At 35.1% G+C, this 72089-nt stretch overlaps 3 protein-coding genes, 1 long non-coding RNA gene and 1 pseudogene across 5 annotated transcripts; 2 read left to right on the top strand and 3 right to left on the bottom strand.

The window, feature by feature from the left end:
- Window positions 1-4961: 4961 nt before the first annotated feature.
- Window positions 4962-8677, top strand: LOC131644426 (type I inositol polyphosphate 5-phosphatase 4-like). 2 transcript variants are annotated; one of them, XM_058914921.1, is made up of 11 exons: window positions 4962-5466; window positions 5574-5661; window positions 5992-6063; window positions 6225-6312; window positions 6399-6503; window positions 6585-7197; window positions 7284-7477; window positions 7564-7672; window positions 7763-8229; window positions 8407-8483; window positions 8564-8677. In XM_058914921.1, exons 1-9 carry the CDS (start codon window positions 5437-5439, stop codon window positions 8141-8143), a joined length of 1680 nt encoding a protein of 559 aa, XP_058770904.1. In that variant the 5' UTR covers window positions 4962-5436; the 3' UTR covers window positions 8144-8229; window positions 8407-8483; window positions 8564-8677. The 2 variants fall into 2 exon arrangements, with proteins under 2 accessions (XP_058770904.1, XP_058770903.1); XM_058914920.1 differs by having other exon boundaries at window positions 5571-5661.
- Window positions 8678-16047: 7370 nt separating this feature from the next.
- LOC131656637 (uncharacterized) lies at window positions 16048-17028 on the bottom strand. The gene has a single exon (XM_058926299.1). It carries the CDS (start codon window positions 17026-17028, stop codon window positions 16048-16050), a length of 981 nt encoding a protein of 326 aa, XP_058782282.1.
- Window positions 17029-42371: 25343 nt separating this feature from the next.
- LOC131644424 (sucrose-binding protein-like) lies at window positions 42372-44556 on the bottom strand (annotated as a pseudogene).
- Window positions 44557-58600: 14044 nt separating this feature from the next.
- Window positions 58601-60668, bottom strand: LOC131644425 (sucrose-binding protein-like). Its single transcript, XM_058914919.1, has 5 exons — window positions 60158-60668; window positions 59861-60045; window positions 59676-59756; window positions 59323-59592; window positions 58601-59235 (listed from the first exon to the last, which is right to left on the bottom strand). The coding sequence occupies exons 1-5, from the start codon at window positions 60633-60635 to the stop codon at window positions 58780-58782; spliced, it is 1470 nt and encodes a 489-aa protein (XP_058770902.1). The 5' UTR covers window positions 60636-60668; the 3' UTR covers window positions 58601-58779.
- A 5798-nt stretch (window positions 60669-66466) lies between these two features.
- LOC131618788 (uncharacterized) lies at window positions 66467-68733 on the top strand. Its single transcript, XR_009288916.1, has 2 exons — window positions 66467-66594; window positions 68463-68733. It is a non-coding gene; the product is annotated as an uncharacterized LOC131618788 (long non-coding RNA).
- The last annotated feature ends 3356 nt before the right edge of the window (window positions 68734-72089 follow it).

Here is a 72089-nt window from a genome sequence, read left to right as displayed (position 1 = left end):
ACCAAGATAAACAAAAGGAATAGATCCAATCTTGAAACCTGAAAGATCCTACAAATATTTAACCTTGAAGAAGACATAGCACCACCAAAGATGGAAGATTTACTACAATTTACATATTGACCCGAGACAGCTGCGTATTCATCCAAAGTGGAGATGATGACTTTGATGTTGGAGAATTTACCTTTGCAAAATATGAAAAGATCATCAGCATAAAGAATATGGTAAGGAACAATGATGTTGTTAGGCCCCTTTGTTAGCTATAACTTCTTTGAGGAGACAAGCAGATTAATCTTTCTACTAAGAACTTCTTCTGCAAGACAAAAAAGCAAAGGAGAGAGCATATCACCTTGACGGACACCACGAGAACAAGTGAAATAACCATTGAGAATCCCATTGACATTAACTGACAAATGTGTAGAATAAAGAATATTTATGATCCAAAACAAAATTTGGCATTGAAACCAAACTTTTCCAGAACCTTAAGCAAAAAATTCCAGTAAAGGGTATCGAAAGCTTTAGAGATGTCCACCTTTAGTGCAACATTACCACACCAAGCCTTAGAATCTAAAAATTTGAACACCTCGGACGTCAAACCAATACAGTCGTGTATGTGTCTTCCATCAACAAATCCACGTAGCTCCTGCGATACAAGCAAAGGCATAATAGCAGTAAGTCTTTCCGCTAAATCCTTGGATATAATCTTAAACTTAAAATTTGAGACAACAATAGGCCAGAAGAGGTCAAGCGAGTCAGCACTTTTGATCTTGGGAATAAGGATGAAAAAGTTAGCGTTAAAACCCTGAAGGATCCAGCCTGTGGAGAAAAACTAAAAAGCCGCATTCCAAATATTTAACTTAATGATATCCCAATATTTCTGAAAAAACACCACACCAAAACCTTCAGGCCCTAGAGCACTGTCACTATTAAGACAGAAAATAGCAGTAATGATTTCGTCCATAGAGGGAATGTTTGTCGTAATACGATTCATCGCGTTATCCACCAACATAGGAATGGTGATATCCACTATTTGAAATCCTGCAAAGAAGAAAGGTTAAAAGAAAATATAGTCTCAAAATAGTTTAGAGTGAAAGTAGCAATCTCCTTAGGATCCATAAGAGTTGGATATTCATTCATGAGCATGGAAATAGGCCTAAATTTATGCTTAATCTTAGTGATGCGATGAAAGAAAGTCGTGTTACGGTCACCCTCTAAACTCCATTTCACTTTAGACTTGTTCCACCAAAAATTCTCCTCCATGGCAAGGGCTTTTGAAAGCTTGGAATGCTCTTCGAATTTCGTTTATACCTTTGAGTTGGATGTTATTCAGAATAATCCTCAAGGTCACTTCCGCTTTTTTAACGTTCTCATAAATGTTCCCGAAAGTGTTTTTATTCCAACCTTTAAGATATCTCTTCAGAAGTTGGAGTTTCTTTGTAAGTATAAACATTAGGCACCCAATAATAACCTAAGACCAGATATATTTAATCCATATTTTGCATCCGTCATGTAAGGACCAAGTGCTTAGAAATTTAAATTGAGAAACCGAATGAGCAAAGTTTATGTGAAAATCCAAAAGGAGCAGATAATGCTCAGAGCGACTTTTGAGAGGGCGGATATAACAATGCAATTACAACCATCAACCCAAAGAGAATTCCCGATACACCTATCAAGCTTCATCTCGATGGAAAAATGAGGGTCTCTCTTGTTAGACCATGTGTACCTAGCATCAGAAGTAGGGAAGTGAATGAGATTATTGCTATATGTCCAACTTTGAAAATCAATCATAGGTCTCTTCGCATGATTATTTCTTCCCCGATGTTCATGAGCTCCGATAATCACATTAAAATCCCCAAAGAAAGCCCAAGGCAGAGGATGATTAGAATGAACATCACCGACGTCCTGCCACAACTCCATCCTTTTATACAGATTAGTAGAGCCGTATACCGCAACAATTGCCATCAAACAATTATTTAAAGTGACATTAAAAGCTATGAATCAATAAGACAATGAAATGATTTTTGGGTTATATTTATCCTTGCATAAACACCAACGAGAGGGTTACTCCATGCTACTGAAAGAGAAAGGCTTGATACCAACTTTAGAAAACCAATTATTTGAGAACTTTGCAAAATCAATCTTCGGCTCGACAATAAAAATAAAATATGGATTTTGTAATTAAAGAATTCTCTTCAGGGCAAATCTGGAGGAAACATTAGCCAAACTTCTTATGTTCCAATATAAGCACTTCATAAGGACATTTTCTTTGGCCTTGCTTGAGAAATTATGGAATATTTCTTCTTTGTCCTAGGGGGTTGATTATGTTTGAGGATGGCAACAACAGAAGTGAAGGCACCATCAGGCTTAGGCAACTCAGCAAGATTTTCCCAAGAGTTAAGCAGGAAATCTCCATTGTTAACAGCCACCCGATTCTGAGTTTCTTCAACAAAAACAGATAAAGGGGAACCTGTATCATCAAGAGGATGGCGCAACAAAAATTTGGGAGTTATTGGAAACCATAACAGGACCATCATCCGCGTTACATACCCTTGCAGGATCCTCGATGTTTCTTTCTGCCTCATTAACAAAATTAAGAAAAACATTAACATCTTCTCCAATGTGACCAGTAGCATTCGCATTAGCATGCCTAGAAATGTTTTGAGCAACAACCACTACCCCTTGATTTTTAGGATTGTGTTATTGTGATGATTTCTCAGTAGCTTTCAATCTTGCACAATGTGGCCCGTTTTCTTGTATTGACTACTTAAATCAGGTAAGTTTTCATATTCAATATCAGAGAAGAAGGAAAAACCTTCTCTTTCCACCAACACATTATGGTTCAGAGGCACTACTAAATCCATATCAACAAGCACTCTTACAAAGTGACCAAAAGTTTAGTCCATCTTAGGTTTGGCAGAGGCATAATCAATATAGATAGGGGTCCCTACACTAGTGTTTTAAAAACCAGACCGGTCATCAAACCGGTGAGGGTACTAGGTCACTGGTCGAACTGCATGATTAAATCAGATTAAACCGGATAACTCGGTTAAATAAACTAGTCTCTATTGCAATACTATATATTTATTAAATCGATCGAACCGGATGACTCAGTCTCTAAAAAATATCACAACACCTACAAAATTTTAAAATTTTAAAATTTTAAAATATCATAATTTCACATGTTTATTCTTTACATTCAAATTCTAAATATAATCATCATTCACAACAAAATAACATAAAATATAAATTTAAATAAATTTTAAACCAGATCTAATTGCAAACAGGGAAAAGTTATTCCAAATAAGGTTTGAATAAAGTCTAATTATATTTTATTTTTATTTTTAAAAAAATTATGAAAACGAGTAATTATAAGGTTTGAACCTTCGGTTTTGTAAAACCTCCGGTTCACCAGTTTTGGCCGGTTCTCACTAGTTCAATAGTATATCCGATCGAGTAATCAGATCAGACCGGTGACTCCGCTGGTTCCCAGTCCCACCGACCGGTTCAGTTTTTAAAACACTGCCCTACACAACTCGCGATATAAAATAAAATACAGGGTCTCCAATACTCTAGAGAAAGCCCAAAAAATTAAACCCAAACTTGAGCAGGAGTGTTGTTGTGCAATGCTGGGTTGAAATCTCTTGTCCAAGCAAAAAGCTTCAGAGATCCTTGGTTTAGACTGATAGATCCTGAAGCCCTACACTGCGCATATCCTCAGTATTTGAGAATGTGAATTCATAATAGCCTTTCCTAGAGACTGAACTCCTTAGTTCTTCACATCAAACCAGAAATGAGAAAACTTCTTTTGAAGAGCAACAACCGTGAGCGGTATGGATCCTTTTGGCCATAACACTCTACCATGAAGATTATTCTTACATTCATCAAGCCCAACTTTGTATTCTTCCTCTAGGATGGTGATGGAAGGTTTGTCCCATTTTATGATGGGTTTTGGAAGCTGTGAAGTCGGAATATCACAAACCCCTTTCAGAGCTTGAGCAAAAGATGTTAGAGGAGTATGCTTCGGGATCTCTGTGGAAGAAGAAGGGAGTGACTATGGTTCTTAGAAGGTGAGATGACTTCGGAAAAGAGAGCTGGGAAATCCATTGATAAGCGAAAGATCCAGACAAACAGAGACTAAGGTTTCCTTATCTCATGAAGAACCATTGCGGCTAACCATCATTTATGGAAAAGTTTTTGATGGAAAAACATTAGTAAAATATAATTCAAAATTAATTAGATTGTTAGTAATGTATAATAGGAAAATTCAAAATTAATATTAAATTTCTAAAATTGATTATAACATGTTTTGATTTGCTCACATAATATTAAATGTCTGAAATTAATTCTAATTACCTTTTTTTTTTAAAAATAATTTCAATTTCCAACCTCAAATTAATTGTTGAATATATTTTATATGTATTTAAATATAAATTATTATATTCAATATATATAAAGAGAAAATTAATTTAAAGTCAGTTAATTTTTAAATTGTTTTCTAAAGTTAATTAGTTGAAAAAATATCGTCCATAGTTTAATAAAAAAGTTATCTTATTTCAAAAAAAAAAAAAAATTACCTTTTCTAACTCATATAATTCAAACACACAATGTGTAATGTTGATTGAATTATAAATGTATCATTATACCTGATCTTTAGAAATTTGAGACTAATTAAGTCTAGTTTTTACATTTTAGGAAAAAAATCCAAATATAACAAAGTAAGAAAAAAATAATAAAAACACTAATGGCAAATTAATTAAAGATATTAATATGTTTACCTTTTTATGCATATATCTTGAATTTAATAATTTTCATTCAACAGTATTTAATTAAATTTACATTTAAAATGAAAAATTATTATTTTTTCTCTTGTTTTAAGTGATTGGTTTTGTTTGTTAGAAGACCAAATGCAAGAAAAGAAGTACTAGTGTTGGAGTATATAAGTTGAAGCCTAACCTTACTCTCTGACCCTATTGTGTGTGTTACAACTACAAGAAAGTGAAATAAATACTAATACTCCTATCATAACAACTTGAGAGTTTTTCTGTTTCTTTTTGTTTATGTTTTCTGTTCTCAATCAGAATCAGACACCATTCCTCTCTCTCTCTTATTGTCTTCAACAACTTCCTAAACCTTCTTGTTTCCGACATTGATTTTGCCCTCTCTTTCTCTCTCTACATTGTCTTCTTCTTGTTCTTCATTGTTTTGTTTCTGCATTCTTTCATAGAGAGAGAATCATCAATTTGTTGTGTTGTGTTGTGTCTGGTTTGATTATTATGTCTCTTTCTGTTTGATTACACACATCAAAATCAGAACCAGAGAGAGAAAATTCAACACAAACCTTGTCTTTTTATAATTGTACTTTCTCTCCTTCAAAACCACTATTAGTTTGGTTCTTTGTTGTTCGTCAAGAATCAAAAGCTATATGAAGTTGTACCAACAATGAGAGATGAAAACTTGAAGAAAAGCAAGGTTTGTGATAAATGACATCAATTTCATTTGTTTTTGTGTGTTGTTATGTTCTGTTTTGTTCTGACATTGTTTACTATGTTGTTGTTTTGTTGTTCTTGTTGAAGCAGCTTTCATGGCCTAAAACTCTGGTCAAGAAATGGTTCAATATTAAGAGTAAAGCTGAAGACTTTCAAGCAGATGATGTTCTTTATGGAGGTGGTTCATTGCTCAATTTTTCTCCAGTTAATCAATTATAGCCTATTGGATTTTGAATCTGAGTTTTCAGTTTCATTCAAAACATGCTTCTGTTGGAACTTGATTTCTCTTTGTTCAACAAATTTCCCTTACTTCAATGAGTCTTCGACTCGAAACCCGAGATCCATAGTTTCTTGTTGTTGTTGTTGATGTTGATGTTGATGTTGATATTGTTGTTGTTTGAATTCAACCTTTACTTTTGTTTTAACCAATTTTATGTTTTGTGTAGTTTGATGAATTCAACAGTGGAAAAACCACAGCTTTATTCACTTTATGGTTTATCTTTTTCAGGTGTTGATCAAGAGTGGAGGAACAACTACTGTTCAAAGAGGGAAGAATGCACTATCAAGAAAAGCAAGACAGGTTCAGTTTTCATATGCACTTTGCTCTCTCCTAGGACCACATCCTCCTTAAACCCCACTCTCATAAAGAGAAAATTTAATTTTGTGACCAGTACTAATCATATACTGTTTCATAAAGCTTTTGTCTTTTGGAAAATTAATTTATATTATTTAAATATGCAGAAAGAACTAAGAGAAGGCATTCGGAAAGATCGCGGCGATGTAAGGGCGATCATGATGCGGCTCACGTTACAGATGTGAATAACTATAGGTATGCATGATTCGATTTGCGTAGTTGTTATGAGATTTTGGTTAATTTGTTATCTTATTATTGAGTTTTTTTTCTTCTGTATGTAGAATATTTGTTGCTACTTGGAATGTAGCTGGAAGATCTCCGCCGAGTTATTTGAATCTCGAAGATTGGCTTCATACTTCTCCTCCCGCCGATATATATGTTCTTGGGTGAGTTTCTGATTATTTAATTTGCAATGTGTATATGATAATGGTCGAAATCTGAAATGGTTTGTGTTATATTTCGCTCAGGTTTCAAGAAATTGTGCCTCTCAATGCTGGAAATGTTTTAGGGACAGAAGACAACGGTCCTGCTAGAAAATGGCTAGCTCTTATTCGGAAGACGCTAAATAGTCTTCCCGGAACAAGTGGTGAATGTCACACTAATTCACCGCTGCCTGATCCTGTTGTAGAGTTAGATTCTGATTTTGAAGGGTCTATGAGGCAGAAGGAAGCCCCTTTCTTCCATCGCAGGTCGTTTCAATCCTCGAGTCATAGTATGAGAATGGACAATGACATGTTAGTGCCTCAAGCATGCCTTGATCGACGTTTCAGCGTGTGTGATAGAATGATATTTGGTCACAGTACAGGTGACTATGAGCCCAATTATAGATGGGGTTCCTCAGACGACGAAAATGGGGAATCTCCGGTTATAGCGCAGTATTCACCAATGTCGTATAGAGGGTCTGTCTCTATGGAGGACAGAGATAGACAGACGGAGAGCTCGAGATATTGTTTGGTTGCTAGTAAGCAAATGGTTGGGATATTTCTAACTGTTTGGGTGAAAAGCAATATAAGGGACGATGTTCGCAACATGAAAGTGTCTTGTGTTGGCCGAGGATTGATGGGATATCTCGGAAACAAGGTAAATTTTATCACATTCTTTCAATAAAATAGTCCATAACAAACTCGGACGAGGAGACGATCTCATTCTTTTTCTTGCGTTTTCAGGGTTCGATATCAATTAGCATGTCTTTGCACAAAACAAGCTTTTGCTTCATATGTAGTCATTTGACTTCAGGACAAAAGGAGGGTGATGAGCTAAGGAGAAATTCCGATGTAATGGAGATTCTCAGAAAGACAAGGTTTCCCCGAGTTAATGGAATTGGCGACGAGAGTTCACCTCAAACTATTCTGGATCACGAGTAAGCCTTTTGTCTCTGAACATATTTCCATTCCTCATGCTTGGAGATTCCGAAACTAAATAAAATTCTTGGCTTAATTGGTGCAGTCGAATAATCTGGCTCGGGGATTTAAACTATCGGATAGCCCTTACTTACCGTGCAGCAAAAGCTCTTGTTGAGATGCATAATTGGAAAGTATTGTTAGAGAATGACCAGGTATGTTAATTTATACCGAGTCTTACAATATGCTATAGCTTTGCTTCTTGTCTCGAAGTATCTGAAATAACATCATTGTTTTTCTCGCAGCTGCATATAGAGCGTGAACAAGGTCGCGTCTTTGAAGGATGGAACGAAGGGCAAATATACTTTCCCCCCACATACAAATATTCAAACAATTCGGACAGATATGCAGGCGATGAAAGACAGTCAAAACAAAAGAGAAGAACGCCAGCATGGTGTGATCGGATCTTATGGCACGGAAGAGGCCTCCGCCAATTATCTTACGTTCGCGGAGAGTCAAGATTCTCCGATCACAGACCAGTTTGCAGCGTGTTCTTAGCAGAAGTCGAGTCTGTTAGCCGTAACCGAATCAGAAAATGCTCTAGTTGCACCAGTTCGAGGGTCGAAGTAGAAGAGTTGCTGCCTCATTCACACGCCTACAGTTACATCAACTTGCCTTTCTATTGATGAAAACTGCAATATTTTTTCTGTCATACTCATACCAACTCGATTAATCAAACAAACCGATGTACAAACAAAGTTTAACATACAAGGTAATTCATAACTTCAGACAAGTCGACTCAATTTGCAAAAATTCATGCAAAATTCCTCGAATAGATTTCATTTGACCGTTTCTACAATCCAATTCCTAATAAAGTTATTGGTTGAAACTCTTGCATGTCTTATTCTTATCCTTGGTTTGGTTTGATTTTGGTCCCCCTCTCTTGTAGGTGGTCACCACTATAAAGATTGCTACCTAGCCCCGCGGTGATGTAGACATTCTGTTATTCTTACGGTTTCAGAGAAGGTTTTTCCTTTGTCTTCTCTCATTTTCTCAACATCTCTAACAAAACATCTGCCTAAACTCTCCATATCTCTTTGATGCAGCTGCAGAGTTTGTTTTTGCCTACAATCACTGACACTCGATGTTTCGCGCCTAACTATCTTTTTGGCAGTTTCTTTTATCAACACTAATAGCATCTCCATTCTTCATTAAATAAGGTAACGTAATTGTTGTACATAATATTTTTTGGTCAAGTAGTTTAGTGGTTGAAATTTCATAGCATGTTCGAATCCGCATCTCTGCAGTCTGATGTCACTGCATAGTTACCAACTGAGCTGAGAAACAAAATGTGACTTATTCACTCTTTGATCTTTTGCAGAAACATAGAAAAAGGAAAACATGCTGTGAAGATTGCACATTGCTTAGTTTTGGAGGATACAAAGTTTTTTTTTTCTTGTGGAAGCTAATGATTTCACTGAGAACTATTAAAGTGAACGAGTAAATTTTGTAACTTCATTTTCAACATTTTTTTTTTGTATTATTTTTTCTGAATAAGATGAAAATTACATCAAAAGTGAAGAAAGGAATGAGCACATCATACATTGCTTTATTGGCTTTTATCAGATAGTCATTATTTGTACCAAATTCTTCAAATTATTACCCTTTTTTTCTTTTGAATTTTCTTTTACTTTTTCATTCTGATTCTGGTATGATTCTTTAGGTAACGTCAATACCTTTTTCTATCAATCTTTACCTAATATAAATCTGTTGAATTCAACCCATGCTTAATAAATATTTAATTGGTTTTCTTTTTTTATGATTGAATCATGAGATTTGGAATGTTTAGTGTTCTAATTTGGATAAATTATCCTAATAAAGAATTATATAATTGTTATAGCAAGAGCAATATAGAAAGAAAGGGACGTACTTAATGCTTTGCTCATCAACTTATTATGATGATATTTTCAAAGAATAAATAGTCAGACCAATAATTATGGCTCTCATTTAAGTTGTCAAATCTATGTGTACCATCAAAGTATGCAAGCTCTTTATTACTCCCTCCTTACAAGAATATAAAATATTAATTTTTTATTTTGTATAGTTTATTATTTATCACTCAATTTTATCTCTAATTTTTAATTTATCTTTTCCACTCAATTAATGAAATTAATACAAAATATTGCATCCTCTATGTAAGTGTAAAGCAATGTTTTAAAAATTGAAATGGAGATCAAACAACCGATAGAACTTTAATTGAAGGTTCTTAAATTTACGGTCGAATCATTTATTAAATAAATAAATAATATAATTAAATTTTATAGGTATGTCACACATAATCATATGTTCACAACTTAATAAAATAAATGTTTTAAAAATTCATTACAAATTTAATATAACAATATCGATAGTACATATAATAACAATATATAATTGTACACTTCATTTCAACCTTCATTTAAGAATAATTTGAACAAATTAAAGAATTACAATAAAATAAGTTAAACTTTATTCAAACTATGTTGTAGTGGGAAAAAAAACATATTATTGAAGATGTTAAATGGTTAGCGCCAAAAACTTCGTTTGTGAAGTTTAACGTGGATGGTGCCTGTGGTAAAGGTAATATATCAGGATGTGGAGGTGTTATCCGCGACGACAAAGGCAATTGGGTGTGCGGCTTCTCAAAATTTATTGGTTGCTACAATTCATTTATGGTTGAGGTGTGGGGTGTTGTTAAGGGTCTTAAGATCTCTTGCTCTAGAGGTTTTGGGAAGGTTATTGTTAGTATTGACTCTAAAAGAGTTATTCGTGCAATCTTGCAAAAAGAGAATAATGGTGATTCTGACGTGCTTTGATTCGTCATATTCGTTTACTAATGGCCAAACATGATGTCATGATGCTAGAGCATTCCTTTCGAGAAGCTAATTGTGTTGCTGATGAGCTAGCTAAGGTTGGGAGACAATTGAAGATTGACTGTCAGTTTCTCGATGAGGCTCCTGATTTCCTCAAGAATCTTCTTCAAAAGGATTCTCTGGGTTTATCTACTCCTAGAGTAGTTGCTGCGTAGTATTTTTCTGTTCTCGGGCTTCGACCCTCTTGTTTATAAAAAAATTAAAATAATAGAACATAATAACTAAAATAAAGTTCAAATGGTTAGTAATACCTAAATTAAATAAGATATAATATCAAAAATAGACAATACAATATACTTAATTAAACAACAAAAAGCAAATATGAGTTGAACTAGGACAAACAAGTAATAATTGACAACAACAAATAATACTGACTTAAATGACAACCAATATTGAATTGGACAGCGTATGTTTGAAAGAGATGGTGTGGTGACGATCAAGTGTAGTTGAAAGAAAAACTATAACAGAGTGATAAAATCTATAAATTTGTATGATTGTAAAAAAACACAGTTTTTTTTTTGTGATTGGAGAATGTATGTTAAGTTTTGATATTAACATATTAAAGTTTTTTTTAAAAAAAAAAAGAGGCTAATTTAATGCATTTTTTTAACTGGACGATTTTATAAAACCGGCTCAGGTTCTTTGATTCGAATGGTTTTAGACGATTCAATTCGATTTTTTCAATTTTACTCTAGTTTTGACCTACTACCGATTTTGAAAAGTTGACCCAACCAGATTCATCTCCGATTCTCGATCCAACCGGTTGAACTGGCCGACTCGATCTGATTTTTAAAACATCGATGATATCGTCAAATCATAAAGAGAAAAACACAAGAGGTAAATATCGTAAACAAAATTATGATTTTTATAAAAAGTGATTCCATAATATAACTATAACTTAATCAATTTTATATTTGTCTCTTAAGAAAATATTTATTTTAAAGTAGAATGTCACGAATTAAATTAAGTTTAAGGATATTAAGATACAAATTAAAATGTATCTAACTTTAATATGGTTATTTTGAATTACACATTTCTAGATAGAAATAAAAACATTTAAAAAATAATTAAAAATTAGCATAATCACAATTTGTATTCGCTGTTACAGTTTTGTAGTGTTATATTTGTGAAGATTTTTAAATTAATACATTCTCGCTCAAAAATCTGCATTGACCAGGCGACGTCTTGAAGAATCGTTTAAGGTACCGATGACATGTAAACATGCCAGGCAAGAAGAGAGAATCCTCCATTACTCCTGAAAGATAGGTAATCAATAATTCCTCCCGATTATGGGGGAGCGGTAGCCACCATTCGGGGTTATCCAAATTCTAGGCCCAAACGGCCTCTATAAATACTTCTCCCTCAAGGGAGTGGGGAAAATATTAAGCCATACACATAATTACACCCTAAAGCATAACACTTATCAAAGATCATCTTGCATATGATCACACCCCTTAGAAGCTTATACCTATGTTCATTATCCATCAACAGGGACTATCACCTCACGTGAGCAGGACCCCTAAACCGCCGTAAAACACAACCATACAAGACTTCTCGCCGTCGTGAGCAAGATCTAACCACCATACAAATTTATAAACCAACTAAGTCCCTGAGTCCCCCTACCCTTGCAGAAGGAACACACACACACTTGTACTTTTTGATCAGTACAGTGGCATCTACCACGGGGTCTCGATAAAACTAACCTGGGCTACACCCTCTTTATCACCATCACCCTTCAACCTATTACCCTTCATTCTTATACTTAGCCACCTTCAATTATGGTTAATATGAGAGCTCCATCCCCTATTCCAGAAGGTACCAGCGGTAGCGGTGATACCGACGCCTTGGAGGAGATGTGTGCCGCCATGGACGAAGGCAAGGAAACCAGCTCTTCCATAAAATGGTACGCTCGCTACATCTTGAGTATAGAAATACTCCTTGAGGTACGCTCACTAATCGTTGGATCCTTAAGTAGGATCCTTTTCGCCCATTGAGGCGATCAAGTTTGCTGGATCCTTAAGTGGGGTCTTTGCCGCCCATTAAGGCAATCAATTCGCTGGATCCTTAAGTGGGATCTTTGTCACCCATTAAGGCGATCAATTTGTTGGATCCTCAAATGGGATCCTTGCTGCCCATTGAGACTATCAATTTGCTGGATTCTCAAGTGGGATCCTTGCCACCTATTGAGGCGATCAATTCGCTGGATTCTTAAGTGGGATCCTTGTCGCCCATTGAGGCGATCAATTAGCTGGATCCCAAGTGGGATCCTTGCCACCCATTTAGGCGATTAATTTGTTGGATCCTCAAGTGGGATTCTTGCCGCCCATTGAGGCGATTAATTTGCTGGATCTTTTAGTGGAATTATTGTTTCCCATTGAGGCAATCAATTTGCTGGATCCTTAAGCGGATTCTTTGCCGCCCATTGAGGTGAGCAATTCGCTGGATCCTCAAGTGGGATCCTTCCAGCCCATTAAGACAATCAATTCGTTGAATCCTTAAGTAGGATCCTTTTCGCCCATTGATATAATCACATTCACTAGATCCTTAACTGGTGTTCTTATAGCCTACATTCCCACTCTTATATTCCAATCCCATTTACCAGATATTTTTTTGGGTTTATGCCCTTTCTCATGATGTATTTCTCATCAATAGGATGCCCTCTAAGCTTTTAAAATACAAGATTCCCTATACTTTACTCTTTGATCGTGTTTCTGGTTACAATGACCTTAGAACATTTGGTTGCTTAGCCTATAACACTAGCTCTAAGAGACAAAAACAAACTTGACAGTAGATCCCACAAATGTATATACCTTGGCTACAAACATGGTGTCAAAGGACATGTTCCATTTGACATCAACAACAAACAATTGTTCATATCTTGTGATAGAATCTTTTTTGAACATATTTTACCATATCAAACACACAAACAAGATACCTCCATAGTTATTCATCCTACATTCCCATCCAGCCATGACTATTTCCATGGCTACATTTATGACCACAACCACACCTCACTCCTAACACACCCATCATAGGTTTCTCCACACCCACTGTTCATCCTCCATCCCCCATCCCTCCTAATCACTACAGTAAAAAAACTTCTCCACACCACTTTGCCCCTCTTACCATTAGAAAATCCACCAAAATATTAAAAAAAAACACATATCTTCTAGATTTCTCCTATGGCATGCTAACATGTACCTCTTCCTCTCCCGATCTTTCTGACACGGGTACTCTTTTATACCATATCTCTAATTTTATTTCTTATTCTAATTAATCAAATCATCACAAAACCTTTAATCTTAGGTTATCTCCCATCCTTGAACCCACTTCCTACTGCACTGCCATCCATAACCCTAATTGGGAAGGAGCCAATAACAATGAGTTCTAATCCTTTATTAATAATAATACTTGGGATCTTATCCTCTTCATCCTAATACATATGCCATAGGCTGTAAGTGGATTTTTAAATTAAAATTCCAAGCAAATGGTACCATTGATCAGAGGTACAAACCTGGCCTTGTAGCAAAAAGGTTCAATCAAACCGAGTGTTTGGACTATCACGAAACCTTAAGCCATGTTATTAAAGTGACAACCATTAAACTCATTCTTTCCATAACATCTTGTCAAAATTGGTTTTTACACCAACTTGACAAAAATACTACTTTCTTACATGGTGCTTGGAAGAAGAAGTTTATATGAAGATTCCTCACGAGCTAAAATTCGCTAACAAAAGTGCAAGCTTAAGAGATCCATGTATGGTCTCAACAAGCAAGCTTGGCAATGGAATCATAAATTAACCACCTCTCATATCCTTAGGATATTACCAATCCAAATCAGACTATTCTTTATTCAATAAGAATTTTTTTAATTTTTTACGGCTATTCTTGTATATGTTGATGATTTGATACTTGCAGGAAATAACCTTCTTGATATAAAGAACATCAACAAAGTCTTGGACATTGCCTTCAACATTAAAGACCTAGGAAATCTAAAGTATTTTATGAGTTTTGAAATTGCAAGATCTATTCATGGCATCTCACTTTGTCAATGCAAATATAGTCGGGATCATCTTCAAGAAACAAGGCTCATAACTGCAAAGCCTGCCTCCACATCTATGGATCCAAGCTATAATTTGCACTGTGACAAAGCTCATTTTCTTTCTGATCCTACTCCTTTCAAGCGCCTTATTGGTAAGCTTATTTATCTCACACACTCTCGTCTTGACATCAACTTTTCTATTTGCGGACTCAGTTAACAAATGGATGCCCCAAGAGAGCTACACATGCAACCTTACTTCAAGATACTATGATACGTCAAAAAATGCTCCAGCGTTAGGCCTTTACTTTAAACGCAAGACAAACACGAGTCTAACTAGATTTTCTAATTTTGGCCGAGGAGCCAGCTCAGTCACAAGGCGTTCTACAATCAAATTTTGTTTCTTTTTGGACACCTCTCTGATCTCCTAGAAATTCAAGAAGCAGCACATTGTCTCTCGCTCATCCTCTGAAGCCAAATACAGAGCTTTGGCCAACGTTACTTGTGAATTCATCTGATTACAATACCTTCTACACGACTTCAACATTCTTATCCACATATTAGTCACTATCTATTGTGACAACAGAAGTGCAATCCAAATAGCAACCAACCCCATTTTCCATTAACACACTAAACGCATTGAGATAAATTGCTATGTGGTTCATGATAAAATTCAAGACAACGCAATCCATCTCATTCTAATTGAGTCGGTTAACCACGCAATACATATTTTTACAAAATCTCTCCATTTAAGATCTTTCACCAACCTTGTTAACAAACTAGGATTAATAGAGATCCATTCTAGTTTGAGAGAGTGTATTAAATTATAACTTCTTTTTATCATTTTTTTAATCTTTTAATGCTTTTAGCTAGGTATAACTAATAGAGCCGTTACACTTGTAACTATGTTAACTATTTTGTATTTATGAATTTTTTTTGGAAGGCCAAAATAAATATTTATTACTAAAAGAGAGGCATGAGACATGCCAAGCATGACATCCATACCCAAACACACCAGTACACCACATCAGACTTAACACCCCTTTACAACTTTACAACCAAGTACATATATATTACTTCCAAGTATTTAGTTTAATACCAAAATCACCTATTGCACACACCTACAGACTTAGCTTCATTATGAAGATACATAAAACAAATTGCTACATACTGCTAACTCTAATCTGAGTCCACCGAACCGTGACGTATAAACTAGCAAAACTGATGTAGCAGGCTGGATGATAGATTTTGAGCATTTCAAATATTGAAACCTCGCCACTATCCAAAGAACTCCCTTCTGCCACCTAAACAAAACTGGTCCCGCCCTGCTTGCTCACAAATTCTGTCCTCTGGCCATTTCTTCCATGGGCATCAGGCAGACAATCAGAAGCATGGTCACCTGGAGGTTCCTCAACAGCGTGCATCAACTGCTTCTTTTATTGTTCTATAATTCCCAGGACCATGTGAAGTCTGCTTCATGGATTGCAACACTCCATAATTCTAAACGTCCATCATCTTCTTCTAGTGTTGTAAACTCTTTCAGAATATTCATCCAATTGTCTCCAATCTCTCAACAGTACCATCTTCACCAAGCCAAATTGACAGTCACCAAAACACGCTCGCAAACTCCATGTTACTCCCTACGTCATCGTCCCGCCTCTCCACCCTAGACAAATCTTTGGGTTCGAAATCCACTGATTTAAGCTATAACTAAATCCTTTTATGTTCGCCCTTAACCATCTCCAAGAGAGCATCTCGATGTCTTCAAGGCAAACGCTACTGCTATTTTCTGAATTTCGGAAAATCTTCTCGTTTCTCCTCTTCCAGATGACCCAAATACACGCAAACCAAATAACACAGAATCTCTCTATAATCACTCGCCCGCCACTGCTGAGCCCTGCAAACTGAACAAAATTCTGAACAGCTGAATTATGAGAAACAGATATAAAGTCAAGCCATCTTAGGACCTCGCTCCATGCAATCCAAGCTAACAGACATTCGAAGAAAATGTGCGAGACATTTTCCTCACTACCGCAGCCGTATGGGCATGAATTTTGAGATGCAACCAAGATGCCTATGCTAACTAAATTATCTCTCGATGGTATCCTATTCTGCCAAATCCTCCACACCAAAGTCGAAACTTTGAGTGGAACTAATTTACTCCAAGCAGCCGCTAGCTCCCTATCTTCTATTCTAACATTGGTGATTTCTTTCATAATTGCACAGTACGCCTCCTTAACCGAATAGTCATTCTTAAACCACTTCCACCTATCCCTGACATTGTCTCTCAATGAGAATGATTGGATTTTGTCTTTCAGCTCCTCTTCCTTCCTAGCCTCTTCCGTATCCAAACTAACCTCCCAGCTGCCATTCCAAAACAACCCTCCATTTTGTGACGTAGATAAATCTCCCACTTTATCATTCTTATTCCCAGCTTTTCTAAACAGGTCAGGATACAACCCTTTTAGACTTTTACCTTCCAACCAAGGATCAACCCACAGTAATGTTTCCTTCCCATTACCCACTTCTCTAGCCAATTTGTTGACAAACCAATCTTTAGCACAGTCTCCTTCACCCTTATCCAGATATTTTAAATCTCTCCACCACAGAGAATGGTACATATTATTCCTATCACCTTCATACCCTCTCTCCCCATACTTACATATAAGCACTTTATTCCACAGCTTATCTTTTTCTAAAAGAAGCCTCCACTTCCACTTACATACCAAGGCAAGATTAAACGCCTTTAGGTTTTTGATTCCAAGTCCTCCTTCTTCTTTCTCCCTACAAACCTTGTCTCAATGCACCCAATTTACTTTTCTCTTCTCCAAACCCCCACCCCATAAAAAATTCTTAAACAGAGATTCCAATTTGGCGATAACGCTGTTTGGAGCTTTGAAAAATGATAAAAAATAGACAGGAAGCGCATACAGTACCGACTTTAAGAGAATGGTGCGGCCTCCAATTGAAAGATGCTTATTGTTCCATGAGGCTAATCTTCGTCTCACTAAGTTTATTTTTCTGGTTCTTCAATAAAATTTCTTTTTGAGTGTATGGACGCCACATGTTAATAGAAAATATTAATGTATACATTACTAGATGATTGAGCTAATGTAACTAATTCAATTATCCTATTCTTCAATAATGAAAAGTTATTCTTCTTTATCTCAATGATGTAACATTATCATTCATCAAACATTAATATAATAAATACAAACAAGAAATATATAATTTTTAATACATAAATAACTTTTAAAAACTATTTAAATATTCTAAAAGTAGTTGTTAGCATTTTCCTAAAGCTATATATATCTCCTTGCATGGAGACAAAAACACTTTTTCACCTGGGAAGACAATATGGCAATGTGCCGTCTAAGAATCACTTCAAACAACATTGAAAAAAAATGACAATTTGAAGAGAATCTCTGGCGGCTTTTCTTATCATGTTTCCTCTTTTTTTAGTCACTACACCATTTTTACCCGACTATAAGACGTGCTACTCTGCTTCCTGGTTTTAAATATGGTTCTTTTTTACATGAAATAAATTAAGTTTAGTAAAGTAAAAAAACACTAGTTCTGCTAGCTAGGTTGATTCTGTGCTCAATTATTTTTTACTATTTAAATATGAAGAAACAACAAAACACTGATTTGGTTCTACACAAACAAACACAAAGCAAATGTTTGACTTGTAAAATGTTAAGTGTTGTGTTGTATCTGTGTCATTGTCAAATCTTCTCAGCTTCTTTGTCACTGTCATATCCACGCTTCACAAGTTTCGGAGTTGCCTAATTAAATAAAAACGAAAATAATATATCTAGTTTTACCTTAAACTAGTTTTTCTGTACACAAAACCTTTGATTCATTCTAAAATTAAAATGTAAATCTTTTATACATGATAAAGAATTATAAAATATAGAAAACAATTGGAAAATAAACTGGACTGTTAATCCTTTTTTAATAGCAACATTAACTTTCTTAAAAATTATATCTATTGATTTAGAATGCACAGTATTATTATTCATAAATTTTTAGACTATTTTTTAAAATCTACATAAACATATGGTGTTATAAAATAAGAAATGTTACAACACATTTTTTATATTTGATCATTTTATATGAAGCATTTTTAAAGATTGTTTGTCTCATAGTAAAAGTTGTAATCCTGAGTCTCACCTGTGAAAAAACTTATGTCAAGTCAACAAATATATATATTTTTTTCTACCCAACTGTACACAAGCACACCTGCTGACCTAAGTATTGATCTCTTTTTTCTATGGGTCAATCAAGAAATTCGCATGCACTTCTTCACAAATATTTTGACCCGTTGATAAAAAAAAAAATATTTAAAAAAAATAAAAAAAAATTAAATTTATAGAATTTTTAACTTAATTAAAAAATTAATTATAAAATTAATTATATAATAATTTTAATATTAATAATTAATTAATAAATATTAAATTAATTAATTTATTAAAAATTTTAAAAAATTAAATTATTAAATTAAAATTAATAAAATTAAAATATAAATAAATTTTAATTTAATTTTAATATTTTATAAATTAAAATTTTTTAATTAATTTATATTCTAATAAATATATTATTTTTAATTTTATTAAATTTAATTTTAATATTAATTAAAAATATTTTATAATAATATTATTTAAATTAATAAAATATTATATTTTTTATTTTTTAATTTTTATATCCAATAATTGATCAGATTACATCTCAAAGACCAATTGCCAATGACTTATCGAGCCTTCTGATTGAACTTAGTCCCCCAAGAAATACAATCTCAAAGACTAATTGTCAATGACTTCTCGAGGCTATACAAACTAAACTTAGTTCCTCAAACAATACAATCTCAAATATTAACTGTCAATGACTTCTCGAGGCTAAAAACTAAACTTAGTCTCCAAGAAATACAATCGGAGTCATAATACAAAGTTGTGTGTTTACAATGTTGCTTCTTAACAAGCTGATAGATGATACGAATTACAAACTTTACACTTAAAAAGATATACAATGAAAAGTTCTAAGTGCAGTGAGTGTTGTATGATATCTCTCTTTTCTCTTTGTTTCTAATCTTTTCACACAGAGACTTACTCAACAATTCTTTTCTCACAACTGTACAAAGATGATTCGTTGTCAGTTTTCGTTCGTTCTTCTTCAAGTTTTCTTGTCCTCTTTAAATAGACGGCGAATAGAACCGTTGGATGATGGAATTAAAGGATGATGGATATTACTGTTGGTGAGTGGACATGGAAACTTCATCAATTTCACAGCTGTAGTAGTGTGCGAGGTTGAACCACAAAACATAGTGCTTCGTTGGTAATACAATCGCTTAAGAATTCTCACCATATTCGTCCTTTTATGGGAATATTTGATTTTGATACATAAATGAACTATCTCCAAGAATATTCATTCACTAGTTATTCTCCCAATCATCGGCTTCGAATTTATGGTGATTTGAAGCATGATCAGAGTCCAGAGCCTTGTACATTTAGACTTTAGAGTCTAGAGAAAATGAGGCTTGAGATATCATAGTGAATATGGCTTTAATGATTCATATGCATTGTCTTGATAATCTAGATGAATATTTATTTGTATTTCAACTTTGATTGTCCATAGTCCAGAGTCTCTTTTTCTAGAGTCTAGGGTCTGCTTAAGCCAGAGTTTGCTTTGTCCATAGTCGTTTTTCTTAGCTTCAGATTCTACACACTGAATGAAACGATTAATGTAAAACGTTATTCTCTATACTTTGTTATCATCAAAACTTAAGAAATACATATTTAGGACCAAACTTGTTCCAACAATTGTAAACTTGTTCCGAGTATAAACCCAATCCTCCAACTCTAATGGGTAAAGAAGCCACAAGACATAGAAGGTCTCCTGAAAATAGGAACTCTACCAACCACGATGTCTTCAACCTCCCTCTGCAACTCTTTTATCAAAACAAACAAATGTTCTTCCATATGATTATGTCACCATATTCTTAGGTAAAAAAAACAGGTTGACGATACCCATGCACAATCGAAGTAGAAGAAGCTCACCATAAGGACCCCTTAGTTGTGGCATGAGATGTATTAAGTCAACAATTCTAGAGACTTTCTTCATAGACAACACCTCGACAAAGCCTCCATCTCGACTAATAGTCCATGTAAGCAACTTCATCCCCAACATCGATTCCCTAATCTCCAAAGGAAACAACTTCCAATGAATTTTACTACCATCTCACGAAGGCAATAAAATCTCAAACTTATGAATATTCAATCGAGACCTAATCATGGACTAGTCTCCTGAAAAACGTTAAAGAATTTATCCACCTCCTTTTGATGGTTCCATCATCAAGATACTAGACATGAAGAAGAAGTTTACAATTGTCTCTAATTTAATAAATGAGTGAGTGTAACACAAGAGCAAAAAGGAGACTCTCTAACGAGTCATCTTGTTGCACTCCAGTGGCTGACGTAATATATCTACTCCTAAGACACAACCTCGTTGTCTCACCATAAAGAAACTTAACCCACAAAAAATAGATGGACATCTCACTCTCACCTCGCTTAGAAGGGCTGATCGATCTACCACGTTAAAAGCATTTGAGAAATCTATCGTGAGCATAACCAAAGATCCATATCCTCGTGGCTTGCTTAACACCTTGTTAGATCTATGCAGAATGGCCTGAACACCTTCCAATACCCCGATTCCAAACTGGAAATAATTGAGATGTAGTGTCATATCTTTATAAACCTATTTCGTAGCAATATTGGATATCAACCGCCTCCAAATAGAACCCACATCTATTGGTCGTATCCCACCATCATATTTAAATAACACTATTATAGGTGTATTGGCAACAAACTTTGCCAAATTCATCAAAGAGCATAAGTTAACAACTAAAGTGATTAAACATAAAAGATTTTTACCATAGCCAAACCTTCTCAACATAGTGTGTCTAATATATGCTCTACTCGCAATCCATCTCTATTACATATATCTCTTTAAAAAATAATTTAATGTACTTAAAAATAATACCAGCTTCAGTCACTAGAAGAGTTTTGGAGAACAAAGTGGTCAATGAAGGGAGGAGGATTGTAACCTCCAAAACTTTTATTGGATGTCCATTATAAGGATTACTCCAAAATTTAAAATTTCTTTATTAAAATACAATAATTGGAAATAAAACCTTTGATTCATTTTGAAATCTCTTAATTAAAACTCAATAATTGCAAATAACACAGTTACAGCTTTGAAATCTCGTGAATAGTAGCGAATGTTGTATGAAATGTATATGAAACCAAAAAAATGGAGGACGGTAGTTATTTTGATGCAAGTAATTATACTGTTCACCTACTTGATCACCAGCTTCCTCCATACCCTGTCTTAATCCAGGTCCTACCTACTATCAACCCCACATGGCCGAATGGTCCCTTAACCTTACTCATCTTGCCTTATTCATGCATGATATGTATTCATTTCAAATTCCAAACTTATACTATCGATCAACTTTTTCATTGCTAAAATATAAAACAAAAATTTCAGCTGCTCAAAGTAATTGCATGATGACACACGGGATTATCGTCCTTTTGCTAAAAACAAATATCAAATTTGTTGAAATGTCTTATAATACATTTCATTCAATAATTAATGCATAGTTTCTATATAAATAACAACTTAATGAATTTGATTTAACCATCCACCTCATTTTATAAACTTAACAGATTATATTTTATTATTTATTTATATTTATTAGATCAAATTTTTTATTGAAAAATCTTATTAAATATCTAAATTAAACAATTTTCTTAAATAAAAACAAAAAACATTTAATTTTTTTAAGTTCTCTTCAAGAGTGGAAAAACTTAATTTTGTTCTTTCTTCTCCAATTTTATCTCAAGATTCAGCGCCTCTATTACATTCCATTTTCGTCGACTCTAAACCCTAATCACTAATTTCTTCTCTCTTTAACAAATTACAATTTTTCTTCGGCGACAGTCACATACATCCATTTTTCACAATTTTTGTCTTTTTTTTTTGGTATTTCTTGTTGTAAAGTAAGTAAACATATAATATTTTTTAAAATGAGATTTTGTTGTTGTTCGCGAACATGTAACTTTTTCTGAAATGAGGGTCTGAGTCTCTTTATATCCATTTTATGCTTTGATAGCTTTGACGCATTGATATTTTGAGGCTTTTGATGCTTTTAACAAAGGTTGTTAAGTTGAATTTGTGGCGGAAAATTGTGTTAGGTTTTTTGTGTGTTTAAGTATTAATATTACAATTGCAATAGAGTTCTTTACTTGTTCATGTGTTCAAACTTTAAATTAACGGTGTTATTTTATTAAATACTACTTTGTTTTTTGCTTGTATGCAATTTGAAATTAAATTATTCAAGTGTTATCAAGAGAGTTTCAACATACATCATTGTTGTATTTGTAAAAAGTACAATACACGACAACACCTAATGATTAAGGGTTGTCAAAGGCTTTAAAGTGTGTTGTAGGATTGAGATCTAACTCACGTAAGGAGTGAAAAGTTTTGTGTATTTAGTTTTCTTTGTATGTAGTTGATGTGTGAGTTCTTAACTTTAGGGTTGAAGTATTTATAGTTATGCTGGATCTGAAACCTAAACAATTGGAAATATCAACTATCATTGAGAGAATGTGTGAGATAACAGTTAATCCATTGATATTTAGGAAAGTGTGGTTAATTCCCCTATAACTCTTTCCGTAATTTTATAGAATAGGGACACATCAATTCTCCATATTCCCACCTTGGACAACTTATCATGGATAAAGGCAACATATCCAATAAACGGGCACTTGATCTAAGAAATGGGCGACTAGAAAGCTATTATGAGCGAGATGTTACACCCCTTACCTCTGGACCTCCCCTCGTGGGCCATTTATGAACATACCAATACACAGTACCTCAAGCACGATGGCTTGTAAATGGAGAAGTAATTTTGTTTCAATTTCCTCATATTTGGAACGACTTAGAGGAAACCTTAAATAGAACATTTTAGGCGAAACTTAAGATGAGTTCCTCTGACGAGAATTTAGTTGAGTCACTCAGGAAAGACTTTATTTGAGTCCCTCATGCGAGATTTTAGTTGAGTATCTTAGGTGAGACTTTAGTTGAATCCCTCAGGCGAGATTTCAATTGTGTCCCTCAAAAGAGACTTTAGTTGAGTACCTCAGGCAAGACTTTAGTTGAGTTCCTCTGGAGAAAAATTTAGTTGAGTTCCTCAATTTAAAATTTAGTTGTTTCCCTCTAACGAGAATTTAGTTGAGTCCCTCGCATGAGATTTTAGTTGAGTTCCTCAGACGAGACTTTATTTAAGTTCTCATGGCAAGACTTTAGCCGAGTCACTCATGTGAGACTTTAGTTGAGTCCCTCAGGATAGACTTTAGTTGAGTCCTTCTATTAGAGGTGTCTTACTGAAACAATTTTTATGTTGCTACCTTCTTTTTTTAAGACGATAAAGACCTTCTTGTGGATGTCCAACATTCATATTTCCAGTTTTAGAAGCAGCAAAGATCTTCCTTTGGAAGTCCAACATTTATATTGTCATTTTCAAGGCGGCAAGGATCTTCCTGTGGAAGTCTAGAATTCATATTGCTCATTTTTAAGTCGGCAAGGATCTTGCTATGGGAGTCCAACATTCATATTACGCTTCCTAATATATTTTGGCTGTAGGAGACTAACTTTTATAACAATAAACTATAATAATATGCAGGATGACCCTTCCTAATTAGGTTGTAGTTTTCCCTACTTGGCGGGCACAATGACTTATTTCGACACTAAGTTATCCTACATTTCTCTTTGAATCACTTTGGAGTTATATATTTTGGCTGCCCTTTGTTTGGTGGAGAAATCTCGAATATGGACGACGTTTCTTTTTTGTCAATTAGGTATGTGACATATCTTAGCCATTATGCATTCTGTCCTACATTGAACAAAGAGAATTGCTAGGAAGGTTTGTCAATTTCAACATACAACATGGCGTCTGCCCTAGTGAAAGGAGTTTCCTTGGTAGTTGAATGAGGGGTGGTGTGATATGACCATCACACATCATGAAGCTGTTTAGCTCATAAACCTTTGGCATCATCTAGCTTCTTCTTGATCCTTTTACATATTACTTTGTTTGCATATTCTGTTTGTCCATTTCCTTGTTGATGAACAACTAAAATAAATTTTGTTTGCACTCCTAGGTCGTGGCATAAATTGACCACCCGAATGCTAGAGAATTGAAATCCATTTTCTGAAATGACGAACCATGGCAAACCGAACTTGCACTTAATTCTCTACCAATAAAAACGATAATTCCTGTCTGGTGAGATCTTGATACGACTTCAACCTCTATTCATTTTGTAAAATAGTCTAGTTTTATGATCAGGAACTTTATTTGGCCATGAACCAGAGAAAATGGTCCTAGAATGTCCATGCCACACTAGTAAAATCGTTAGGGCATCATGAAAAAATGAGGAGTTCAACTAGTTTGTGATGTAAATTGGTGTGCCTCTAGGATTTGTCGTATTTCCTAACAAACGCCATAATATACCTCACAAAAGAAGGGAAATAATAGCTCGCCCTTAGAAGCTTGTGAGTCAAGGCTCCTCCGCTAACATGGATGTCATAAGCCCCTTGATGCACTTCAACAAGGACTAGGGAGATTTCGTGTTCCCCTGAACACCTTAACATGGGAGATTCCCTTCCCACTTTTTAGATTCTCTATAACATTAGAATGTACTTTACTACGGGCTTGCAGATTTTATTCACCTCTAACTCATCTTGTGGTAATTTGTACTTTTCTCCTACCTCAATGCTAGGGATGACGAGCGTCTCCTGAATTACATTGTGATTGTATCCTATTTTCTCCGAGCTTGCAAACTTGGATAGAAGGTCCGCCCAGAAATTCTGATCCCTGGGCACGTACATTATTTCTAAATGTTTAAAATGCTTGGAAAAATCACATACCTTTTTAGATACTTGATGAGTTCAGGCTCACTCATATGATATTCCCCGGTATATTATTTTTCCACCAATTAGGAGTCATTATGGCTTTCAAATTCTACGCAGCTACCTTGAGGGAGAGAGCCATGCCGATGATGAGAGCTTCATATTCAACTTGATTATTTCTAGCCTTAAATTAAAATTTTAATGATTGATCGTTGAATAGATTTTCTGGTCCTTCTAGCTCTATCCATGCACCACTTCCTTATTAGAGGCATCATCTACCGACAACATCTAGGCGGGGAGGAGTCTCTCCGCCAATTGGTGAACTGAGTTCTTCTAGAAAATCAATTAGTAACTATGATTTTATTCTTCCTACAAGTATATGTTGTATGTCGTACTCAAACAACTCAATATCCCAAGACGCCACTCTTCCTGCTAGATTTCGTTTCTTAAGGACCTCACGGATGGGATAGTTCATTTTTGCCTTTACCTGATGTCCTTGAAAATAAGGTCAGAGATTTCTTGCAAGTTACCTCTACTTCCAATGTGAGCCTTTCAATCTTTTGATATTGGGTTTCAACGTACTTGAATACATTTCTCACAAAATGATAGGTCGTTCCACACTCTATGATTATTTGATTAGTGCTGAGCTCATCTCCTAGAATGTACTCCCTCCGTCTCATAATAAGTGTCCTATTTGAGTTTTGCGTTGTTCTTAAGAAAATGATTGGATGTGTTGGTTTTAATGATAAAGTTAATATCAATTACTAAAGTACCCTTATTTCTTATAGGTAGTAGAGTAGTTGAAAAACGTGAAAGTTAATAAATAGGGGTATAGTAGTGGAAAAAAATAATAAATGTTGCATTGGTTTTCTAAAGAGACATTTATTTTGAGACATGAAAAAAGTGCAAATGAGACACTTATTATGAGACGGAGGGAGTAACATAAACATAACAATATAAAGGAAAACATGATATTAGGCATATCAATATGGGAGAAGATGCTAGGAATTATTGTATGTTTGAGAATACTTCCTCGCATTTGTTCGTCCATTTGAATCACTCATTTTTTTCAATGTGGTAAATAAATAGAATACCTTGTCACCTGCACAATAAATAAAACGAGATAAGGCGGCTAAGCGCCTTGTTAGTTGTTTAACCTCCTTAACATTGGAAGGACTCTTCATATCAATGATGTCTTGACACTTATCTGGGTTCACATCCAAGGAATTTGCCTACTTACATGCCAAATCAGAACAGGGTGGGATTTAAACGCATGTTGTAATTCATGACTGACCACATAATATCTTCTTAGAATGTTGCATGAATTTCCCCTATGAAGTCTTCACTATCATATCCTCCATTTAAATCTCTAGATTATGCCATATCAACTTTGAGAACACTGTGTCTATGAGTCTCTGATAGGAGGAACCTGCGTTCTTAAACCTAAAAAGCATGACATTGTAATAGTAGTTGCCATGATTAAACATGAATGTTATCTTAGGCGTATCCTTGAGATTCATCTTGATCTAGTTGTATCTGGGGTGGGTGTCCATGAAACTTAGTGTTATGAAAACCAAAGATCTATTAATAAGAAGATCTATACTGGTAGATGTTAATGATCTTTAGGACATGCAACATTATATTTACTAAAGTCGATGCACATGCACCATTTGTTTGACTCCTTTATTACCAAGACCATGTTAGCCACTCAAGATGAGTATTTTACCTCTGTTATGAAACCGACGCATGTCAACTTTTGTACTTCCTCATCAACAACCGCTATTTTTTTCTCACCATCCTCGCACTTCCTTAAAGATATTGATTTGACATAGGGATCAATGGCAAGTTGACGACACACCACTATGGTATCTATGCTAGGAATATCTGAGGCCTCACTAGCGAACAAGTTGATGTTCCTCCTAAGCAGGAAAACTAATTCCTCATATTCATATTTAGATAGAGAGGTGCCCAAATTGGTGAATTGATGGTCCAAAGGACCATACGAACCTATTTTAAGTCATCTGTTAGAGTGAGCCTTTCATTTAGTGTCCCTAATTTAGGGTTCCAACATGCTACATTGGTTTCTTGTGCGTCTGTATGAGGGGTGACGCCTAGAGCGATGAGTTCACTCCTCATTTTTAGGCTACTCTGATAACATTCCTCGGTGATCCTCTAATCTTTCAGAACTGCACTAACTCACCCAAGAAGTCATGGGTGTTTAAGGCTTAAATAAAGGATGGACAAGATCGGCCCTAGTAAGTTGATGACGGGTCTTCCCTGGATGTCATTGTAAGGATAAAACATATCAACCACGAGATATTTTACTTCAATAATTTTGGTATTTGCCTCTATGCTCAACGCCATTTTGAGCGTTACGTGGCCTTATATCGGCAACTGCTTGCATAATTAGGAAACCAAAGAACCTTGGAATGCTATGATGTTGTTGGGATTCGGTCGGAGCCTTTGGAAGACGCTCCATAGCAAGAAATTTATTGAGCTACCAGGGTCGATCAACACTAGCTTCACATCCCAATTATCATACTTGACTGTGATGAAAATGGGGTCATTGTTGTGGGAAAGAATACTGACAAAGTCTTTATTCGAGAAGGTGGTTCAGGATTCTCATTCTCTCTCCAAAATTTCGAGATTCTCGTTCTCTTCCCAGGATTCTGAGAGCGTCAACAAGTACGATATTTGTTGTAAAAAACCTGCCAAATGTAATTTCTCAGGGAGGAACTAGATCCTCCCTCGCCGGCGAAACCACTGACGACGGTGTTGACAGTGATCTTGGAGCTTTGATTAAAAATCCTTGTGAGAAAATGGTGAAAGCAATGATTAGTAGCGATGGATGTGGTCTAGATCAGTTTTACTATGGCCCATGGTGGGCGCTAATTGTACTTGCTAAAAGTACAATACATGACAACCTCTAGTGATTAAGGGTTGTCAGCGACTTTAAGGTGTGCTGTAGGGTTGAGAGCTAGCTCACATATGGGGTGAAAAGCTTTGTGTATGTAGTTTTTTGTGTGAGTATGAGATTGTCCCCCTCCACTTCAGGGTTGAGGTATTTATAATTGTGCTGAGCTTGGATGTTAGGCCCCTTTGGAATTATCAATCATCATTGAGAGAATGCAAGAGAGAATATGTAATCCATTGTTATTTCGGAGAGCGTAGTTAACACTCCTATAACTCTCTTTGTACTGAGGGCAACATATATCCAATAAACGAACGCTCAATATAGGAAATGTGAAACTAGAAAGCTATTGTGAGCGAGATGTCACATCTCTTACTTTCAGTTTGTCTCTTTTGAGTCCTTTATAAATATACCAATACAACTGTAACTTTTTACTTGAAATTCAGTAATATTTAGGTTTTCAAAACCAAATATATGTTTTTAGAATTTTTGCAAACACTTGTACTTTTAGTGAATTGTGTTAAAGGTATAGCCATTAATATCTAGGATTCAACTTTTTCTAATGAGCCCATTTTAACTTCTTCAGTCTTGACAATATTTTATATCATTGTTGTGCGGTGAACAAGGATATTTCTCTATGTCTTTAAGAAATGCACACTATTTTTCATTTTTAACTTTCTTCAAACCTCTAAAACCTGTAGAAATGAAAACTTCTGAACCAGGATGTCCACTTGGTCTTTTGCTAAAAAGATAACATGTAAGCAATAAGTAACATCTTCTGAAGGTGAACATTCTAGCCATGAAGAAAAAAAAGGTTAAACCAATCATGTTGAAATCTTCTTTGATGGACTTCTTTACTAGATAATGGATATTGCTCTAAATATATAAGCTCTTCATATTTCATCCGTTTGATTTAATGAATATTCCCACATTGAAAGAGGTTTCCAATATCACTTTATAAAGAACTCTCAATGTCACCCAGGAAACTCTATTAACATGTTCTTCAATACTTGAATTCCCAAGAACTTTTTGAGGTTTGGACATAGAAGTTAAATTTTCTTCACCTCTTTCTTTCCTCTTGAAAAAAATTAACTTAACAAAATCAATTAAAATTAACAAAAAGTACACTTTAATTGTGTATTGTTCAACTTCAACTAAATTTCCAGCACAACACAACACAACAAAATCTCAAAATTCTCTAAGTTCACATTACAACTTACAAGAAAAAACAATTCCTAAATTCCAAAAATTTACAATACAATTTTACACAATATTATCTAAATTAACATAAATGGAAGAAAGCCCACAAATAGATAAATAAATAAGATATTGATATTATCAATTTGACTGTATTATCAATCTGTGAAATGGAAGAAAAAACACTAGTGTTATATTCTATGAAACACGTACCATAGGCTGTAGAAAAATAAATTAATGGAAGAAAAAACATCTACCTAAAGCAGTGCAACGAGCTTCAAGCGGCAACAACGTGGGTGGTGGAGCGATGGTGCATCGAGAGAGAGGTGAGAGAGAGAGAGATAGAGATAGATAGATAGATAGATAGATAGAGAGAGAGAGAGAGAGAAATGCATGAAGGTGTGAAAAAAACTAGAAAAGGGGGTTTGAATAGGGTTTTTAACAAACACAAACTTTAATAAAAAAACAACTCCCTTTTTTAAATAACAAACTCTTTACTCTTGATAATAACTTTAAAATGCAAGAAGGAAAGAACAATGTATGTTTATACTAGTTCACTTGAAAAATCCTCAAGCTTGTCTAGTCCACCCACCAAGGTGATTTCTCCTCTCTCAATCGAGGTCTTAATCCACTATAATCAAACTGATTACAATTGCATGGACAACCGCCGATGACTAACACTGCACAAGCTACCCGCAAGTGACTAACAATATAATGCACAAGCAACCACAAGTGACTAACAACAATGCACAAGCAACCGCAGGTGACTAGCATCGTTTAAGACTCTCTAGTCCTAAAATTCTCAAGACTTCTAACCAACAAGTCTCTTGGGGAATAATCAAACAACCACTTGAATAAGTTTTTGTTTACAAATAAATGCTTCTAAACAAGCTGAATGTAAACAATATTTTAGATTCTAGACTTAAGAGGATAAAGTTATGAAAAATCTTTCAAGAATATATCCATTGGAGGGCAATTCTGGAATTTCTTGAAGTTTGGCGGTTTGAACGTAGTGGGAGACAAGATAATACAAAACGTACATTATGTCACAGCAGTGGAACGAAACATTCGTCTGTATCTTGTACCTCGTACTGCATAACGTTATCTTATATTCTTCTTGAACTTCAGAGACTGACAACATGAGTTGGAAGAAAGAAAATAAGCATTTGGGTCTTCAAAACTTCAAGTCTTCAGAGTCTTTAGCAGTTGTTCTTCAGTATCCTTTGTCTTCAGAAACATGAATCTTCAGAGCTTCTAGTCTTCAAAACTGCGTCTTCAGAGTCTTTCAGCACTTGGTCTTCAGATTGGTTTCTTCAGAATTCGTATCAGAGTGACAACTTCAGAGGCTTCTGAAGCTTTTTCTACTGTTCATCAAAACTTGTGTAGCGCAGATGTGGAACTTGATATCTTCTGATGTATTGGCCACGCCTTTCATCAGATTCAGAACCTGTTTGTTAAAAGCTCAAAGCAACAAGCATTAAAGTACCATAATTGTTCATGCAAACATACTCATTATTATCATCAAAACTCAGAGATATATTGTAGAACCAAATTTTGTTCTAACAATGCAGTGGTAAACTTTTGAAGTGGAGAAACGTTTTTTTAAAAGGACTATAATGTAAGAAGAGAAGAAGAAAAGTGAATTATTAGGGTTGTATGTTTGTGGCATTTTTTTTTAATTTTTCATTCTAAGTGGTGGTATTTATGTATTTTTGTTATAAGAAAAAAATGTATAAAAAAGTTTGGGGGCTTAAGAGTGTTCCGCTTTTAAGTATCTTGGTAACCTAGATTTTTTTCTTGATTTTGAGGTTCATTCTAAATCTAAGGGTATGTTCCTTCATCAACAAAGTATACCACAACCTTGTCTATTAACACCTTGTGGACAACCTTAATTATTCGGCTATTACTCATTTTTGATATATTTTTGTTTTTCAACAAGTAATTCAATTCATACATTATCATCGGCATCTCACATGGCAACAATTTATCATATAATTTGCTACTAGAAAGGAGTATCTCATAGTGGTTTTTTTTTCCAAGAATATCTTCTAAGTTGAGTGTTTATAGTGGTGATTGGACAAGGTGTCCTAACAATCGAAGATCTACCATTGGTCAGTGTAAGTTTCTTGACTTTTTATTGGTCTCATAAAAAATAAGAAGTAAGCGAGAGTTTTACATCTTCACTGAATTTAAGTATACTGTCTAGTATTTCATAAGTAATTTAGCTTCGTGGTCTTTTGACTGAATTTGTATTTTCTAAAAAAGAGTCTACATCACTATAAGTTGGACAATACATGATAACCTAAATATAACTTTCTCATATTAATATTCAATTTCAAGTTGCAAATATTCTTACAAAACCGTTATGCGTCCACGCCATCAGTTTCTTTTTGATGTTAGGAATAAATAATAATTTAGTTCTCTTTAATCGTATATATTTTTCACTTCGAGAATAAACTATAAAAATCAGATTAAAAAGTATTTATAATAAATTGTTATAAATGTCGATTATATATTCGATTATAAATAGAGACAAAGAATGAAAGAAGTATCAGGCCAGAATTTGTGACACCTTGGGAACCTGATTGTATTAGGCCTATCTTATTTTTCCTCATAATGGATATGTTGTTGTTCAAGTAGATATTTAAGGTAACCACATAATTTTTTTATGTTTATCTTCTTCTCTTCTTCTTTTATCTTTGTTTTAATTACCACATTTTTGTGTCAATTATATTTGGTTTCGCTCAAAGTCTTAATTTTTTTTATATACTGTTTCTTTGTGTTTGTGCGTTTGGTAGTTTCTTTGTGTTTGATTGATTTCAGGCCATTTTACATTCCACAAACAAGATTATTAGAAGATACAAGAAACGAGCATTTTTCCATTAGCATACCATTTACTAAAATGCAAGTTTGCCAGTTAGTGATATAAAGAGACTCAATTACTAACATATAAAAATTCAAATACCTTATAAATATTGTACAATTATCATGCATGCATGCTTCTCCATAGAGTAGTAAAAACATATAACCACAGATAAACCATACACCATTGACATGTTCTCACGAGAATTTTCTCCTTTTAGTTCCTAAACTATGATCAGCAGCTCAAAATAGAAAGAACAGACCTGCACGCACGGAGGAAAGTATACAGAATAGGCACTGTTTGCATGCACGTGGACATATATAATGAGTCATGGAAGAGGCAAAGATGAGCAGTAATCCTACACCAACCATGATATCACTCTCCACATATTTGAAAGTAGTACTAATATGATATGATACATGATTTCTGTACACTTACATACGTACAATTTCTGCTTTGCATTGCGTACAATACTACTACTACTACTACTACGTGTAGTAAATGATGAGAAGAAGTGAGTGATGAAGTAATATACTGGTAGTATATAGCAACATAGCATAGTAGTAGCATATAACTTAATTTTCATTTTCCTGTTGAGTGTACTTGACAAAAATAATTGATGGTGTTGTGTAGTGTAACCTATCATTGATTAACTATAACTTGTTAATTATTATTCTGAACACTGACAGCTTGTTTAACAAGCAAAAACAACCTGCACAGATTTCATGTGACGTCACAATTTGTTACTACTACTACTCCATTATTACATGAATAATTAAAACCAATAATACATGCATACATGTGCTCTCTCTCACCTTGTTGGAGTATTAATTTTGTCATTCTATTCTATATTGACAAAGATGATGAATATAGTGATCATGTTGTGGTTTTTGGATTTTGCTGTTTTCATGATATTGCATCAATAGGACAATAGACACATTTACTGAGCTGCAGTCAACTACATGATGAACGTAACAAAAATTTCTTAGTATGAGTCTCGCATTGAATTAAATATTGAATATACAAGTGAACATTTTAGAGCATATTCAATTGGAGAATATATTTTGCTGCTTATGTTTGTGGATTCAAATTGTCACGTTGCATAAGTAATTTCAACTACTTTTATTTCATTGGTAATTATAAATAAGCAACATAAATTTGATCCCACCAATTTATATTATTTTATTTGTACTACAATTTAATGATCACTTTTAAATTGAATTGGTTCAAAAATTAATATTTAATGTTAAGTTTCACACTTTCAAGATTGCTTCATGAAACTCCTTCTCTTAAATTTAAGCAATCAATGTTGCCACATCAGTACAATCCAATAGTTAAAAAAATATGGAACGGAGCTTAAGGGATAAGGAATCAATAAATTCTCCTATTGGAGATACTCTTAGAAGTGAAAAAAAATCCATAAACCCAATGATCCTCGGGCCTACTCAAGAACGAGATTTTTAAATTTAAATTAATGCATAACATTTTTGTTGTTTAAAGAAAGGTAATAATAAGATTAAATGATGGCATTGACATGAGTGCGGTTGCCAAACAGGCGGCATGCTCGTTTCGTTTAAATTATTTATTATGTAAAAGTTCACAAGAAAACGAAAAAACGAAGTAGGGTAGAGTAGACATAGTTGAACATAGTTGAAGGTGCATATCTAAAGCTTTATACGCATAAAAGTAAGAGCACCGTGGGGTGGACCCGCATGCACTGAAGTAAGTCTAAAAATTACAAAAAAATAATAATCATATTTATGTTTGTACCAGCAAAAGTCGGCAAAACAAGGAACAAATATAGTAGAGGATGGTTAACATTCTGTGTTGGATTAGTCCATACAGAGCTTCATTATGTCTTTAAACGGAACCCCACTAGTACGGTAAGATTGATTCTCTTGAATTAGTTGGTCGTAAAGATGGATATCAAAATTTAAAAATAAAATAATAGAAAATGCAGTGGTTCTCTGTTTAATATACTCTTTGCTTTAAAAAAAAAACACCTTATTGGGTCTAAAAAAATACAGAAAAAAAAGACACGGTCTGCCACCCAAAGGCATGAGGTAGGAGTGGAATAGTAATCAGATGATATAAGCTTTTGATGTCTTAATTCCAAAGCCAGTAAACTTTTATCACATAGTACTACTAGTAGTACATTTGTTTTTGATAGAATACTTTTATCATACCCATAGCACTTGCTTTGTGCAATACTGAAGCGTGCATTAATATGTCAGTAAGGAATCACAATTTTCCCTGCAAGCCTCTCAAACTTTGAACCTAGATATAAATACTACTAGTACTCCACAGCAGTGTCTCTGCACTCTTCTAATTAACCATCACCAAAATCTCAAACTTATCAACTTTTTTGTTTTATTTAAAATCTAACCACCATGAATGCAACCAACTCAAAGTTTAGGACCATTCACGAAGGCAAAGTACCACTAGAGAGTGGCATGTGAATTCGATTATGATTAAGTGGTCCATTAAAAAAAAAGTCCAAACATCGAACTGAGTGTATATAAATATATACTCTCGCATCGCATGCATTACGTTAGCATATATAACCAATAAGAGTGCTGTGTTGTGTGCAGAGTGCATGGGAATATGGAAAATAAATCATTGAAAATGAAAAGCTTAGTACAATCAGTCCAAAGCAGGCCTTTCTCTATTTTCGATTTTTTCTTATTTATTGAAGAAAGAATGAATCTTTTTCGCAAAAAACTATAGCTATCACGTCACATGGTAAAAATGATTGTGTGAAACATTGGAGAAGAGAGATGGAATGGATAGAGAAACAGTGAGAGCGTCAGCGCATGGGAATGGGAATGGGAGGAGTGGGGGATGTTGTGGTTTCCAAGCGGAGATGACGTTGTTTGGCAAACCCATTTTTCAAGGGAAGTGATTGCGGTTTTACTACTCTTTTTGGTTTTACTACTTGCACCAAGGTAATAACAGTGTCTTATGTACTTGTGTTCTGTCAAAAAATTAATACAACCAAACAAAAATAAATATAATTAATTATCTCACGCTTAATATCTTTCTCAAAGGATAATAAGTGAGAAAGTTAGTTACAGTATGAAACTTGAACAAGTACAAATTGGGTGGTGTGAGAAGAAAATGAAGATTTCATTTTCAATATGGGCCTTTGTCTCCGGGCCATGATTGGCAATAGTTTCACAGGTTAACTATAGTCCAGTTCAAAATGGCTTATTAAACATTACACCCCTTAAAATTGCTTTATTTATATTTTGTTCATCATAATTTATCTTATTGCAGTTTTTTATTTTTTAAAAAATTCTTCCACATTTTAACTCTTAATAGACCAAATATGTGGAAAAGCAGGTAAAAATTATAAAAAATATTTTTTTTCTTAGTAGACCAAATATTTTTCTTCTATATTTTGACTTTGACTAGTGTTTTAAAAATCGGACCGAACCGGTTGGTTAGACCGGTCAGACCGAGAATCGGAGGGGTCACCGGTCTGTTTTGATTGTTGGACCAGGTATGCTATTGAACCGGCGAGAATCAGCCAAAACCGATCAAAATCGGAAAAAGTTAAAATGCATACTCTTTTTTTCCGCACAAAACAAGGTCATTTTCATGATTTTTTTTTTAAAAAAAGTTAAAATATAATTAGACTTTATTCAAACCTTACTTGGAACAACTATTTTCCTGTTTGTAATTAGACCTAGTTTAAAATTTATTTAATTTATATTTTTTACTATTTTAATGTGAGTGATGATTATTTAGAATTTGAATGTAAGGATTATTTAGAATTTGAATTTGGTGTAACTACTACACTCATTTACAATCTTTGATTTAATTAAAATCCAATGACTATTATATATTTATATATATATATATATATATATATATATATATATATATATATATATATATATATATATATATATATATATATTTCCAATCAATACCATATATATTATCAAGATATTATTTTTCTCTCACATCAATAATCTATGTCAAATATATTTACATGTAATATACCTAAGATTCTCATTAAAATGTGGTACACACTCACACGTGAGTTTTTTCTTTTAATTTTTTTTTTTTTAAAATTCTCATTATTTTTAAAAAAGATTTTCATCAAGATATTATTTCTTTTAAATTAAGAGATTCATATATATATATATATATATATATATATATATATATATATATATATATATATATATATATATATATATATATATATATATATATATTATATTTACATGTATTGTACAAAATATTTTTTATATATGAAATAATATATCTAATCAATTATATATATTAACAAAATAATTTTTTCTCACATGAGTCATCAATTTCATATATATTAATATCCATAAATATATCGCCAAATAATATATATGTATGCATCTCAAATAAAATATTCTTATACTTTGTAGTCTTGCTTAATACAATTTTGACGTGCGAGAAAAAAATTGTTATCAAATATCTTGTTATTGTTTCTTTTTTCACAAGTCTATTCATCAAGTTCATCAAGTAAGTTTTCTTTTTCTCTTATATAGTTTGTTTATATTATTATATTATTTTTTGGTTTTTGTTTTTGGTATGTTCTTATTAGAACATTGAAAATAGTTGTAGTACAGTTTTTTATTTTGCAAATATATGTATTTTTAATTTAAGATGAAAATAATTGTATATTTTCAGAGATCAAATGTATATTTAAACTTTATTCGAATATTTTTTTATGGACAAAGTTAATTTTTGTACATGATGGAAGATACTATTTTGGATGATGAACTTGAATCAAATATTAACTTTTCTGAAGAGCCACAAATTAATATTGTTGCAGAAGAGAATATTGAACCTTATGTAGGAATGGAATTTGATTCACTGGAAAAAGCTACAGATTTTTACAGATTATTTTCTAAAGCAAAAGGATTTGGAATTTGTACTTGATCAAGTAAGCCAAATTATTGCATTTTAGTATGTGTTAGGGAGGGTAAACTACTAGTGAAAAGTACGAATGATGATAACCTGGAAGTGAAGAAAAAATGTTCAACCATGCGCATGGGATGCCAAGCATCACTTACTATATCAAAAGAAAATAATAGCCACATGTGGACTGTAAAATCATATGACGATAATCACAATCATGTCATGGCTAGTCCCAAAAGTGTATCTTATTTGAGGTGTCATAAAAATATGAATAGTGCTGAAAAAAATCTTATTGAGAGCATCTTATAAGGTATTGAGAGTATATAACAACTGTTTTGAGAGGTTCTTACATAAATATGCAATAGTTATTGAACTTAATAGATATACACGTGGTTACCTGAAATTATTAATAGTTATGCATGCGACTACAACTAGTTATACATATAATTAATGCCAACTATGATGTCGTTACTAACTCAAAGTTAGTTAGTTGTATGATTCTATAAATGATGTAACACATGTTTGTAATTCAATCAATTTAGTTCCAATAATACTTCTCTCTCTCCCCCTCCCTCTCTCTCTCTCTCTCTCTCTCTCTCTTAATATCTCTTCTCTCAATCTCTCTCTTGATTTCTCTTTATTCTTTTATGTTTTTCTCAACTTGCAAATAATTGTTATTTAAGTTATCCAACAAATTGGTATTTAGAGCATCTATTCGATCTTCAACCTCCATCTATGGCAAATGGTAGTACAACCTCCAACCAGTTCTTAGCCAATCTACCAGTTTTCATGAAAGAAAAGTATGATAGATCGTGTGCATAAATGAAAGTGATTATCGAATGTCTTTGAGAAGATACTTGATCAAGAAACGAATAGAGATGTGTGGGATACTCTCATAAAGTTGTATGGTGGGGGTGGGAAATGAAATTGTGTGGTTTTGACTTGCCAAATGAAATTGTGTGGAGAGAAGATCTTTGAACCACAGAAAGTGGAGAAGGTTCTAAGATTTATTTCTTCTGAATTTGTTCACATTGTTGTGTTTAATAAATAGTCTAAATATTTGTTAGAAATGAAGCTTAGAGAATTACAAGCAACTCTTAAAGCTCATGAGTTGAGGATGAAATAGATAAATTTAGAATAAGTGTCTGAATAAGCTTTGTAGGCCAAATTCTTCAAAAAAATAAAGAAGACTCATCAAAGAACATCAAAGGTAAAGAAAATGGAAGAAGATGTGGAATGAAAGTGATGGTGTAGGCAAGAATCCAAGTAGTAAGGGTGAGACAAGAAAGAATGGTGCTTCTCACAATTATAAATTCAAAAAGATGGTAGAGTTGAATGAAGTCCAATGCTATTGTTACCAAATATTTGGATACTATACAAGGGATTGCTACTTCAACAAAAAAGCGAATGAGAATAACAAGGGTGTGACACAATTTGCTCATGCTGGAAGTAGTGACTTAGAAAAGGTCATTTTGATGGCTGATACACAATTGGCTCAAGAAAAAACCATATTTGATACCTTGACACATGATGCAGAAATCATATGATTGGGAATAAAAGTTGGTTCATCAAGCTTGGTGAATCAGTGACGAGGTCCATTAGTTTTGCAAATAATAGTATGATCACATCAGAAGAAATAAGGAAAATTATTACGAATAAGATGGATGAAAAAAAAAGCTATCATCAGTGACGAGGTCAATTAGTTTTGAAAATAATAACATGATCACATCAGAAGAAATAGGGAAAATTCTTATGAATAAGATGGATGGAAAAAAAGCTATCATCAGTGACAGGTTATATGTTTCTTTTATGGATAAAAACTTGATCATCTTGAGTCAAATTATTGACAAATAATTCACTATAGGACAAGAAGGTAAAAAGATCAAGGTGTTTGATGAAACTAGATATTGTGAATTCAGATATAGATGGTCCATGTGAAGTGATGTCATTAGGAGGTAACTGCTACTTCATAACATCCATAGATGGATTCACGAGATATATATGGATTTATCTCTTAGAGATAAAACGTGAGGTGTTTACCAATTTTAGGAAACTTAATTTGCTAGTTAAATAAGCTGAATGCGCAATCAAAAGTTTGAGAACTGGTGGCGGAGAGTACACCTCAATTGAATTTGCTCATTTTTGTGAAAAAAAACGGGATTAGGTGTAAATTTATACCACCATACACTCCTCAACATAATAATATTGTTGAGAGAAAGGACAGAAGTACATTGAACATGGAAATAAGCATGCTCAAGAAAAAGCAAATGCCAAACTATTTTTAGGGTGAGACTACCTTAATTGCTCTCTACATCATCAATAGATGTCTAACAAAGAAATTTCACAACTAGACTCCTTATTAAGTTTGGTCGGGTATAAAACCAAGTGTTGGGCATTTTAAGATTTTGGGCTCACCATGTTACAAATATGTACTTGAGAAACTCATAAGGAATCTTGATGATAAAGGTCAATCCATGATTTTAGTTGACTACCATTCCACATATGCCTACAAATTGTTCTCACCATTTGAGAACATGATGGTGATTAGTAAGGATATGAGATTTGATGAAAGTAAGGGATGGAACTGATTTAAGTTACATTAGAATCACTCTTCAAGATGTCGAGCAAGTAGTAAAAGCTTTGACTGAACCTACACAACCTTAGGAGGTGAGAAGATCATCAATACTAGAACACAACAAATCACACTAATGATAACGAAAGATTTCCAAATCAAGCTATGAGATAAAATGGTGACCTAATTGAAAAAGCCATGATGGCTGAATATAAGCCAATAGATCATGTTCAAATCATGAAAAATGAGAATTGGCGAGATTCAATGAATGAAGAGATCAAAAGCATTGAAAAAAACAAGACTGAAGAATTGGTCAATTATTCTAGTAAGAAGGCAATAAATGTTATGCATATGGTTTCAATCATAAATTCAACAAATATAGTATGCTTCTATAAATGATGCAACATGTGTCTATGCTTACCTCGGCCAGAAAGCTAAAAATCAAATCCCAAAAGTCAACAAAAATTGAGTGTGAGCCGGGCCGAAACTAAAGTCAAACTTCAAAAGTCAACAAATATTGTTAGTATCTGCTTAATTGAGGGTAAAGTGAACCTCCAAAATTAGAGGCTTAAGTAAATCTTCAAAAGTCAAAAAAATTTGTTAACTTCGACCTGATCGTGGCAAAATTTAATATCCCAAAATCAACAAAATTTATTAGCTTTGGTCTGATCGTGGCTAAAGTAAAACTCCAAAAGACAACAAAAACTTATCAGCTTTGACCTAACCGTGGCTAAAGTCAAACTCTTAAAGTCAACAAAATTTGTTACCTTCGACTAAGCAGAGGCTAGAGTCATTTAAGAAGTAGCCAATTTTGATAGTTTTGTAGCATGTTAAGTCATTTAAAAAGTAACCAATTTTTTTAGTTTTATAGTGTGGGTTGAATCTGCTCTATAAAGACTATATATCAACAGGTTTGAATGGAGCAGCAACGCGTAGTGTGTTTTCACGGTCAAATCTTGCTGCAAAATGTTCAAATCGAAGCTCTCCGGTCCTCCTCTCAATCCTTGCATTGTTATAGCTTTCAATCACTTGTGGAAGGTAAAAGCACCTCCACAATAGGTTATCCACCAAAGATCAATTAATTAAACGTGGAGTGTTGGAAGTTAATAGTGATATCAAGTGCGTTTTTTGCTTGACGGAAGATGAATGTCTTTCACATCTATTAGGAGGTTGTGAGGTTGTGTCAAAAGTTTGGAAGAAGGTGTTCGAATGGATTGATTACGGCGAAGTACTCATGTTGGAAGAGTTCAAAGATCTCTTTTTTGCTATAGAAATGGTGAAGCCTTTACACCATAGATTTACGATAGCAGGCATTTGGTTATCAACTTCGTGGTGTATTTGAAATAGGCGCAATGCGATTATCTTTAGAAACGCTTCGTTTAGCTTTACCGAATGTATTTCGAAGATTATGCTTAATTCTTGGAAGTGGCTATGCTCTTATTACACCCTAGTGGACTCTTGTAACTTTTATGTGTGGAATATTCTACCTCTCCTTTGTTTCGAGAAGTAGAAGTTTTCCGAGTTGTATTTTCGGTCAGGGTATCCCTTATACTTAGGGGTGGCAATTGGATCCATTAAGTTGAAATCCATCCAATCCATCCACCAAAAAATCCATCTGATTCATCCACCACATAAAAACTAAGTTAATGGATGGATTAAACCCATCCATTTATATACATGGATGGATCCTTTTTCGGAAAAACGAAAAATCGAATTTTTTTTAAAAAAAAAAGAAAAATCGAGTTTTTTGGAAAAACAAAACAAGAGGAGTTTTATCGGAAATACGAAGAATCTAGGTTTTCCAAAAATCGAGTTTTTTTCAAAAAAACCAAAAAAATCGAGTTTTTTCTGAAAAACAAAAAAGTCGAGTTTTTTTCGGAAAATTGAAAAATCGAGTTTTTTTGGAAAATAAAAAATTGAGTTTTTTCGGAAAAACGAAAAATCTAGGTTTTTCGAAAAATCGAGTTTTTTTTTGGAAAAACAAAAAAATCGAGGTTTTTTGAAAAAAACAAAAAATCGAGTTTTTTCGAAAAAAATGAAATATCAAGTTTTTTTTGGAAAAACATAAAAATCGAGTTTTTTCGGAAAAACGAAAAAATCGAAGTTTTTCCTAAAAAAACAAAAAATGAAGTTTTTTTTTTAAAAATGAAAAGTCAGAGTTTTTTTTTCTTCAAAACGAAAGTTCGAGTTTTTTCAGAAGAACTAATTTTTTTTAGAATATTTAATTTTTTTTATGAAATTTAAAAAATATTTTAGAATATTTAAATATTTTTTATAACATTTTTCGGATGGATGGATATCCATAAATTATAAATATATTAATGGATGAATTTGATTGGATTCTTATTAAGAGAGTTTAATGGAGAGAGTTTAATGGATTGATAATGAACAATGAATTAATTTGGTCCATCCATTAACTATCAAATCCATATCCATTTTGCCATCCCTACTTATACTCCATTTAATTCTATTTGCTTATTTAAAAAAAAAATTTAATACTTTATTTGGTGATATTAATTAAACTGAATACTCATTCATCGTCGTAAGAAAGTAAACAACAAAAGAAAAACTCACGTTAACTTAGATAGACAACACAAATGGTTTTGTTGCCATAGCAGGCAGCAATTTGCAGTCGTTTTCTTTATTTTACATCACTTCATATACATACACATTATCTAACTTACATCACCACCTCCTTTACCATTGTGTTGTAGTAGTACAAAACCCTCTTCACACAAAAGCACGACCATGCTCCTTCCTCTCCTCATCATAAGGGAAAAAGAACTCCTCCTTTCTCTCAAATATCTCATCCACTTTATCAGCAGCTAAGTCAAATGCTACCTCCTTTGCTGTCTTGTCCAATGCACTCACAATGTTGTTCTTCCCTGCAAAAGCAAGCTTCTTGTTCCTTTGTGCATTAACCTCAAAGCAAACTATCAAGAGGTTATTTTTCTTGGAAGCTATGTTTACAAAAGGATGACCAGCAGGAACAACAAAAACCATTCCAGGCCTCAACTTTGCATTGACATTATGGTATGAAATGCTACTCTTTCTTTGTTTAGACTGATGAACTTGATGGCATGTGAGGACATGCCATCTCAAAATCTCCTTCTCCACCAACTACCAATGCTATCTTGTTTGCATCTGTGTTGTAGTGAATAGTAGACATAGATCCCTAATAAAGAGCACCAATATAACATTTAGTGACTCAATTTTTTTGTCTCAATGATGAGAAACTTTTCTAAGAATGTATATGTATACCTTGCTGATGTTGGCAAAGGAAAGCATGAGATTGAGTCCTTCGAGTCCAGTCTTCTCTTGAAGAGGACCAACTTCAAAGAGAGTTCCAAACTGGTTAGAGAAAGCTGGACTGTTGCTACAAATATTGAATGGACCCTTAAATGGTCCACCAAAAGGCAAAAGACTAATTGTTCTCTGAGGGGCCAAGCCACGGACATCTTCTTTTGCTATTTTGAAAATTCTTCCCTTCTCCTGTTCATCCAAAACCGTTTCCAACTCTCCTCTTGAACTCTATATAGTTTTCATGTACAACAAAAGTTATTAATAAACCAAATTCATAAAACCGAAAACATAAATCATTCTATTATTTTACAAGGATCTATGATTTATATCTACCTTGAATGCTGCTTGGAGCACTTTGGAGCTGAATGTTGTTAGAACTGATTCTGGTCTTCTCCCTGCAGACACGAAAAATGGCTACACCAATAACACATGTTACATTCAAATCTCAATGAATTATAGTTGTAAAAGGACTATTAGTATGGGTTAATTAAACAAAACTTTGGTAAATTTTTAACCTCAAGATTAACTGGAGCAGAATTAGATGAAGGTGGCAAGTGAAACGCTGCAATAAGAAGCTTCTCATTCTCATCTCTGTTAACCAAATACATTGGTTTCCCTGCTGGTACCCTCATGATGTCTCCCTCTTCAAGGTTAAATCTGTCAGCTCTATCTTCCGCCACTAACCCAATTATGCCTTTCCCTATAGTAATCCAACAAAAATAGAAAGTTATGAAAATATAAATAAACTTGGTTATTGGTTATTTATATTACTATATACATACCCTTGATGTTAAAGAGTATAGCCTCAGAGGCATAGTGGTGTGGAGAAAGAAAAGCGTTTACTTTAATTTCTAAAACGGCCAAACCATAATTCTCAATGTTTTTGAGTAGTTTTGATTTTTCACGAAACTTGTTGAGAATCAAAACTCTACCATCCTTTGTGTCGATTTTCGTTTCGAAATCACTTTCTTCAAAAACATAAGGGTTTTCATCCTCTTCTTCTTGTTCATCTTCTTCTTCTTCACGTTCCTTATGTTTCTGTCGCTCTTGTTTCTTCCTAATATAATCCTCACACTTCTTCAAACATATCCGTTTGTCCTTTTCATCATATTTTTGCGGCTGATCGCATTCGTGTTTGCATGTTGTGAGCTCAAGGTCCTTTTCTTCGCGTTCCTTACGTTTCTGTAGCTCTTGTTTCTTCTTAATATAATCATCACACTTCTCCATGCATATCCGTTTGTCCTCTTCATCAAATTGGCGCTGCTGTTCGCATTGGTCTTTGCATGTTGTGAGCTCTGGGTCCTTTTCTTCTCGGGCTATGGCTAAGTTTGAGTATAGTAAAGCTAAGAGGAAGAAGAGAAAGATGGTTAAGCAAAGCTTGGTTTCAATCGCCATGTGTATTGATTTACATGGAATAATTCGAGTGTGTTGGTTTATTGTTTTATACATCCCTACTCAAAATGAAAGAGACAGATATATGGCAAGAACATGCAAGGGAACATGTGTTAACATACGTGTCTTATGACTGATTATTCATAGTGGCAATTGCTACCATGTGGAAATGGAGTTGATATTTTGTTCGTCATAATTTATCATACTAATTTTTTTTTTTGACATTTTAACTTTTTAGTAGACCAAATATTTGAATGATTAAAACTTATCTTATGAAAATGAAATTTTTAATCTGAAAATTTAAAATAAATTGTGGAGATTATGTGTGATTCTTTTTTCTTTCTCCTCCATTATTAAAATAAATAATAGAGGAGAAAAAAAATAAATGACAAATAATCTGAACCATTTATTTTAAAATCTAATGATTCATTTTTATGTTCTCACATAAAAATGACACTCGCATATGTGAATATTTTTTTCTCCCTCCTCCATCATTAAAATAAAAGATTGAAGAGAGATAAAAAAAGATTCACACATAATCTCCACCATTTATTTTAAAATCTAATAGTTCAGATTCATTCTCACATTCTCATATAAAGAAGACATTCTTTTATATATATATATATATATATATATATATATATATATATATATATATATATATATATATATATATATATATATATATATATATATATATATATATATATATATATATATATATATAATGGGGTGGATAATGGGCATCCGCCTAGTCGTATGTCTACAAAAAAAAAGGGTGGGCAAACCCGTCAAGTTGAAATAGGCCTAAAGATCAAATCTGCCCTGCCAAGGTGGCGGATTGGCGGACTTGCTTATCAATTTTTTTATTATTTTATTTTTATTTTTAATAGTTTAATAGACATTTTTTATCTTTCAATTAAATTTCTTTTCTTTAGCCCACATGATGACCTATATAGTTTTCTTTAGAAACGCTTTCCCTCAGCATGTAGGGATAATTTTTTTCCTTGACGATTCATCTCGCCTCATATAGTCGTTATTTCTATCCTGATCCTTCTTTCGGCTACTGTTGAAACACTTTTGCAGGATAAGTATTTTCTTTATCGTATCCACATAGATTAGGTGATATTACCGCCATTATATAGTTGGAATTGTTTTAAGCAAAGGGTATGAAAGCTTTTAGTTTCAAAACGTAACGGTTGCATGAAAATTGTTAAATAGGGGAATTGTTATGGAAGGCAAATGTCAATCTGGGAGTCACATCAACCGAACCTGTTGCTGTTTTTAGGAAGAAAATTTCAGAGATGGAGAATTCAACCGAAGCTTCAAAGGAAGGTGGGAAGGAGATTCTCGATTATGTGAAATAATTATCGGCACATTCAACATCAGAGGGGGTGGCGGTTCAGCCAAAAGGAGAAGAATCCGTCAGATAGTGGATAGAAGAAAGGCGGACATTATCTTGTTGCAAGAGACCAAACTCAAGTCTTGTTCAGATTCCATGGTTAATAGTTTCTGGAAGAATGAGAACATTGGCTACTCTGTTTCAGATTCAGAAGGTTTGTCTGGTCTTATGATTTTGTGGAAGGAAAACAGTGGAGGTTCTAAGCAGTTTTAGGGGCAGTGGTTATTTGGGCATTAAAGTCATGAGGAATAATCAGGTGTGTTACATAGTTAATGTATATTATGCTTGTTCGTTATCTTCGAAACGTGCTCTGTGCTGTAAACTAGTGAATTTGAAGTCGTCTTTTACTAATGGGGAGTGGATAATCAGGGCGGATTTCAACGCAATTAAAGGCAGTGAGGAGAGGGTTGGGAGGAATGCTGGAGGCAACAGCTCGGTATGGGGGGAGTTTGCTGGCTTCATAAGGGATGTGGGGTTGATTGATGTTCCTTGTAAAGGTAAACATTTCAGTTGGTTTAGCGGCGACGGGAAATGTAAGAGTAGGCTTGATAGATTTTTGGTGTTGAATTCTTTGTTGGTAAAATGGAGCATGGTAGGGCAATTCATTGGTCAGAGGGATATATCCGACCATTGTCCGGTTTGGTTGATCGCAGACAACGAAGACTTGGGACCAAAATCTTTTAGATTCAACAACGAATGGTTCAAGAACAAAGATTTTTTGCCATTCATAGAAAAGGAGTGGAAGGCTTTGGCCGTTCACGATAGAGGTGATTTCATTTTCAAGCAAAAGTTGAGTCTCTTGAAAACTAAGCTTAAATGGTGGAATATCAATGTTTTCGGGAAATTCGATTTGTACGTGGAGGAAGGGGCAAAGGTGATGAACGAGATTTACGAGAGGGGGGTGGATGTGAATGGGAAAGAGGGAGATATGAAGAAAGCTAGCAACAATTTTTGGCTCAATTTAAAGATTAAGGAAAACATGATCATACAAAAATCGAGGATGAAATGGCTCAATGACAGGGATGTAAATAGTAGATTCTTTCATTCGGTTATGAAGGGAAGATCAAGACGGAATCATATCGACCCTTTATGTACAAGTAGAGGTGTGTTGAATACGGTTAAGGAGATCAAAGGTGAGATCTTGGATCATTTTGGTAAAAAATTTAAATAAAACGAATCGGTTAGACCTTTTCTTGAAGGGGCTGATTTTAAGAGACTTAGTGAGGAAGAAAGGATTTCCTTGAAGTTCCTTTTGAGGAGAGCGATTTGTAATTGCGATGGAGCTAAGTGCCTGGGGCCTGACAAATATTCGATGGTTTTGTTTAAGAAGTGCTAGAGTTTTATCAAAAAGGACTTAGTAGCTTGTTATAAGGACTTTCATTCTGGTGCAGTCCTTTCCAAATCCATCACGTCTTCTTTTTTGGCGTTAATTCCCAAGAAAAAAAGCCCTTTGGACCTCGACGACTATAGACCAATTTTCTTGGTAGGATGCATTTATAAGGTGATAATGAAGCTTTTGGCGTCAAGGTTAAAAAAAGTGATTGGTAACATTATTTCTTCAAGCTGAAGCGCATTCGTGCCCGGGAGACAATTGCTAGATAGAGTGCTCGTGGCCAAAGAAGTGGTGGATTTTTCTAAGAAGGAAAACATTGGATGCTTACTTTTTAAAGTTGATTTCGAGAAGGTGTACGATAAAGTAAGTTGGTCTTTCATTCGGTTTATGTTTGAGAAGGTGGGGTGTGGGAAGAGTTGGTCGAGATGGATGGAAGCGTTGATATTCATGAGCAAAATGTCGGTTTTGGTCAATGGTAGTCCAACAAGTGAATTTAAGGTGGAAAGAGGTTTGAGGCAAGGAGACCCGATTTCTCCTTTCCTTTTTGTGATCGTGGCGGAAGGGTTGAAAGCTTTAGTTGACAAGGCTGTTTTAAATGGAGATTATGCGGTTTCTTTATCAACAGGAAGAACTTATCGACATCTTACAATTTGCGGACGATACGTTAATGGTTGGCGATGGTAGTTGGAATCATATTTGGGCCATAAAGTCTATTTTAAGGGTTTCAAACTTATTTCGGGGCTAGGTATAAATTTCCACAAAAGTAAACTCATTGGAATAAACATTTGTAATAGCTTTATGGAGATGGAAACTTCATTTTTAGCTTGCAAAAGGGAGGAGGATAAGTTTATGTTTCTTGGTATACCTATTGGTAGCAATCCAAGAAGACTTTCAACTTGGCGTCCTTTAGTGAATAAGATTAAAAACAAATTGAGTAGTTGGAAAGGTAGGTACCTTAGCATTGGAGGTAGGCTAACACTTTTAAATTCGGTTCTTGGGAGTTTAGCTATCTTCATGCTTTCTTTTTACAAAGCTCCAAAGGGTATTGTAAAGACTATCACCAAGATCCAAAGCAATTTTCTGTAGGGAGGAACGGGGTAAAGGAGAAGCATTCATTGGTCAAAGTGGAGTTTGGTTTGTGTTTCGGTAGAGAAGGAAGGATTGAAATTAAGGAGAATTGAGGATTTTAATGTAGCTCTACTTTGCAAGTGGAAATGGAGGATTGTGGAGGGTAAAGAAGATAAGTGGTACGAAGTGCTAAAGGCTAGGTATGAAGACGTCAATTGTCGAATTGCTATCGGAGGTAACATTCACAAGGGAAAGAAGACATGTTCTTCGTGGTGGGCTGATCTAGTAGATTTATCAAATGAGTTAAAGGAGAAAGTGTTTATTCGCGGCTGCAACTTTGTCTTGGGAGATGGATTCATGATTCCTTTTTGGCACTCGTATTGGACAGGGATAGGAATTTTAAAGGAGATTTTTCCCTCCTTATTTGTTGTCTCTATGTTGCAGAATGTTTCAGTTGCTGCCTTGGGTGGCTGGGACAACGGCGTTTGGAGATGGAGCGACCTCGGCATAATGTCGTCTGTTATGCAGCAGTCGAATATTGCTGCTGAGATTGGACGGTTGAGAGCAGTCTTGCTGCAACAGCAGCCGCATGCTGGATGTGGTGATGCCAGACGGTGGTGCCTCGACAGTTCTAGTGTTTTTTCGGTTGCAAACTGTTATAATTATATTGTCCAGCAATAGATTCCTTTCGGTCCAGCAGAACGATTCGACAAGTCTCTTCTACTAGTGTGGAAGATAGAGGTTCCGGTGAAAATAAGCTTCTTTGGATGGCGGTGTTTTCAAAATTTGTTTCTAACTAAAGACCTTCTGGCTTGTAGAGGTATAGTCCATAATTCTACCTCAACATGTGTCTTTTGTGAAAGATGTGAGGAATCCTCTCTTCATTCTCTTATGTTGTGCAAGAATATTCTTATTGTTTGGAAAGAAGTGGCATATTGGATTGGTTTCGACGATTATATTGCAGTATCGTTTAAGGAAGGATTTATGAAATGGTCATCCTTCTGTTAGTTGAAAAAAACAAAGAAACGAAAGGAGGGGGTAGTGTGGCTAGCGGTGGTTTGGACTCTTTGGTTGACTAGAAACGGTATCATTTTCAACAATGAAATGTGGAATGTTTTGGATATTGTTTGGGAGATTAAGTATTTGGTGTGGAGATGGGCTCACATAGGAAAAATTAATCATCCCAATTGCGATTTCTACGAATTTACTAGAAATCCTTTGTTGTATTTATCGTAGTTAGCAATTGGTGCGTAATTTTTCGTTCTTGCTAGTGGTCTGTACCCTGTATCACTCTTTTTGGTGAACATGGGTTCTCTCTTTTAATATATCATTGATTACAGAAAAAATCTATTATAATTAATTAAAAAAAGGCAAACTTAAGGCAGGATAGGCTGAACGGATAAGCGATGTGGACTTTGGCAGGCGGCGAATTTTGACGGAGCGAGCATTGACGGACAGTGAATTTTGGACTAAAGCAAGACTTTATTGAAAAAACGCTATCGGGCTCCTTCAACCCAACAAAACTGCCAGCCTCGGACTGGGTCATGTTTACGTCCTAAACAAAATTTGCGAACTCCGCCCACAAACCAGGCTCAAACCCGTTGTTGTTCATCACTGATTCTGCTAAATTCTATGACCAACTATGCGCAATCCAACTCACATTTTCTGTAATATAACAACCTCCGTTGATTGTGTTTATATAGATATCTGGAAAAGCAGCAACCAAGGATTGGTAACCCAACCAATTAGTGTGCCAAAAGGCTGTCCACTCGCCAGCGTTAACTTTACGCGAAACTGAACCTTAAAAGGCTTAGTCGTAGAATTCACAAAAAAATCAGACAGCAGCAACAAGTCCATCCACCATATAGAATCCCTATTGCTCAACACTGTTTTGTTACCTAGGACCTTGGTTACGAGGTTCCCATACATACTTCTAAGAATATTACTCCACACTGCATCTTGTTCTTTCATAATTATCCATTTTCATTTGTTTAACAACGCCAAATTCATGACTGCAATATCCTTAATGCCAAGACCACCATTATCACAAGGTTTACACACGATGTTCCAACTCACCCAACAAATCGTCTTTCTATTCTCGCAACCTTGCCATAAGAAATTGCTTTGAATACGACAGATCTCCTTTAAGACTTAAGAGGGCGCTTTGTAGAACGATAAGGAGTATATGAAAATAACGTTCAACACCGAGTTTATTAAGACTACACAACCCGCAAAGGAAAGATGTTTCCCTTTCCATACTGCCAACCTACTTTTTAAATGATTGATTAACTCATTCCACATAGCCAGTTTCCTTGGGCTATCTCCAACCTTCACACTAAGAAATTTAAACGGTAAATTATTAATACTGTAGGACATAAAAATTGAGACTACATTCAAGAGCCAATCTTCCACATGAATACCATAAATCTTGCTTTTATAAAAATTTATCTTTAAGCTAGACATCATCTCAAAGCCCCTCAAAATAGCTTTAATGCTCCACATATTTTCACAACAGCCATCCATCATGATTATAGGGTTGTCTTCGAACTGCATCAGACTAACCTCTTCCTCTTATTAATTTGAAAGCTCTTAAAGCCACGTTATGCATAAGTCCAGTTAAAGCTTCCATAACCAAAACAAACAAGAAAGGTGAGTGAAGACCTTACTCCACCTTAAAGTACTTAGTAGTATTATCGTCGATGATGACGGACAAAGAGCTTGAGACAACACACCTTTCATCCACCGAATCCATCTATCACCAAACCCATCTTAACCAAGAAGTACTTTAAGAAGTTCCAACTAACACAATCATTTTCAAAGTCTACTTTCATTACCACGAATGCAATCATTTTCGAAGTCTACTTTCATTACCACAATTGCAAATTGATTAACCAAAACAAACTTCTCAAACACACACTTTAAAGATGGGCCTATACTCCTTTAAAGATGGGATTTTTAACCTTTGGAATAAAGGTGAGGAAAGACGATGTGCAAGATTTTGTGGGTATTGTATTAAAGTGGAAATCAGAGACAAATCTAACAACGTTGTACGACTACACCTAAAGGTGAGGAAAGACGATGTGTAAGATTTTGTGAGTATTGCATTAAAGTGGAAATCAGAGACAAATATAACAACGAGACAAATGTAACAACGTTGTACGACTTTACCGCCTCCTTCACCTCTTCCTTTGAAAACGCTCTTTCAATCCACGAGCTAAGTTGCGATGGTAATATTTTTCATCTTTCTTTATATTATCTCTTTGTATTATTTCTGATTTAAGAAATTGTAATATTTTTCATCTTCCAATCATTTTAAATTCAAGAAATTGTAATATTTTTCATATTCCGCTTAATCTGATTTATGAATGGAATACGATTTAAAAATGATACAGTTGGTAGTAAAAGAAAATGAGACAAATATGACCATTAAACTAAGATCCTATATAACATTTAAACTTATCAGTTTATTTTACCTTTAAAAAATATAAATATTTTGTTTAAAAAAATTAAAAACTCTTTTCTTTATTTTTTATAAAATAAAGATTAGTTTTAACATTTAGTAATAGTAATAAAAATATACAATTATTTAAGATTAAAACTATTAGAAATTAATAATATTTCAATCTCTATAAATTTTACAAAAAAAAAAATCTCAAAAAAAATTATTAAATTTAAGTGACTTTCAAAAAGACTAGATAACATATTAAATCGGTAGGAGGGGACGGAGAATGGATATTTGGTGGGGACTTTAAGTTTATAGATCGAAGTGGCTTAATTGATGTGCCTTGTCGTGGGAAGAAATTCACATGGTTCAGTGGCGATGGCAATTCTAAAAGTAGGATCGACCGTTTTCTTGTGGCGGATGCTATTGTAGATAGATGGGGGGTGGTTGGGCAACTCATTGATTCAAGGGACGTCTCAGATCATTGCACGATTTGGTTGATGGGGGAAAAGTCGAATTGGGGCCGTAAACCGTTGAAGTCAAATAACGAATGGTTCACTCACAAGGATTTCTTGCCGTTTGTTGAAAGAGAATGGTTAGACTTGTCGATAGAAGGGAGGGGAGACTATGTGCTTAAAGAGAAATTGAGATTGTTAAAGGATAGGCTTAAGTGGTGGAACATCAATATTTTCGGTAAAATGGATTTGGAGATTGATGAAGGGATGAAGGAGATGAATGAATTGGACGAATGGGAATAAGGTACCGATTTGATTATGAAGCAAGAGGAAGTCACTATTAAAAGGAAAAAAGCTAGCTGCAAGTTTTGGTTGAATTTAAAGATCAAGAAGAACATGCTTATCGAAAAGTCGAGATTGAAATGGCTAAACGACAGAGACAACAATAGCAATTTCTTCCATTCGGTTATGAAAGGTAGGAGGCGACTAAACCACATTGGTCCTATCATGACTCAATCGGGCATTGTTGATTCGGTGGAGGGGGTAAAAGAGGAGGTTTTGAATCATTTCGCTTATAAATTCGTGGAACCCGAGGTCATTAGGCCCACTCTTGTAGGTCACTCTTTAAAGAATATTTCTTTAGCGGAGAGGTATTCTATTGAAGCCCCTTTTTCGGAGGAGGAGGTTAGAGAAGTGGTTTGGGGTTGTGTGGGAGATAAGAGCCCGGGTCCCGACGGATTTTCTTTCTTTTTCATCAAGAAATGTTGGGAGTTCATGAAAGAAGACTTTGTAAGATGCTTCTCTTATTTCCATTCTTTTTCGGCAAAATACCCTTTTTGGTCCCTTATGTTAACCTCGGGGTTCATTTGGGTCCCTTAACTTCAAAAAGTGTCATATTGGTCCCTTAAATCTTCAAAAGGTGTCATTTAAGTCCTTTTTGTCATATTAGCGACGAAAATAGCGATCAATTTTTGAGTTTTTCCGTCGCTAATGTGACAAAAAGGACTAAAATGACACCTTTTGAAGAGTTAAGGGACCAATGTGACTCTTTTTGAAGTTAAGGGACCAAAATGAACCCCGAGGTTAACATAAGTGACCAAAAAGGGTATTTTGCCTTCTTTTTCCTTAATGTCAAGGACATGTGTTTCCTCTTTTTTAACTTTGATACCTAAGTCCTCGAATCCTATGGGGTTACACAATTATAGGCCGATTTGCCTTGTGGGTTGCATATATAAAGCTTTTTCTAAACTTTTGGCTTCTAGATTAAAGTCGGTCCTAAAGTCTCTAGTTTCTCCTTGTCAAACCGCTTTTGTGCCGGGGAGACAACTTCTTGACGGAGTTTTAGTTGTAAACGAGGTAGTGGATTATGCAAAAAGGGAAGGGAAGGAATGTTTGCTTTTCAAGGTAGATTTTGAGAAAACTTATGACAAAGTGAATTGGGACTATCTTAGATTCATTCTCAAGAGCATGGGTTTCGGCGAGAGGTGGATGCGGTGGATGAAGGCATTGATTTTTTCTAGTAGAATTCCGGTTCTAGTTAACGGCAGCCCCACTAAGGAATTTACGGTCGAGAGGGTCTTGAGACAAGGAGATCCTCTTTCTCCTTTTATTTTTGTTCTAGCCACGGAAGGTCTAAGGAGCTTGGTAAGTAAGGCGGTTGAGAACGGAGACTTCTCGGGATTCTCCATCGAAGGGAGTTGCTTGATTGATATTTTTCAATTCGCCGATGATACTATTTTGGTGGGAGACGGTAGTTGGAACCATCTTCAGGATATTAAAGCGATCTTGAAAGGATTTGAATTGGTTTCAGGCATGGGGATTAACTTTCATAAGAGTAAACTCATAGGCTTAAACATTCCTTCGAATAGGTTGGACATAGCTTCGGCGTTCCTTTGTTGCCAAAAGGAAAGTTCGAACTTTGTTTTTCTCGGTATCCCTATTGGCTCTAACCCTAGAAGTTTATCTATGTGGAGGGGTCTCCTCCAAAAGGTGAAGAATCGTCTCGAAGGGTGGAAGGGGAGGTTCCTTAGCATTGGAGGTAGATTGACTCTTCTAAAAACGGTTTTGACATGTCTATCTATTTTTATGCTCTCTTTGTACAAAGCTCCTTCTATTTTCGTCAAGAAGTTTAATAAGATTCTTAGTGGCTTTCTTTGGGGTGGGGTGGAGGAGAGAAGAATAATTCATTGGGTGTCTTGGAGGGACGTTTGTCTCCCGGTTGATAAAGGGGGCTCAAATTGAAAAGGATTGATGATTTCAATGTCGCGCTTCTTCAAAAGTGGAGGTGGAGGATATTGGAGAATTTCGACTCTTTGTGGTATAACGTTTTAAAGTCCCGTTACGACGATATCAATTTATTAATGGCTAACGTAGGTGGTCTTGGCCGGAAGGGAGGTAAGGGATCGTTATGGTGGAGAGATTTAAATAAAATTGTTGTGAAAGATTCGGAGAATTTTTTTGCGGAGAATTGTCGTTTCAACATAGGCAACGGTTTCACAACTTCATTTTGGTTGAGCAATTGGACGGGGAATTTCAGTTTATGTTCTCGCTTTCCGCTGCTCTTTTCTTTTTCAGGTTTGAAAGATGTTGCCGTTCCGAGTATGGGAGGTTGGACCGCCATTGGGTGGCAGTGGGGCAACATGGGCCTGCCAGATGCTTTTCTGCAGCTGACTGTTAACGATTCTATGCTGCAGAATTCTGTTTTAGAGCAGCAACAGCTTGCTGCAGTCCAGCGGCAGCAGATTTTCGAGCTTCTGCATCTTTTCCAACCGGAGGCTTACGAAAGGGACTCGATTTTATGGACAGCGGCACCAGACGATATTTTCTCGGTCAGTAGCTTTTTCAATCTGTTGACTCAGTCCCGCATTCTTTTTGGCCCGATTCATTTTTTAGATTCTAGGGTTAATAGTAGGGGTGTTCGCGGTGCGGTTTCGGCGGTTTTGACGAAAAAAATCATCCGAACCGCAAGAGAAAAAATCGTGCGGTTTGGTTTGGTTCGGTTGGTTTTTAAAAAAAATCCGAACCAAACCAAACCAAACTAATGCGGTTTGGTTCGGTTCGGTTGGTTCGGTTTTTCATAAATATTTTATTGAACCATACATATACATATAGATGACAACATAACTTTGTATTTAGACATTCATACACTATCAAATAACAACAAAACTCGTCATATTTTGACAATAACTTTCTATATAATTTGTAAAAATTAAATTAGACAAAAGTGGAATAATAAACATAAAATAATAGTATAAAACAATATAAAAATTATTAGAATGAAACAAAAAAATAGAAGAGACGAGAGATTAGTGAAGGTGAAAAAGAAAAAACAAAAGAGTTGAACGATTAGAGAAGAAGATGTGCGATAAAAACGAAACTGAAATAGAGAACATTTGCATAGAAATGAGAAAGTGAAAAGGAAAGAATATAAGAGAGTAGAAATTATAGAAAAAGAGGGAAGATGTATGTGGCAAAGAATGCGCGATAATGCTATTAGAGATTTGAGAAGATCGGGACTAAAATCATGTGTGTAAGGATGAGAAAATTGTTCGTAATCATAAGGTTAAGGTATTATAAATTTAAGTTTGGGTTGGATGTGAGTTAAGTAAAAGTTAGGTTGTAACATAATGCGGTTTGATTCGGTTTGGTTCGGTTTACAAAATACAAACCGCAAACCAAACCAAACCGTGCGGTTTTGTTAAAAGATGACCCAAACTAATTTGAACCAAATGCGGTTTTTTGCGGTTTCGGTTTGGTTTGGTTTGGTTTGCGGTTTTCTATTGGGTTGGTTTGGTTTTGATCACCCCTAGTTAATAGCCATTTACCCCCTTGCCATATAAGCGAGATTTGATTTTCCCCCCTTTAAAAAAAATCGTGATTCCCCCCTTGAGAAACCCGGATTCCAAATTGCATCCCCCCTCATGCTGACTTGGCCATGGAATCTTCATACTTGGCCTGCCAAGTGGCTTTTTTTATTTTTTTCAAATCCACGTCATTTTTTATATATTATATATTTTTTTTTACGTTTTTTATATATTATATATTTTTTTACATTTTTTTATAGAGTATTTATTAATGTATTTTTATAGAGTATTTATTGTAAAAATAAATCTATGGGCCTAAGCCCTCACTTGTTGCATTAGTAGCCCATTTATAGGAGCCTGTTTTTAATTCAAATGTATGTGTGTGTTTTTGCTTTATAAAGACTCACTTTTTCTTTGTAAAAATCGATGTGGGACTTGTTAATATACATACAGCTATTCCTCCTTTTCCACTTCCTCTCCCGCTGCAATTCAAGCTGACACTACCATTCAACATGGACCCAGAAACGATGGTGGGGCATTCTACACTACTGTAAGCTCTCTTATCCATCTCACTTCTATGTTTACGTTGGTCCTTTTTCTGATACTTGGACGAAAAAGCAGTTTCATATTCTTGCTCTGTTCATGTGTATGCCCCAAACCATAACTTAAATTGGAAATTATTTGAAACTGGAAGTACTCAATCCTTTTGCTTCATGTGTGCCTTAATAATTTTATCATATTTTTTAAGGTAATAGTTTAGTATCTTTGGCATAAGCTTAATTGTTATATAGTAGTAAATAAAATACCCATTTGAATGAGGGGATAAAAATGAAATGAGTGATTTTGTTTATACATTTATTTTCCTGTCGCGGTGTTTTAGTGAGTATTTTTATGGCTATATGACATATCATACTCTGCATTATTTTTATGGCTATATTTTTATGGCTATATGATATATCATACTCTGCATTATCTATACAGCAACCTTACATGGGAAAGTTTGCTTTAGTAAAGTTCATAACAGTGTTAAAAAGACTTCTAAAAATCATGTATTTTTTTTACTTTAAACAAAAGTACAAGAGAAGGGGATGTCTTTAGTGAAGGTTAATGGATGATTCGAATAGAAAAGAAGTGAGGTTGTTGCAGATGTGTTAAGGTGAGAGTTTGTGGTTTATATACTACATGAAGGGAGGGTGGTTCGATGGAAGAAAGCAGGTGATTCATGGATTTAATGTGTTGTTGCTGTATGTATATTAACAAGTCCCACATCGATTTTTACAAAGAAAAAGTGTGTCTTTATAAAGCAAACACACACACACACATACATTTGAATTAAAAACAGGCTCCCATAAATGGGCTACTAATGCAACAAGTGAGGGCTTATTAGGCCCATAGATTTATTTTTACAATAAATACTCTATAAAAAAACCTAAAAATAAAAAAAGCCACTTGGAAGGCCAAGTATGAAGATTCCATGGCCAAGTCAGCATGAGGGGGGATGCAATTTGAAATCTGGGTTTCTCAAGAGAAAATCACAAATTTTTTTTTAAAGGGGGAAAAATCAAATCTCACTTATATGGCAGGGGGTAAATGGCTATTAATCCTAAATTCTATTTTCAAGTTCATTTGGAAGGGAGACATTCCGAATAAGGTGAAAGTCTTTGTGTGGTGTTGTTGTATCATTAGACTATTTACTATTGATCTTCTTATTTCTAGGGGAGTTTCTATTCCTACTTATTTCTAGGGGAGTTTCTATTCCTATTGGCTGATCCTGGAGTTTCTATTCCTATTGGTGAACGCAAGTGTGTTTTCTATGCCGTTTGCGTCGAGTCTTTGAAACATACTTTGTTAGAGTGTTGAATAGCTAGCCTCATTTGAAAGGGAGATAGGTGAATGAATAGGCTATAAGAACCTTAACTTCAAATGTATTAAAGAAAGCTTGTATTAAAGAAAGCTTCTTATCTTGGAGATCTATTGTCTCGGGGCCAGGGGCCAAGGTGAAAGGAGGGAAGGAGGGATTGTTTGGATGGCTACTTATTGGAGTATGTGAATTCGGAGGAACGAGACATTTTAAAAAAAAAAATACGTGGAACATTTTAGACATTGTATGGAGCAAGAGATGAATGTTAATCGAAAAAATTACTCATCCAAATTGTAATTTCTACGAATTTAGCAAACAAAGATCTTTGTTTTATTTTATTTATCTTTGTTTTATTTTAATTATCTTGAAATGTAATTGGTGTTTAAGTTTTATTTAAGTGTGTAATTTTTCTTTTTGTCGAAATTGATCCTATTCTATTTTGTAATCCGTTTGAGTTTTATTTTATTTATCTTTGTTTTATTTTAATTATCTTGAAATGTAATTGGTGTTTAAGTTTTATTTAAGTGTGTAATTTTTCTTTTTGTCGAAATTGATCCTATTCTATTTTGTAATCCGTTTGAGAAGATCCTATTCTATTTTGTAATCCGTTTGAGAACACTTAGTTCTCTTTACAATATATTTGGCTTACCAAAAAAAAATATTTAAAACTTTATTTGATGATATTATTTAAACTGAATAACCATTCATCCTCATAATAAAGTTAACAAAAAAAAAGAAAAACTCACATTAACTTAGACAACACAAATGGTTCTGTTGCCATAGCAAGCAGCAATTTGCGGTCATTTATTTTACATCACTTCATATACATACATTATTTAACTTACATCACCACCTCCATTACCATTACCATTGTGTTGTTGTAGTAATACAAAACACTCTTCACACAAAAGCACGACCACGCTCCTCCTTCCTCTCCTCATTATCATCATAAGGGAAAAAGAACTCCTCCTTTCTCTCAAATATCTCATCCACCTTCTCAGCAGCCAAGTCAAATGCCACTTCCTTAGCTGTCTTGTCCAATGCACTCACAATGTTGTTCTTCCCTGCATAAGCAAGCTTCTTGTTCCTTTGTGCATTAACCTCAAAGCAAACTATCGAGAGGTTATTTTCCTTGGAAGCTATATTGACGAAAGGATGACCAGCAGGAACAACAAACACCGTTCCAGGCCTCAACTTTGCATTGATATTGTGGTATGAAATGCTACTCCTTTTTTGTTTAGAGTTTGATGAACTTGATGGCGTGTGTGGACATGCCATCTCAAGATCTCCTTCTCCACCAACTACCAAAGCTATCTTGTTTGCATTTGTGTTGTAGTGAATAGTAGACATAGATCCCTAGAAAAGAGCACCAATGTAACAACATTTAGTGAATGATGAGAAACTTTTCTAAGTATATATGTATGTATTATATAGTATATATACCTTGTTGATGTTGGCAAAGGAAAGCATGAGATTGAGTCCTTCAAGTCCAGTCTTTTCTTGAAGAGGACCAACTTCGTAGAGACTACCAAACTGGTTAGAGAAAGTTGGTTTGTTGCTCAGAATATTGAATGGACCCTTAAATAGTACACCAAAAGGCCAAAGACTAATTTTTCTCTGATGGGCCAATTCACGCACATCTTCTTTTGCTATTTTGAAAATTCTTTCCTTCTTCTGTTCATCCAAAACCGTTTCCAACTCTCCTCTTGAACTCTATTTTGATTTCAAGTACAAAAAAATAAAATTAATAAACCAAATTCATAAAATAGAATCATAAATCACTCAAAAAAATCTACCTTGAATGCTGCTTGGAGCACTTTAGAGCTGAAGGCAGTGAGAACTGAGTCTGGATTTCTCCCGGGAGGCCCAAAAAATGGCTACACCATAACAGATTTTACATTCAAAAAAATGTTGTGAAAGTTGTAAAACTGACTATTAATATCGATTAATAAAAAAAATGTTAAAAGTTGAAAATTGAAACCTCTAGATTAACTGGAGCAGAATCAGATGAAGGTGGCATGTGAAACGCTGCAATAAGAAGCTCCTCATTCTCATCTCTATTAACCAAATACATTGGTGTTCCTGCTTGTACTCTTATGATGTCTCCTTCAACAAGGTTGAATCTCTCAGTTCTATCTTCCGCCACCAAACCAATTATGCCTTTGCCTATAGTAATCACCAACAAAAGCAAAATCATTGGTCAATATCAATACAAAAATAGAAAGTTATGAAGATATAAATAAACTTGGTTATTATTTGTTTATATACATGTACATACCCTTGATGTTGAAGAGTATAGCCTCAGAGTCATAGTGGTGTGGAGAAAGAAAAGCGTTTGCTTTAATTTCTAAAACGGCCAAACCATAATTCTCAATGTTTTTGAGTAGCTTTGATTTTTCATGAAACTTGTTGAGAATCAAAACTCTACCATCCTCTGTGTCGATTTTTGTTTCGAAATCGTTGTTTTCAAAAACATAAGGGTTTTCATCCTCTTCTTGTTCTTGTTCTTTTTCTTGTTCTTTTTCTTCACGTTCCTTATGTGTCTGTCGCTCTTGTTTCTTCTTAATATAATCTTCACACTCCTCCTTGCATATCCGTTTGTCCTCTTCATCATATTGGTGCTCCACTTCGCAATGGTCTTTGCATGTTGTGACCTTTGGGTCCTCGTCTTCTCTGGCTGTGACTAAGTTTGAGCATAGTAAAGCTAAGAGGAAGAAGAGAAAGATGGTTAAGCAAAGCTTGGTTTTAATCGCCATGTGTGTTGTTTTGCATGGAATAATTAGAGTGTGTTGGTTCATTGTTTTATACGTGAAGAAAAAGAAAGGGACAGAATATATGGCAAGAACATGCAAGAACATGCAAGGGGACGTGTGTTAACATACGTGTTTTATGAGTAGTTATTCATAGTGGCAATTGCTACCATGTGGAAATGGAATCGATATATACACGCCAGCAAGACACTGTAACTACTAGAGAGTATCTTGAATGTTTTACTACTTTTAACCTACCTGCCTAAAAGGTTAAAACTAAAGTTCTAATATGTCATTGGATCCTTCGCAGACTCATATGTTGAATTAGTATTAGTAATATCAACAAAAATATAAGCATCAACTCCAAAATATAAGAAAACATGAGACAAGTACAAATATATATTTTTTTTTGTAATGAAGAAATTATATTAAAGAACCAAAAGTTCTAACGAACGATTACAAAAAAGACGAGGCAAAGCTCGAAATAAAAGAAAATTAATCACCAAATAGAACCTAGGAAAGATATAATAAAGAGGATTTGCTAAACTCATAAAAGTTATAATTGGTTCGATTAATTTTCCCAATAAAGGACCACCTCCAAATGAGCGCCTTGATGCTCCAAACCGTGTCGAAAATATTCCAATGGTCGTTCCGATAAATGATCTCATTCCTAAGCATCCAAATAGACCAACACGTTGCCAACCAAATAGTCCCTTCTTTACCGACATTCACCTTCTTGCGTCTGCAAAAACCAAGCCAACCCATAAAACTACTAAAGGGACTATCCAAAACATAACCATCGAAACCAATCCAAGAAGCAATGTCTTTCCAAATTAAAATGGATGCCCGACATTTAAACAAAAGATGAGCCAACGTTTCCGCCTCCGTTCCACACAAAACACAAGAATTTCTAGAAGAGAAAGAAATACCTCTCATGAGGAGAAGATCCATAGTCGGCATTCTATTGATAAAACATCGCCACCCAAAAGATTTGATCTTCGAAGGAATATCCAACTTCCAAATAAGTTTAAAAGCTATAGAAAATTCCAAATCCGGACCCATCAGAACATGAAAAAAAATTGGTCAAACCATAAGAGCTTCTTACCGAATAACCGTTGGCCGGATCCGGGAACCATAAAACGCCATCCCTCAAATGACAAACAGGCTGCCAGGCGCTCAAACACAAGTGCAGCCGCTGCACTTCACTAACAGCAGCCAGGCTGTTTTGACTCCGAACCCCGAAATCCCCCCAAGTCCAAACTTCATCAATCCATCCTCCCATGCATGCTATCGACACAAATTTCAAATCCGAAAGGTTGTACGCCACCGGAAATAATTCCATTAAGCAAATATCCTCCATCCACCTAGAGTGCCAAAAAGAAATATTGAAACCTCTACCAACAATGAACCTACAATTATCAACAAAAAAATTATCGGAGTAACTATTTTCCAAAGACAAAATATCCATCCACCAAGATGATTTTAGAATCTTCTTAGAATTTTTTGCATCAAAAGAAATCACATGAAGATTAATATCTCCATATCTAGCTTTCAACACATCCTACCATAATGCCTCCGAACCACCAAGAATCCTCCACCGCCATTTATGAAGAAGAGCTAAATTAAAGTCTTTAATCCTTCTCAAACCAAGGCCGCCCTTCTCAACGGGTAAACAAATAGTCTTCCAACTTACCCAATAAATTTTCCTTCCTTCACCCGCCCCTCCCCAAAGAAAATTACTTTGTAACCTCGTGATATCCTTTAAAACCTTCTTCGGAACCTTATAGAAGGAAAGCATAAAAATCGAAAGACTACAAAGAACGGATTTAAGAAGAGTGAGCCTACCACCGAAACTTAGCAAACGAGCCTTCCAATCTAAAAGCCGAGATTTTAGCTTACTCATTATCCCATTCCAAGATGAAATCCTTCTAGGATTAATACCTATGGGAATACCAAGAAAAATGAAATGATTTTCCTCCCTCCTACAAGACAAAAAATTGGAAGCAAAATCCAAGAAATGATCGCTCAAATTGATGCCAATAAGTTTGCTTTTGTGGTAGTTGATCCCAAGACCCGAAACCATTTCAAAACCTCTTAAAATAGCCTTGGTCACCCAAACTTGCTTCCAACTCCCTTCACCTATCAATAAGGTATCGTCCGCAAATTGAAGGATGTCCACACTACAAGCTCTCCTTATGTTGAAACCACCATATTCACCAATTTACACCGCCTTACTAACTAACCCCTTTAAGCCCTCCGCCACAATAACAAAAAGAAACGGCGAAAGAGGATCCCCTTGCCTTAAACCTTTCTCAACCACGAACTCCTTTGTAGGACTACCGTTTACTAACACCGACATTTTACTCGTGAAAATCAAGGCCTCCATCCACTTCATCCAAAGCTCCCCGAAGCCCATCTTTCTTAACATAAATCTAAGAAAGTCCCAACACACATTATCGTAAGCTTTCTCAAAATCCACCTTAAAAAGTAAACTACTAATCCCCTCCTTTTTCTCCATATCCACCACCTCATTAGCCACCAAAACGCCATCCAAAAGTTGCCTACCCGGAACAAAAGCACTTTGGCAATTCGAAACTACCGAGCTTAACACCTTCTTTAATCTTGACGCCAAAAGCTTGGAAATAGCTTTGTACACACATCCCACCAAACAAATAGGCCTATAATCATCTAACCCCAAAGGATTTGAAGATTTAGGAATCAAAGACAAGAAAGAAGAAGTGATATCCTTTGATAACAAAGCCTCCTTATGAAATCCACTTTCAAAAAAACCCAACACTTCTTGATGAACGAGAAGGAAAAGCCATCGGGCCCCGGACTTTTCGATCCCTCACAACTCCAAATAGCTTCTTTAATTTCCTCCTCCAAGAAAGGCTTTTCAAGAGAGTCTTTCTCATCACGATTCAAAACCCCTAAAGAAATCCCCTCCAAAATCGGTCTCCCCCTCACGACCTCCAAAAACTTATTCTCAAAATGAGTCAAAACTTCCTCTTTCACATCCAAAACCGAGTCAACATAACCTCTATCCGTCAAAATAGGACCAATGTGATTCCGACTTCTCCTAGCTTTCATTACCCTATGGAAGAATTTACTATTCGCATCGCCATCGTTCAACCATTTCAATCTCGAATTTTGGATTAACATGTTCTCTTTGATCTTTAAATTCATCCGAAAATCTTTAGATGCCCTCCTTCTCCTATCAACATCTAACAAAGATTCCACTACATCCTCCTCATCCACCATTTCATCACCTTTATTCAAGATACGAACACCTTCCTCTACCGCCAAATCTATCTTCCTAAAAACATTTATATTCCACCATCTCAACCTCTCTTTAATTAACCTCAACTTCTCCATTAAAACAAAATCGCCCCTCCCTTCCACCGATAAAGATTTCCATTCCTTCTCCACATAAGACAATAATTCCTTATTAGCAAACCATTCGTTGTTGAATTTAAAAGGCTTTGGTCCCCAATTAGATTTGTCACAAACCAAGCACACCGGGCAATGGTCTGAAATATCACGATCCCCCACAAATTGGCCAACCACACCCCATTTACTAACCACTTTGTCCGCCACCAAGAAACGATCAATCCTACTACTAACTCTCCCATCCCCACTAAACCACGAGTATTTCTTTCCTTTGCACGGGATGTCTATCAAATTGGTAGATTCAATAAACTCCGCGAACTCCCTCCAATCACAACTAGAACGCAAGACCGAACTCCCCTTTCTTTCTCTACGATTCTTGATTGAATTAAAGTCACCACTAATGACCCACTCTCCATCGAAAAATTTACACTTCAAAGAAAGTAATTTCCCGCACAACAAACGCTTCTCCACCAAAGAACAAGGAGAATAAACATTTACGATATAATACAACTCTTCCTTCCAAACCGCCTTTACCCCTAGAAAACCCCCTCCACAAAAACTGCACAGTACCTGAACAGAATTCGTGTTCCACAAAGACAAAATACCCCTTGACGCACCAATAGACGGCAAAAAAGAATAATCGATATTGCTATTCCTCCAAAAACTACCAGCTAATGACTCAGAAATCAAATGTAATTTCGTCTCTTGAATAAAAAAGAAATCAACATTACCTTTGTTAATAATATGGCTCACCCTTCGCCTCTTAGAGCTACTCCCGCCACCCCTAATATTGAGAGAGCCAATGATCATGGCAACAAGATGATGTTCTCCTTCCTCTTCAATTTTCTGGATTTGTCGTCACTTTCCATTTCATCGATTCTAGCAGCGTAGTTATCTTTATTAACAGTAGCTTCCACTCCCAAATCCGTTAACATTTTCCACAGTTTCTCACCTGTGTTTGATCCCAACCTCTCCTTTAGTCTGCTATTGTTTATGCAAATATCGACTTCCTCCGATTGGCCCCCATAAATCGTTACTGTTTCCTTACCGAAACCAGAAACAGACCTGCTAGATAAAGAAACCGACTCAGCAGATATGGAGTCCGAATTTTCCACACCCACCAACGACTTTTTCCCCTCCTTAGCATAAGGATTTATCTTCTTACGAAAATTGGATCTGGGCCTGCTACTTCTCTCTTTAATAAGCCCAAGTGATAAATTAAGTTTTTTATATTTGACCTTTTTAGCAAAAGAGGACTTCCTCAAAAAAGTGGGCCCCATATACTCATAATCCACTTTGCTGATAGCTTTTGTCTTTTCCGTATCTTCCACACAGAGAATGGCCTTCCTGTTGTTTTCACAAACACCAGCCTGGCACGTATTTCCCCTAACTGCCACAATAGCCTGGTCAAAGGATAAAGGCACCTTACTTTTATCCCGCATAACCATATAATCACTATCAATCCTTTCTGTGCTATCACCATCTTTGTCCAACGGACACTTCGACTTCCCCTCCAAACCAACTTCCCCATCGTTCTGAAACCTCAAGCTCCCTTCCCCGTCGTCTACTCCGTCGAAATTGGGCCCATCACGGTGAGATTTCCATCATCGGAAGACTCGACAATGAACTCCTCTACAGAATCTTCTTCAAAAACCGAATCCTCCGATTCAGAAAACCGAACCAAACTTTGTTTTGTGAAAACCGTCGATAAGTTTGCAACCTCCTTGTAACACCCCGATATCCGCTGCACGCATCAACCGTGTCGGCCAACCGAGCATGTTACCGGCTTAATCAATAATCCCCCCTAGGTCCGCTTATCGGCTGCCCAGGAAATATTGTTTTTGCCTCCCGCAGGAATCGAAGTTGTAACGCCCCATATTTAATTAATTGGCTAATTAAATTATTAAAGGATTTAAATATTGGATTTAGTCGAATTTGGATGGTCGGTATTATTTTAAGAGGCGTATTTGGATTTATTAAGTTAAAGTCATATTTTTAGTCGGATAGTCGGAATAATAATATTAAGAGTAATATTATTTATTTATTGAGATGTTTATTGAAATTTTCGCATTTTGGAACGATTTAGTCAGTATTAGTTCGGGATAGCGGATCGATATTTAATCGAATATTTTAATATATTTAGTATTAAAAATATTAATGAGTTAATGTTTAGCATTTTGGGAATTTTCCGAGTAATTAAGATTAGACCGGAAATATGAGGCATTGAGTAATAAATTGGTATATTAAAATAATCGGATTTTATTTTAATGGAATAAAAGTGGAAGTATTATTTTTACATTGAGTGTAGAAATAATATTGGGCTTAGTTGTGGTATCTTTAAGTATTAAGGGGTGTATTTTATTAGGCCCATTTTGAAATAGTGATTAAGTGGTGGTATCACTTTTATAGTTTTAGTATAGAAAGAGGAAAGAGTAAACCGAGGAAGAAGAAGAAGAAAAAAGAGAAAAAGGTTTAGGGTTGTGAAGAGGAGAAGAAGGAGACCCAAAGTGTTGCTCTAAAGTGTCATTTTCTCCAATTTTCCATTGAATCTTCTTAGAGCTGCACTCAATCTAAGGTAAGGGGGGATTCTTACTACCTAAATGGGAATATGATGGATTTTATGTGGGTTTAGGGTGTAGATTTTTCACTGTGTTGTTTTAATTGTTGCTCTGTCTAAGCTGTTGTGTTGTTGTTAACAATTAATGAGAATAAAAATTGATTGGGAAATAATGGTATAATTTGTGTGTATGGGTGATGGGTTTAAAAATGCATAGACTTACCCAGACGCATGCCTTGGTCGTCTGTCAGCTACCTACTACATGTTCATTTCACGCTCCGATTACAGTTGGCACAAGCACTTGGTTGATTTTTTTTTAGTATTCTACTACTTCATGTCATATATATATATATATATATATATATATATATATACATTAATTATGTAAAATAATTATATAATGGGTCATGTAGGTGGAATGATAAGTGATAAATTTCTAGCATGAATGGTAATGAGATGCTGACAGCATGCATTGGCCTTGTGTCTAAATCACAGATTATTGAACCAAGAATCTAAATTGAAAAAAATCTATGTTCTATAGTGTGAATCTAACCTCTATGAATAGTAAGATTCATGTGGCTATAGTTATATAATAGTACTATATAATGCAAAATAGATGTATTAATTTAGAATGAAAACTAGTAGAAATAGTAATATTTAGAATATTGTAAAATGAATTGAAAATAGAATATTGATTTGAATTAATATAATATGATTATTAATTGGTTGATTTAATCAATAGTAGGATTAATTTCAATAAGTCTATTTAATTGGAAAATACTTGGACTTAGATAAATTATTGGGTTTATCGATAAATTAAGATATCTTGAGTATTTAACCGAATGAATTGGATAATCGGTGAAGTAATTGAATTGTGTCCGATTAACCGGTATCGAATTGTGATCATACCTTATGAATTGTTGTGAATATCTTTGTGATTATTTATTAACGACATCGACAGTTGATTATGTGAATTCTTGAAATTGCTCCGTTGTTTGTATGAAGTTGTTGGAATCTGTGTGAAGTGTTATTACCTTTTATGATAGATGATAATTGTGATATGGGCGTGTGTCTTGTGACGAATACTTTGTGAAGTAAATGATGATGATGATGTGTGATGATTTTGTTATTATGCGAAGTTATATGTTTGCCTTGATAAACCGAAAAATGATGATGAGGATGTCGTGATGAGTTTATTTCTATGTGAAGATGAATTATTATTGTGACGTTGAATTACCTCTAATAATTGGTAATTATCAGTGATGTGGGCATATGCCTTGCAGTGACGTGTGATTGTGATGAGTATATTGCGTATGTCTTGTTTGTCGATCGAGTCACATTGCATATGCATACTCTGTGACGGCCTGGATTGGCAAATTAGTGACGAAGGCTTATGCCTTGTGCCTCAGAATTGGGCAATTGGTGACGGGGGCTGAAGCTCTGATTGGTACCACATGCATATACATGAGTCATGTCCCATGTGTCATATGTGATTTATAGTTGTGACGTTGTGTGACTATATCATGATTGTATTTTGTGACTTGTTAAATGATGGAAGTATGTGAAAATGTGAATTGATGATTTTATAAATAGTATGATGATATCAATACTTGTGAATGCGATTAACCGAATATGCCTAATTTCTGATGTATAATAAATATGCCTATGTTTTGACTTGTTGATGATGCTTATATGTTGAATATGTTCATATGTTGATCTCATGAATATTTATTGATGATGTTCTTTGTGTTGTTTTTGTTGATGTTGTGTGAGGCGGTGATTCAATTATATTCTTTACCTAATATATGATTTATCATGATCCTATTTATATAGTTTGATATCTCACCCTTTCTGCTGATGTTTCCCCTACCATGGGAAATGGGCAGGTACTCAAGTATAGCTGTGGAAGTTTGTTGCTTCATCGAGTCTTGTTGGTGTCTCGCTCTGATACGTAGCACTCGTGGGGTCGTTTATATTGTTGTTTCTATGTTGTTAATATTTTAGTTGTTGTTATTATAACCGTTGAATCCAAGTTGGATACTATGAAGTACTTGTTATACTTCCAAGTTGTTTGAGTTGAATAAAGCTGATAGTTGACTGTTATTCGAATGCTATGTATCATTGTTGAATGAAATACAAGTTGAAGTTTTATGTTGATATGTGACACTCCAATTTGTTGTTTGAAAATTTAAATACTCTGATATTTCTCGCATTATATTTTCGGGTAGAATTGGGGTGTTACACTCCTCCCTTATTCTCAGGTTGAAAACCACTCCATCAATTCTAACTTCCATGGTAGCCGGCGAAACGAAATCGACAGGCACACAAACCAACACTCTCGCAACATCCAAACCGGTTCGTTTAACAATCACCTCGTTAGCACAAATGTACACCCCGAACGAATTCACAAGCTTTTCAAAAAATTACACACTCCAGGCATGACAAGGAACACCGAGGAAACGAAACCAAGACACACATTCTGTATCAACATCAGCCGCTTTCCAAGGTCTGATAACATCAAACCACTATTTCCACCATGATTCAGCTTCGCAAATGAGACATTCAATCTCCCCTTCCTCCGACTCCTGAAGAAGACACATATTAGCACCCATTGGAGTTATCTTTATTTGGAAGTACCCTTCCGATAAGAATCTGTCTTGAATGTTGTAAGTTGCCCCTGGAGAATTTACAAAACCAACATAGGCTTTGCTCAACGATTCCCTGAACTCTACATCCGAAGAAAACTCAATCCCCTGAAAAGGTTGATCCCCCTCACAAGTTTGATTCTTGACAGCCTCCACAAACGAACGTCCGTCCTTCCGGAAAACGTTTCTCACACCACTTATAGCAAGACCAAACGTCGGTTTCTTCAAACCACCCGGTACAGAATGATGACCCCCAGAAAACCCCGTCTTTGCCGCCACCTCCTTGCGTTCAAATCTCGGAAGGTTTGCATGGATCTTCACACCGTCAATCTGAATCGCATCAAGCTTCACTGCGAGCATCCTTGCGTCTCCCTCCTCTCTGAACCTCCCAAAACCAAACCGCTTCCCACATTTATTTATCCTAGGTGAAATCACCACCTCCACACATTTCCCCACACAACCAAATAAACCAAACAAATCTTCCGCTCTAACTTTATCTGGAAAATCAAAACAGAAAATGGAAACGGCACTATCCTCCGCTGCCTTGCTCTCTCTCCAGTTGAATGGGAAGACATCCCACCTTGGTTTGATCGATTTGAATGCACTCCTGAAAACCTTCTTCCACTCCTGCCCGCTCTTCTTCTCCATGTTGATCAGAACACTTGGAAGTTAGAGAGAAGCAAGACACTCTCTCTAACATTTTTTACGATTATAAAACTAGACAAGTACAAATATATTGAAAGCTCTTAAAATTATTAAACAAGAAAAAAAATATTAAAAACACTCTCTTTTTAATACTCTTTTAAATAATTTTTTTAATGGTAAAAACATGTGTGTTCTACCACTTTATGTAAGATTTATTTTTAAAGTTAGAGACTCACATATTTTAACTAATAAAAAAAAAAGAGTATTTGATAGTGTTAAAAAGATATAGTTGCTAGCAGTCTTCTTATTAATAATAACACACTTAAGCATCAATATTGTCAGCATGCAACAATAAAGACTGCAAAAAAAAAGATATAGTTAAATGCAGAACATTTCTTGCGGATTTCACCATCAATACCTGTCTTAACTCCAATATTACCCAGAAAACACATAAAAAATATGAGAGAGAAAGAGTAAAAGGAGAGCTGATAGAAAATGAGGAGTGGAACTTGGTTTCAAAACGAAAATGGAAGCCAAGAAAGTTGAAAAATCGCTGAGACTTACAAAAGAGGCGAAGGAAATGTAGATGGTGAGAAACTCACAAGCTTTTTCTTTTCGGAGTTTCCTGAGAAGTATGGAGCAAAGGAGTTATTCAACATATTTGTAGACTTTGGGCTAGTTGGATAAGTCGTAATTCTACCAAAGAGAGATAAATGAGGGAGGAGATATGGTTTGGTCAGATTTTGGAAGGTTATGGATGCAAGGTTGTTGGAGGTAGAGCTTGACAGTATATTTATTAGAGGAAGAAACATACATGCGAACATACCAAGGTTCCAAAGAGGCACATAACCACAACAGGGAGAACACAATAAGGGAGCTAAGACAAAAGTTGTTGAAGGTGGGAATAGAAAGAAGCTCTTGTAATATCAAGAAACTAAGGGCCATTTCACATGTGCTCAAGTGATGAAGAAGAATGGAGGTCTGCAAGATAGAAAAGATCAAGGTTGGAATAGGAAAGAACGTAAACCAAAGTTTGCACATTTGCAATTTGACGTGGAGGAAGGTGATCTAAGAAGGTTCGAAGTGGCGTATGTTGGAGTAATCAAAGAACCTGGAATGACATATAACATACAAGAAGCTCTACATGCTGAAGGTTACTTTAGGATCAAAGCTACATTGTTGGGTACAAATTTGTGTTTGCTTGAAGAACTAGAGGCTGGGGAGATTGAAATGCTGATAAAAGAAGATGCAGAATGGGTAGCCAAATGGTTCTCGGATATACATCCGTGGAGTCCTGCTGATGTGGATAATGAAAGGTTAACCTGGATGCGTTGTTTCAGTTTACCTTGTCACATATGGAACCATAAATTTTTCGAGTTTATATCAAAAACGATGGGTGTTTATGTTTGCATGGATAAGGAAACAAGGGAGCGTACTAGGATGGAGGTTGCTCGATTCTTAATCAAAACCAAGTACTCAATGGTCCTAAATGAAAGCATTAACATGGGAGTGAATGATAATGTCTATAGTATTAAGCTTATGGAGGATTCTCATGGACCCAAGCAGATAGTGATACCGAAAGGATGGGGGGAAGGTGATCAAGGTGGCAGTTTGTCTGAGCCCGAGGATGGTGAATGGGAGGAGAGCAACGAGGAGGATGAAGAAGATGAGGGTGGGGCGGAAAAAGTGTGTTAGAGAAAAGGTTAAGGTCTTTCCAGAGTGATATGGGTTTAGAGGCTCAGAAGAAAAGTGGTGATGCAAGAGTTCATAGATGTAAGGAGATATCTAGATCATTTTCGAAAGATAAAGTGGAACCACGGGATATTCAGAGAATTTAAAAGAATGTTATACAAAAGACTATAAATGTTGTACAATATGTACTTGGAGAGAAGTCAAAATTAATTTTTTACGGTGAGGGAGCAATAAATGAGGGTCAAGTTGTTGGGGTTTTTGATGATGCTATTAACGTATTATTAAAAATGGAACAAGTAGATACTGGGTTCAAATCTATCAAGGATTTCCTTCAGGAGGGGTGGATCCAAAGAAGTGGGCCAGAGGGGAGATAATTTTAGTGGGCTTGTTGGGGGACATCAAATAACGAACCCAATTTCGTGCTCTCCTTCTAGGCTGGGCGCTGTGAGAAAGCCCAAGAATACAAAACCTGTATTAGATATTTATGAGAATATCCAAATTCCTTTTGCATCGTCTTATTTCTCTACCTTA

Source organism: Vicia villosa, linkage group LG1, assembly GCF_029867415.1.
Source record: "Vicia villosa cultivar HV-30 ecotype Madison, WI linkage group LG1, Vvil1.0, whole genome shotgun sequence".
Taxonomy (NCBI): Eukaryota; Viridiplantae; Streptophyta; class Magnoliopsida; order Fabales; family Fabaceae; genus Vicia; species Vicia villosa.
This window is presented reverse-complemented; position numbering and strand designations above follow the sequence as displayed.

Excerpts from the sequence above, each read along its gene's own strand:
- LOC131644425 (XM_058914919.1), bottom strand. The coding sequence starts at position 60,635 with ATGGCGATTAAAACCAAGCTTTGCTTAACCATCTTTCTCTTCTTCCTC. Across the intron at positions 59,757-59,860 it reads CTGCTCCAGTTAATCTAGAG|CCATTTTTTGGGCCTCCCGG; the intron begins GTTTCAATTTTC and ends GTTATGGTGTAG. Across the intron at positions 59,236-59,322 it reads CCTTTGCCAACATCAACAAG|GGATCTATGTCTACTATTCA; the intron begins GTATATATACTA and ends GCTCTTTTCTAG.
- LOC131656637 (XM_058926299.1), bottom strand. The coding sequence starts at position 17,028 with ATGTACCATTCTCTGTGGTGGAGAGATTTAAAATATCTGGATAAGGGT.
- LOC131644426 (XM_058914920.1), top strand. The coding sequence starts at position 5,437 with ATGAGAGATGAAAACTTGAAGAAAAGCAAG. Across the intron at positions 5,467-5,570 it reads AAAACTTGAAGAAAAGCAAG|CAGCTTTCATGGCCTAAAAC; the intron begins GTTTGTGATAAA and ends TTCTTGTTGAAG. Across the intron at positions 5,662-5,991 it reads AGATGATGTTCTTTATGGAG|GTGTTGATCAAGAGTGGAGG; the intron begins GTGGTTCATTGC and ends TATCTTTTTCAG.